The sequence below is a fragment of the Zea mays genome, chromosome 2 (genome assembly GCF_902167145.1).
Source record: "Zea mays cultivar B73 chromosome 2, Zm-B73-REFERENCE-NAM-5.0, whole genome shotgun sequence".
Taxonomy (NCBI): domain Eukaryota; kingdom Viridiplantae; phylum Streptophyta; class Magnoliopsida; order Poales; family Poaceae; genus Zea; species Zea mays.
In genome coordinates, this window is record NC_050097.1 from 114,515,012 (window position 1) to 114,587,100 (window position 72,089).

General features: G+C 46.6%; 2 protein-coding genes, 1 long non-coding RNA gene and 1 pseudogene across 16 annotated transcripts; 1 reads left to right on the forward strand and 3 right to left on the reverse strand.

Annotated features, from left to right (window-relative positions):
- Nucleotides 1-2,764: 2,764 nt before the first annotated feature.
- Nucleotides 2,765-4,145, reverse strand: LOC100282374 (uncharacterized). Of its 4 annotated transcripts, none has more exon segments than NM_001155286.1 (4): nt 2,765-2,997; nt 3,088-3,262; nt 3,343-3,542; nt 3,633-3,941. In NM_001155286.1, coding segments are annotated over 4 exon segments (693 nt in total). In that variant the 5' UTR covers nt 3,835-3,941; the 3' UTR covers nt 2,765-2,881.
- A 614-nt stretch (nt 4,146-4,759) lies between these two features.
- LOC109944256 (disease resistance protein RGA5-like) lies at nt 4,760-33,569 on the reverse strand (annotated as a pseudogene).
- Nucleotides 33,570-34,998: 1,429 nt separating this feature from the next.
- Nucleotides 34,999-35,755, reverse strand: LOC109944017 (uncharacterized). The gene is made up of 2 exons (XR_002267248.1): nt 35,545-35,755; nt 34,999-35,286 (listed from the first exon to the last, which is right to left on the reverse strand). It is a non-coding gene; the product is annotated as an uncharacterized lncRNA (long non-coding RNA).
- A 1,041-nt stretch (nt 35,756-36,796) lies between these two features.
- On the forward strand, nt 36,797-45,685 carry LOC100278112 (uncharacterized). Of its 11 annotated transcripts, none has more exons than XM_023301507.1 (10): nt 36,797-37,289; nt 38,068-38,156; nt 38,242-38,448; nt 38,738-38,794; nt 39,064-39,138; nt 39,217-39,325; nt 42,164-42,323; nt 42,437-42,571; nt 43,248-43,399; nt 44,682-45,685. In XM_023301507.1, the coding sequence occupies exon 10, from the start codon at nt 44,721-44,723 to the stop codon at nt 45,231-45,233; it is 513 nt and encodes a 170-aa protein (XP_023157275.1). In that variant the 5' UTR covers nt 36,797-37,289; nt 38,068-38,156; nt 38,242-38,448; nt 38,738-38,794; nt 39,064-39,138; nt 39,217-39,325; nt 42,164-42,323; nt 42,437-42,571; nt 43,248-43,399; nt 44,682-44,720; the 3' UTR covers nt 45,234-45,685. The 11 variants fall into 11 exon arrangements, with proteins under 11 accessions (XP_023157275.1, XP_023157276.1, XP_023157277.1 ...); XM_023301508.1 differs by having other exon boundaries at nt 42,442-42,546; XM_023301504.2 differs by having other exon boundaries at nt 36,798-37,289; nt 42,437-42,546.
- The last annotated feature ends 26,404 nt before the right edge of the window (nt 45,686-72,089 follow it).

The following is a 72,089-nucleotide window of genomic DNA, read 5'->3' on the forward strand; positions in this document are numbered from 1 at the left end:
CTGGCCCGCGCCCTAGGTTGGGTGATGTGGAGGCTCCTCCGAGGTCGAGGTCGAGTCTGTCTTCCGTGGCCGTGGTCGAGTCCGAGCCCCTGGGTCGGGCGAGGCGGAGACCGTCGGCTGAAGCCAGGGCTGAGTCCGAGCCCTGGGGTCGGGCGAAGCGGAGTTCGTCGTCTTCTGGGGCTGAGCCCAAGTCCGAGCCCTAGGTCGGGCGGAGCGGAGTTCGCCGTCTTCCGGGGCTTAGCCCGAGTCCGAGCCCTGGGTCGGGCGGAGCGGAGTTCGCCATCTTCTGGGGCTTAGCCCGAGTCCGAGCCCTGGGTCGGGCGGAGCGGAGTTCGCCGTCTTCCGGGGCTTAGCCCGAGTCCGAGCCCTAGGTCGGGCGGAACGGAGTTCGCCGTCTTCCGGGGCTTAGCCCGAGTCCGAGCCCTAGGTCGGGCGGAGCGGAGCTTTCTATGGCGCCTGCGGCCGGGCCTGACTGCCTGTCAGCCTCACTCTGTCAAGTGGCACCGCAGTCGGAGCGGCGCAGGCGGCGCTGTGTCTTTCTGTCAGGCCGGTTAGTGGAGCGACGAAGTGACGGCGGTCACTTCGGCTCTGTCGACTGAAGGGCGCGCGTCAGGATAAAGGTGTCAGGCCACCTTTGTATTAAATGCTCCTGCGATTTGGTCGGTCGGCGTGGCGATTTGGTCAGGGTTGCTTCTTGGCGAAGACATGGCCTCGGGCGAGCCGGAAATATGTTCGTCGCTGGAGGGGGGCCTCGGGCGAGGCGGAGATCCTCCGGGGCCGGCTGCCCTTGTCCGAGGCTAGGCTCGGGCGAGGTGTGATCAAGTCCCTCGAATGGACCGATCCCTGACTTAATCGCTCCCATCAGGCCTTTGCAGCTTTATGCTGATGGGGGTTACCAGCTGAGAATTAGGAGCCTTGAGGGTACCCCTAATTATGGTCCCCGACATTACTAGTTTCATATGATGGAAAACTAGGAGCAACACACTTCTCCAACGTACCCGTTAATTTTCTAATTGATTCTTCTAACCCTCCAATCTGTTGTTTCATTTGATTCTGCTGATGATCTACATACTGTTTAATAGATTGGATGTCATCGGGTTTACTTACGTTGGGGACTCGAAGCGAAGATAGAAGAGATGCGATGTTGGTCTCTCTATGTTTGACAACTTTCTGGTGACGATCCACCGTGTATTATGACAAGAATTTCTCCTTCGCTTGACGCATGTAGTCCTCGTATTTGTGTTGCTCGTCAGCCGTCATACTTTCAACAGCCGACTTCAGGATATTGTCCGGGGAGATATCAGTGTGATCTTTAGAATCGGCCATTTGAGGGCCTGATTTTTAGTAGATCTAGACACTTGTCCCTAGTGGAGTCGCCAAAAAGTGTGTTGGCGCCGATCCGGGCACCAAACACTAGAAAGGACCGCCTAGCGGTATTCTCTGCGAAGGCGCGGACGATCCACGGCACAGGGCCGGACGGTCCACGACCTGGCGCAGGAGTGACTCCTCCTCTGCGTACGTCCGAACGGCCCGTGCCTAGGGCTCGGACGGTCTGCGATGGCGCAGAGGGTCTTCTTCGCAGCAGACCTAGATCTCGCCTCCCAGGAGGGACCCCATCGGGAGGAGAGATCGTAGGGTGTGTCTTGGCGTCGGCAGGCTACCCAAGACGCATGTAGTCGACGTAGAGCCGAAGAGAGGTGAAGATTTGAGGTAGAATGAGGCTAAACTAAGGTTAAACTAGAACTAGTCCTAATGCATAAGGTAAAAACGAGAAATAGACTTGATTTGATCGATTGTGGGAGGTTCAATCGGCCATAACACTTTATCTATATAAAGGGGAGGTCTGGACCCATTACAAGTCGTTTCCTTAGCTAATCCCACAGTTTTAGCTAACAAATCATGCGAGAAACTCGGAAGCCTAACTGATTCTGTGCACGCGTGGACCGTCCGCGCCACCATCGCGGACCGTCCGGACCACGAACCGTGCGCGCCACCACCACGGACCGTCCGGCCTCAAGACCGGACGTCCACGAAGACGTTTTTGTGCTCAACAGTGATCACTTGCATAGCTTGCCTCTATTGTCTGAAATCACTATTGGGACTAACAATGTGCGTATCTTTTAGGTTAGAAAACATCAAAGATCTAAGTTGGATGTACTGTTGTCGTTCTACCTCACGTGATTGATAAAATAGAGGTAGTTGGAATGTTTCCAAATCAGCTTGATGATATCAATCCGTTTGTTGCAACACATTGATTGATTGAACAATCCCCTTTTACACCATGCAGTGGTATCCATCTCTCCGTCTAATTTGATTTTGCATGGAATGTTGTGAATAGCATAACCCAAATATAATAGCCGACTTAGGGCTTGTTCGGTTAGCTCTCAATCCATATGGATTAAGTGGGATTGAGTGGGTTTAAATCCCAAGTAAGTCAAATTTCTTCTTAATTTTTTCCAATCTCATCCAATCCATGGGTAACGGGATTAACCGAACAAGGCCTTATTGGTGGCGAAGATAATCATAATAAAGGGGTATAATATCTCGTATTTAATATGACTATTTGTGATGCTTTATTTTCTTTTGTTATACTATTCGTTCATCCGCTAGATGCGATATAGGATAGCTTCTACCAGAAACATTTAAAGTTTATTTTGATACCTTCCAATTGCTACGTCTATAAAGATTCTAGTCACCATCTGATAGATGTGCTAAATCAGAGTGCCATCGATTATTACATAATAACGAGGTTTATCGAATCAGATTTGGACCTTCGATTTTCTTCATGATATTTTTTATTTTTACTTTCAATTGTCAACATACATTTTACTTATTCAACTGTTAAAATGCAGACCAAAAGAAAAGAAAAAAAAAAGTTACATCATGGTGAGGCCTCATCGCTGCCATCGTCTTCGGTCCCGAGACCAGCCCATCTGATCATGGAGTAGAGGAACTCCTTGAGGTTCACCTTCCCGTTCCTGTTCAGATCCATCTCCTCTGCAGACACAGACACAGACACACACACACACATGAGCTTGCTTAGAACAGCAACAGGGCTGAACAGCAACAGACAAGAGGATCGAGTACTGAATAGCTGTGCTGTTATGTGGCTGGGTGTCCTCTCCTGGTGCGACGCCTCGTTCATCCTGTGGGTGACGTCTCTCCTCCGCAGCATGCCGTCCCCGTCCTTGTCGAAGAAGATGTACGCGTCGATGAGCTCGTCGAAGACGTAATTGAGCTTGCCGGACTCGAACTCCGAAACCTGACGAACCGATGTTCCCAGCTATGGTAGACTAGCTAGCTAAGGAAGAGAGAAGAGGAGACCGAGCCGTACGTACGTACGCGTCGTGTGACGTCTGGCCCGAAGAGCAGGTACGCGAGGCAGAGGAGCACGACGAACTCCTGGAACTGGACGCCCTTCCTGCTGTCGATGTCGCAGTACCGGTGCAGGTTGCTCATCTCCTCCTCGGACATGTGCACCCGGACTCTGCTTCCGAAGCTCTGCAGCTCTTCGCTGTCGATCGTGCCATCTGAATCCTCGTCTGCAAACGAACAGAGAACAGACACTTGGGTTGGGTCCATGTCCATCAGGATTGGACTAGGACACTAGGTGTAGATTACTGGTTAATTACCGTACTGGTCGAAGATGTTCTTGACGTCCCTGAGCCCTTCCTTGAACCTGGGCAGGCGCATGGTGATGCTGTTCACCGACCTGAAGGTCCTCTGCCGGGACCTCGTCCGCTCCCGGAGCGCGTCCGCCACCTTGCCGTCGAGGTCTCTCTCCACCCGGTGCCGCTTGATGGGCTCCGTGCACATGGAAGCGACCATGCCCATCTCGCCGATCGAGTCACCACCAACTACTAAGCTGACCTATAATAAGGAGGAGCGTTGAATTGGTGCAGCACCATGGAGACGATACGATGGTAAATATTAGACATGGTATGAGCGGCGAGCTGCTGAGGACGAATCTGTTTTTGGTGTGTGTGTGTGTGAGCAATCTCTGTCAGACTACTGCAGCTCTGGGGCAGGAGGCTAGGCAGAATCTGATGCCATTAGCACAAGAAACAGCCTAGCAACCTGTCTGCTTGAGGAGATTAGGCAGAATCTGATGCTATGTAGCTCAAGAACAGCCTCTACTGCCGTTTGGCGACTCTGGATACACATATATTGCTTTATATATAATGGGTCTGCATATGTCCATGTCCTTTTCTATTTTCCAAATTATTATTTTTATAACCACCCTAGGCTATCTCCAGCAGCAGCGTTACTAGTCTCATTCCCTATTTTAAACTTAACTTTATAAGCAGCACAATCTACAGCGCAAAACAATACAAAACGGTGTTTTATATGGATATTTGCTCGGTCTGCTGACCATAGTCTTGTAGGACCTAGTGCGGAAGATACATTAAATCAGCTGTGTTTCTTTCAGAGCTGAGGATGTCAAGGGGTTCAAACAATTCAGATGTCACCATCATAGTGTTGGGTTTTGACAGAGGAACCCGGACAAAGGAGTTGAAAGGGTGTAACAGCACGATAAATACGAAGCAGTAGTTCTCAAATGTCATAAGATGGTGTATCATTCTTCAACGAATTGAAGCTCAGGAACAATACTAGGGCATCTGCAGCATAGCTAAACATTGCAACTGATCGGAGATGGGATAAATCCAGATCTTTCAGTTGAGACATGTTCTCTACACTGTTAGAATAATGGAGGGATAGGCGACAGACCTTTCTCTGTGGACCAGGCATTTGATAACCATCACGGGGCGTTTGGATCCCTTCATTTTAGAGAAATTGGAATTCACTCAATAAAGTAACTTATTTAGTTTGGAATTTGACATTCCACCACTTTCCAAAGTTCAGATATAAGCCTATCTCAAATTCATGGGGTGGAGGGTGGGAAATGATTTTATTCATTAGTAGAATTGGTTTCTAATCTATAACTTACATGACACTCTTCGTCTCACTCCTATATAATAAAAATGTAGCACATAAATATCTCTGACATCTTGCTAATAATAGTATACAAATATATTTTGCATAAAACTGAATTAGCTTAATTGATATATGCCTAAATTACTATTGTTAGAATGGAATTCAATTCCAATGATCCAAACGGGGTGTCAGAGAATATAGTAACAAAATTCTCTTCTTTAGATTTGGATATGATAAAATCCAGAATTGTATCATGGACTTGACAAACCGTTACCTCGCCGTACATGTTTATGTGTTGTGCCTGGATCAAGCTTCTGTTTATGACCTCATTGGAACAACTTTCCCCTAATTCATATCGAGTATACCCTCATCCTTCTTAAATAAATCCCTCAGTAATCCATCTGCTTATCAAACGCCTCTTGTCAATTACTGAATCCTCTGGAAATGTACTTAAATACAATAGACACGTCTTTAAATGATGAGGAAGGTCAAAGTAACTAAGCAGTAGTATCTGAACCATGCTTTGAACCTCTGGATTGTTTCCTAGTTCACACCCAAAAGAATTCTGCACCCGGTTCCATTGATCTTCGGTCTGTGGTTTATTGGCAAGCAAACCAGATATGGAAATGATAGGCAAAGGTAAACCATCACATTTTCCCAATATCTTATTAGAAATTTCTTTGAGATGTAGAGGACACTTATATGGGGAGCTAAATATTCTTTTGTTGAACAACTTTTCCGAATCTGCAGGAGTAAGTGGCCTCATTTTGTAAACAAGAGAACCATAGGATGAGCAGCATGCTTTAGCTACACCATGTATACGAGTTGTTGTGATTATTATGCTTGGTTCTTTATCCTGGATCATTATGCTTTTTTCTTTACCCGGGAACAGCGCACTCCTAATGGTATCCCATGTTTCTATCTTCCATATATCATCAACTACAATAAGGTACCTGCAGTATCGATTTAACAAAACTTTTTAGTATAAGGATTAAATAATCTATTCTGTATGAAGCAAAGCAAGAATAAAAATGACTATTATTATAAAAGAACTGTTGGCCCACAAAATAATTATTAGAGCTTGAACAGGATCAAATGATTCATTGACAGATAGTAAACCAAATTAGGCCTTGTTTGGTTATTCCTATCATATATGGATTGGATGGGATTGGATAAAAATTAGAATAACTTTGACTTACTTGGGATTTAAACTCACTCGATCACACTCAATCTACATGGATTGAGATCTAACCGAACAAGCCCTTATATGGATTTATAGAAGAGCTAAGCTAACATTAGAGATATGGAAGTACACAGGCGATAGCCAGGGGGACATTCCCAAGCATCAGCCGACTAGCAATAAATAAGGGAAGAAAACAGGTGACCGACAGCCTGGGAGGAACCCAGACCAGACATCAGCCAACTAACTGCGAACACAAGGTTGACTTGTCCCTTGTGTTTCGGGTTGATGATGAGTGATTGTCAATGGGTAGAACTATGAGGTAGTTAATGGACTGACCAGAGTGTGAGATTATGCTTGTGCAACCATGTCGGTCGACTTGTGGTGTGCAGGTGAGGAGCACAGAAACGGTGGTTGATGGCTGAGGTGAAGGTCATGCGGGCTCGTGCTGATGGACCGGGAGCGGTGAAGGTCATGTGGGCTCGTACTGATGGACCGGGAGCGGTGAAGGGCGAGTGATGGGTCTTGACTGACGGATCAGAGCAGTCAGGTGACCAACTGCGGTGGCTGACACCTGGGACACACACTTGTGCGAGGACGTGGTGGAGTGGACCGTGTTGCCGGCATGGTCGAGGACTGGCGGGACACGCGTCTGATCGTGAAGGACGTGCACGAGGTGCGGTGTTCACGGCAGGTTTGGTGGTTTGGGTCTCAAAACCACCCAGCGCTACGGATGGCGGGTTTTGCTGAGTTTGGGCCTCAAAACTCGGTGGTGGCGGTTCCGGAGGGAACCGGTGGCGGCACGTGGCATGATCGCGGAGAGTGCATCAAGGCGAAGCAACTCCGTGTGAAGGACGTGGCCGTCGGATCGAAAACCTAGGAGTTGGTTCATTTTGCCCCCGGTGGAGTGGATAGGCTCTATGTAATTAGGGGTAGTTTAGGAAGTGAGAATAATCCTCTATAAATAGAGGGGAGGGCTGGTTGGTTCAGCATCCCTTGGCTACTATTTGTTTTGAGCACTCATTCTAGAGTTCCTAGTTTTCTCTCTAGATAGACACCAGTTGAGTCGAGGTTTCCGCAGTGATTTTGTACTTCGACTGTGTTCTTGATTTTCAAGTTTAATCAGAGGAAGGGTCGCTGGTCCGGCCCACAGGGCTCTTTGGCTTCAAATCTCAGTTTGTACCCTTGCTGAAATTTCTGAAGTTTTATAGTCTTGGTTTCTCCTTTTCCCGATCTTGTGTTGTTGGTGAAAAACGTTGATTCCTTTGAGAGGATTTGGTCTGGGGATTGTTTGGTGGTGAGTCGCACTCTTCAGACCACTGCATACACCTATTTGTTGCAGATTTTGGTCACGAATTGAGAAAAACTCAGGTTGAACTCGTTTCTAGAAAACCCCAACAAAACCCCAATTTATGCTGTATTTTTAAATCTGCGGGTGATTCACAAGTCGGATTGAGCTCAAAATTTGGGGAGATCTTGCAAAGGTATTTGCTCAGGTGTGTGTAAAATTTCATATCAATCGGAGTTCGTTTAGTTCAGTTTTGAAATCAAGAACAGATTTTCGTACAGCTGAAAACAGCACTTGTTGACGATACTCTATTGGATCGTTTTGGACTTTTTGGTGTCCGATTTGCGATCCGTTTGTTTTGCTGGTCTCATGTGAGTATTAGGAACATTTTGTAATCATGAGATCAGTCGCTCGCTGATGTGTTTATGGTTTGTGCACTTACTTCATCTCAATTGAAATAAAGTGTTATTTTTTAGTGTTTCGAGACAAAAATCTGATTGGCTCCCATTCACCTCCCCCTCTGGTCGCCTTACCGGTCCTACAATTGGTATCGGAGCCGGTTAAGGATTTCCCTTCCCTAATTGGTTCAAAATCCACGTAGGCGACATGGAACGAGGTGTTGGCAAACCTCTGTTCTTTGATGGGACCAATTACCCGTACTGGAAGATTCGCATGTCTGCGTATCTTCGGAGCATCAGTTATCGGGTTTGGGAAATTTGCCTCGATGCGATTTTCGATGCTACAAGTGACCAGATCACTCCAATTCAAATGGAGTTCCATGATTCGAACAACAAAGCTCGAAACGCTTTGTTCTTGTGTCTCTCGCTTGGTGAGTTTGAGCGAGTTAGACATCTGACCACGGCTCATCAGATCTGGTCTACCCTCGAGAGATTCCATGAGGGCAACGATCATGTGAAGACCAGACTATTTGAGACGTACAGGCGAGAGTACGAGAACTTCACACGGTTGGCTGGAGAGACCATTGATTCCATGTTCTCCAGGTTCCAGTCAATTGTGAACAAGATGTGTGCCAACAAGGCACAGCTACCCTATAGTGACCATGAGAGAGCATTGAAATTACTACATGCTCTAGATCGGAGGGTTTGGGAGGTGAAGGTCTCGGCGACCATCGAGTCGCCCAACTACGAGATTCTCACTATGGATGAGCTCTTCAGCAAGCTCAAGTCCACAGAGATTGACCACCATACTCGGGCCAAGATTGAGAACCCTAGTGCACCCACCATGGCCCTGGTCTCTGGAGGCGGTTCTGCTTCTAACTCCTCACCTGCTATGTTTTCTCTATTTTCTTTGTTGTCTATTACAGAGGAGCAGGTGGAGAGCCTTGGGGATGAGGAGCTGGCACTTATGGCCAGCCGGTTCACGCAATTCCACAACAACCATATGAGCCGGCGGCGTGGCGGGTCCAAGGACGGATGCTACAACTGTGGTGATCCCGACCACTTCGTTGCTAGCTGCCCCAAGAAGGGCAAATCGGAGTCTGGCCTGCGTGACCATCACTCTGGTTGGCGCAAGGGCAAGTACTCCTCTGGCAAGTACAAGTCCAAGGGAGGATTCAACAAGGAGGCACTCAAGAAGAAGTACCTTCAGAAGGCAAAGATCAAGGAGCGTGCCTTCCTCGCCTCCCTCAGCGACCTCGACCATGACTCCGACGATGTTATATCTTCCTCGAGCGACGAGGAGACTGAGAGGCGGGTCGAGGACAAGCTGAACGGGTTGTGCTTCATCACCGACACCGCAGGAGGCTTCTGCACCATGGCACTTGGTGAGGATGCGGTCGGCACCACCGACGACAAAGACATCTGCGACGACACTACTTCTGAGGTACTACCTTTCGCCGATGATCTTGTCGCTGAGATAGAAGAGTTGAACGCTGCTTTGGCTAGTCAGGATAAGTTGCTTAGGTAGGCTGCTCGTGAGAGGAGAGAGTTTAGATCCAAGTACGAGAGCACGCTTAGGGAACTTGAGTCTGCTAGAGCTTCAGTTGAGGTGTCCGACGAGACTGAATGTGATGAGTGCGCTCTACACATGTCAAAGATCACCACTTTATAGACCAAGTACTCTACCTTGCTAGATGAGCACGACGAGTTGAGATCTAGGTCTATCCTGTTGGGTGCGTGTACCGTTTGTCCAGGCTTGCAGTCCGAGCTAGCAGAGAGAGACGCTAGGATAGCTTTGCTTGAGAAGGCTAGCTCAGTGAGTGCCCCTGCACCTACACAGTGTGCACTTTGTGAGGGTTTGCAATCTTCCCTTGAGTCCTGCAAACACGACAAGACAAGAATCGAGGAAGAAAACACATACCTTCGATCTATCTTGAGTTGGGTGTCATGTAGTGAGCCCTAGTTGGGCATGATGGTCAATCAGTTCAAGAGGGGAACTGGCGGACCGGGGTTAGGCTTTGCTACTAAGGATGGGAGTGTCGCTCGCTTTGGGAAGGTTGGTGAGTGCAGTGGTTTGACACCTTCAGAGAAACCTTCATCCACTCCCAAGCTTATCAAAACCACCTTTGCTAAGCCTGTCACCCCTGTGAGAGATGGTGTGATTGATGAACCTATGAGAGATCCTCATCAGAAACAAGTGTGGCTTCCAAAACCTAACCATCTTAGGAACACACTTGACACCTTTCCCGGCATCTCTAGCTATCCCGTTCCTAGAGCCCCTCAGCCATCCGAAAAGAAAATCCTCTTCCACAAACAAAATCCACCCAAGAGAGAGGTGAGGTACCATTGTGAATATTGTGAGAGGGATGGGCATCTAGCTTCTTTTTGCTTTAGGAGGAAGAGAGATGAGTGACAAGTTTCTGAATCGAGCAGGAAGGACATGAACCGCCCCTCTCATGGTGTTCATGCTCAGCTTGTTCAGAGACGTCCTGGGAGGCCTAGAGGTGTTTTGCCTCTTGCCGCTAGGTCTCAGGCAGTGAGACTACATGGTGGTCGTGTCCGACGGAATGCTGGTCGTGTATCATATGGTCGAACCATGTGACAGAGGTTTTGGTTCATACTTCCCCAGTGGACCACAATTTTCTTCTTGTGGTGATCGCTTCCCTTCGGGACCAGGGATGTTTGGTGTTTTTCCTAACACTTTTCAGGGGCAAATGGCGCAGCACTTGTATTCTTCACAGTTTACTTACCCCAGTGTTGTGCCATTTGCTCACCCCGTGTCTTACTATTGATGCAGGACAGAGGCCTGGAGAACACATGGCTCATGGACTCCAGTTGTTCGCGCCACATGACCAGAAACTCAAAATGGTTCTCTAGCCTAGACCCTGTGATTGGTAAGGAATACATCACATTTGGGGATAAGTCAAGAGGTAAGGTTGTTTCTCGTGGCACCATTCGGGTGAACGAGAGCTTTATTCTCAAGGATGTTGCTTTGGTCTGAAATCTGCATTTCAATCTGCTTTCAGTTTTGTAACTCCTTGAGGATGACTATGAAGTGCGCTTTAAAAAGGGCTTGTCTCGAGTTTTGGATGCCCGTTGAGTTTTCAGTGCTGATTTTTCACATTCTTCTGGCCCTTCTCGATGTTTGTTGGCAGGATCTTCCTCTTCTCTTTGGAAGTGGCATAGGAGGCTAGGTCACTTGAGCTTTGATCTTTTGTGTCGTTTGAGCTCACTTGACCTCATCCAAGGATTGCCTAAATTAAAATTTGAGAAAGATCTTGTCTGTCACCCTTGTCGTCATGGCAAAATGATTGCCGCTTCCCATTCCCCAGTCACCAAGGTGATGACCACGCATCCTGGCGAATTGCTTCATATGGACACTGTTGGTCTAGCCAGGGTTTGCTCTTTTGGAGGGAAGTGGTATGTGCTTGTGGTTGTCGACGACTTCTCTCGCTACTCTTGGGTGTTCTTTATGACGGCAAAGGATGAGGCTTTTACTCATGCTCGAGATTTGATTCTTCGGTTGCAAAATGAGTTTCCTAAAAATGCCATGAGAGCTATACACAGTGTGTGGGGGATAGATATCCCCTGGGTCCACTAAAGAAGTAAAAGGCCTCACGAAAGGCCCAAGGGCCCAATAATTCGTAAGGTCATTCTTTCGTGGGCCTAGGGAAAGACAACCAACAAAGAAGAGAAGACGTGAGACTGGATTGGTGCAAACCCGGACGGCCCACAGCGTCGAACGAATGAATCGCAACAGAGACCCGACTTTCCCGCGCTGAAGCCCCCATGCAACGGAGCCATGCGAGGATAAGTCGGCGAGGGTTACATAGGGATAAACTCAAGAGGTTCACTATCTTTTAGCTACTTGATGTTATCATATCACATGTACTGCCCCACGGTCGAGTATATAAGGCCTAGGGGGCACCCCTTCAGATGGATCGACCCTACTTTACTTAGCTACCCACGTAAACTCTCCGAGCCTTCAACTCAGAGAGTCCTCTTATAACCACACTCGAACACTCATCAGGACGTAGGGTGTTACGCATCTCTAAGCGGCCCGAACCTGCAAATCTTGTCCATTGTCCCTCGTGCGATCGGCACGAACCATTTTGCTACAGTCGGCGACACCGTCCTACTCCTAAAAACACCTTGAGGGGCAACCCCGGGTGTGCGGTCGGACCCAAAAACACCGACAGCTGGCGCACCAGGTAGGGGGTGTGTCGACGATCCAAGCTAGCTCAATGGCCGTCACCTTCCACAGCCAGATCACCGTGCGTCCCGGATCTGTATTCTGCTTCGGGACAATCTCATCTATAGCGGATGAAGAGGGAATTCTACACCGCCTCGCAGATCTGCCGGAAAAGAAGTCTCCTCCAACAAACTCCGAAAATGCTGGAAAGACGCTACCTCCGGCTCTTCGGAAAAAGATTATCTCCGGGAAGGCTAGAGCTGGAAGCTCGCTGACCCGGAAGACTCCGCTGTCTACTTCCCCGACGAAAGAATGGACACGGATCACGAGGAAGAAGGAGATCAGGGAAAGGCATGTCGTTCTTTCCGTTCCTCTGGCCTCAAAGGAGAACGAAAAGAAAGTCGCCACGACAGCAGCACCGGATTCCAACGCTCAAGAGAGGAAGCCACTTCTGGGATGGAAGCACCCTGCGACCTCAGCTGGCTGGCCATCCCATCCACCAAAGCCTGATAAGAAGAGCGGATGAACATAATGACAACAATTCATGCAACGTAAAGATCAAACTAAAGCACAGCACAGTACCTGGAGGTTGGAAAAGAGCGAAGGGATCCCCAAGTCAGGAGAAATCAGCTGATAACCAGGTGCCAAACCACCATCCGAAGCAGCTCGCAGCAGACCAGCAGGAACGAGCTCAGAACATTCCACAGAGCCTAACGCCAGACCAGTGGGGATGCTGCCCTCTAAAGCGACCCCCTGATCCAGAGTTTGGGCCACCGCCATACCGCCAGAGTGTGGAGGTGAACCCGCATGAACATCCATGGAAGTGCAGGAAGGAGACCTCGCTCGGACACCCTCGGGGGCTGGGTCAAAGTTGGCATTGCCCACTTGAGCCGGATCATCCCTGGCAACACCCTCGGGGGCTGGGCAGTGGCTTACACTCTTCACCCGAGCTAAGCCTTCCCCGGCGACATCCTCGTGGGCTGGGCGCGTGTCAGCACTATTCAAGGGGTCCAAGCTCTCTGTCGTAACCACCTCTAAGGTTGACGGGCCTTCAGCTACTTCCATGGGACCAGGACAATCCAAATCAACATCCCGACCCTCGAGATCATGCTCTAAGGTCGACGAGGCACGGGATGACCTCAACCCAGCATCGGGCACGGCAGCACAAGTCTCTGTTGCATCAACATCCACAGGCTCTGATAGCAAATCCTCTGGGACCATATCCTCTAGAGTTTGATCAAAGTTGGCCATGGACAGCTCTTGCAGACCAATAAGGGCAGACAAAGCAGGAGAAGGAACTCCACTACTTCCACCGCTGGCAATGAACTGCCGACTGTTTTTCCGAGTTAAAGGAGCTTCATCTTCTTCCTCTTCATCCTCCACAGCAGCAACACAAGCAGCACTCCCATTGGGATCAGCAACAGTTTGGGCACACCCATTGGGATCAGCAACAGTTTGGGCACACCCATTGGGATCAGTGTCAGTAAGACCGATTACAGGCACTTCTTCAGCAGCAGGAGCTAAAGTGTCGGCGTCCTCATCAAAACTGGATACTCGCCGGAGGCGTCTTCTCTTTTTCTTTTGCTCATCAGCAGAAGGCTCGGGCTGACTGGTTCGGCTAGGGCGCCTCGGACGAGTGCTGACAGGTTTCGGGACATCCAAAGTTGTATCAACCTCTGGAAGGGGCACCACTGCCAAGGTACCATCAGGAGCAGCATCGGACGAATCCTCAGCTAATAGATCAAGCATGTCATTTATGTCAGCATCACTGGGGTTCAGAGGCACTTCAAAATAAACCTGTCGTTCATCATCAGGAATCGCCCCGAGCGAAGCAACCAAAGTACTGATTTCCTCGGCAGAGGGTCGCACTCTAAGGCCCAAATTGCTATCAGTCACAGGCGGATTTGACACAAAAAGGGTGAAAGCTTTGGGAGGAGGTAGGTTCCAAGCCGAGTATGCCACTGGAGCACCAACATTCGAAACTTTACCCCTGAGGATCATTTCAAGTCGGCTTACCAAGTCAACAGAAGGAATTCTCTTATTGGTAACCCGAGTTGAGTCGGCCAGCCCTCGGTACAGATATGCTGGATAGGCCCTGTCTTTCAGTGGCTGAATGTTCTTGAAAACAAAATCAGTGACCACAGCTTCGGCAGTCAGACCTCTTTCTTTCAGTAATCCGATTTCAGTAAGCAGCACGCCTGCCTCGGCCACCTCCTGATCTGTGGGAGACTCAGTCCAACTCGGAGTACGAACGTCTGGCTGTCTTCCTGACCGGGAGGGGAGAGAATTTCCATAATTATCAACTATAAACCACTCCAGACGCCACCCTTTAATGCTATCTTTGAGGGGAATCTCAAGATACTCGGTCTTCCGCCCACGACGCATCTCCAAACTGGCACCTCCGACCAGCTGGTGTTGCCCCCCGGCCATCCCAGGGCGACAATGATACAGATACTTCCACAAACCGAAATGCGGCAGCACACCGAGGTAGGCTTCGCATAGGTGAACGAAGATGGAGATTTGGAGAATGGAATTAGGGTTCAAATGGGTCAAGTTGATATGATAAAAGTCAAGAAGGCCACGGAAAAAAGGAGAGATTGGAAGGCCGAGGCCGCGGAGAAGAAAGGGAGCATAAACTACTGACTCGTGGGTATCTTCGGTTGGGACAGTAGTCCCGTGGCAGATCCGCCAAGAACAGAGTTCCCGCGGAGGAAGAACCCCGATGGAGACAATACGGAGAAGCTCAGCTTCGGAAATAACAGACATGTGGTTACCTGCGAAGGGTAACTGACTGTTGGGGTCGATTGCGGGGATCACCGCAGCAGACGAGTTCGCAGTTTTCCTCTTGGGCGCCATCTTGCTTCTCACTGGCGAACAGAGTAGGAGGCGAGTGGCAGAGAGGATTCAGATGTGGGAATGCAAGAACTAGGGCACGGAAAGCAAAGGCGGCTAAAAGAGCAATTCTTATGGGATATTCTTGAGCCAGATACCCTTTCAAAAGGTGCCCAGTCATCACCCGGCAGTTACTTCCGAAATCCCAGCATGCCACGTGGACATCTAAACAGTTATTTCCAAAAAAACCGACGTGCCACTTCATCGCTCGGTTATTATCCTCAAAATAACTCGTGCGGCCGGCTATCACTCGGCGCTGCCGCTAAAACGCCAACCTCGTGTTCAAATCGCTTGGCATTACTTCTAAAATGCCGATGTCGACCATTAAACACTCGACGTTGCCTCTAAAACGCCGACCTCGTGTTCAATCGCTCGGCATTACTTCTAAAATGCCGACGCCGACCTTCAATCACTCAGCGTTGCTTCTAAAACGCCGACCTCGTGTTCAAATCGCTTGGCATTACTTCTAAAATGCCGATGTCGACCATTAAACACTCGACGTTGCCTCTAAAACGCCGAACTCGTATTCTATCACTCGGCATTACTTCTAAAATGCCGACGCCGACCTTCAATCACTCGGCGTTGCCTCTAAAACGCTGACCTCGTGTTCAATCGCTCGGCATTACTTCTAAAATGCCGACGATGACTCTCTATCACTCGGCGTTGCCTCTAAAACGCTGGTCTTGTGTTCGATTGCTTGGTGTTACTTCTAAAACGCTGATGTCAACCTTCAAATCGCTCGGCGTCGTTTCTAAAAACGCCGACACCGACTAAGATGATACTCGGTAGCCGCTTCTGGAGGCGTCAAGGTGATGCGCAAGTTATTCATCTACTATATCAAAAGAATCAGTTCAACAATCAGAGAAAGCGAGTCATCGAAAAGGGGGTCAACAACAGTTCTTCATTAAGGGGAAGTTAATAAGATTACAAACCAACTCTTCGCGAGTTGGTGCTTCCCTACTTCTACTCCACATTACTACTACTACTAAACTACACTATACTACTCTACATTACTACTACATTATTCTAACTACACTATACTAATATCTAAAGACCAGTGGCGTTTAGCCACTGGCCTTGCCGCCGCTGCCCTTGCCGCCACCGCCTCTGGTGCTGCCCGCGCCGCTGCCGCCTCTGGTGCTGCCCGTGCTGCTGCCGCCTCTGGTGTCGCCCCTGCCGCCGCTGCCTCCGCCGACGTTGCTGCCGTCACCATCACCGTCGCCACCGTCGTTGTCGTCATCTTCGTCCTCGCCGCCGTCTGAGTCCTCCTCGTCCGAGGAGAACTCAGACTCATCCGAGCCCTCGAGCCCGGAGCGCTCGACGGCCCGGATATACGTCCAGACCTCCGCCGCAAGCCCCTGGGAGTCGTCTGAATCATCAGACGACTCACGCAGGGGGATGGGAGCCAGAGACCCCTCGGACTCAGAGGAGAACTCCTCCTCTGAGTATTCCGAGTCACCAAACTCTTCCGATGGAGGAGTCGGCTCACGCTTGCGCTTGTTGTTCTTGCCCATGGTGGAAGCTTTGGGAGAGAAGAAAGGGAAGAAGCAGGGAACAACAAAGGATGTGAAAAAACCAGAGGAGCAAGGGCGTTATTTATAGAAAGGAAAGGCAACCGCTCACTTCCAACCGCGGTCACTGAACAGTCGCAAAGCATTCAATAAGCACTCCCACCCATCTGAAGACACGTCAGACGGCGGACGCCGTTTCATGCAACACTACACCCATTGGGACTCCAGTCAACAGCGCAAAGGATATGATTACACTAGCCGTCCCATCACATTACTACTCAGAAGTAGCCGGCTAAAACACTCAGCGTACCAAGCCGTCCCTTGCCCACACCCATTGGGGGGGGACGCCCAGGAATTATCAGTATATTTTTCAAAACGGTCACATCCGTGCAGGGCATGCAGTAAATACCTCAAGACAAAAATGAGATATCAGTAAGGATCAGAGGAAAGCCAAATATAGCCAGCAAAAGTACAAGATATGACCGACAGAAGCAACGTGAGGACTAGACAGAGAACGTCCATCAAACGTCCAATCAAGTTGCAGAAGCAAATAAATTGCATTACCTAGCAAGATATGGACGGATTGCAAACTCGGCTACTAAAGACAAAATATATGCTGACCTCTGCAGCAAAATTTTGATGACATAATGCTGGCCTCCAAAGCATAATGTGAATAGCTTCATGCCAATTTTTCAAGCAAAAGGAAGACCTTCGAATAGATTATCCTTAAAAAAATTCATTTGAAGGTCGGGGGCTACACCCATTGGGTGCACCTCCGGTGCACCCCATGGAGTATCATTCTAAACCGATATAGCGCCAATTTCTAAGGCGTGGGGCAAGATTGAAAAGACCAATCCTCAACCGAGATGCAGGAGCGCAAGTGGAGATAACCTTTGGAGAAGACCTTCGAGTAGATTATCTTCTAAAATCTACTCAAAGGTCGGGGGCTACACCCAATGAAGTCCAGAATCCTACAATCCAAAATGCCGACCTCTAAGGCACAAGCACAAAACTAAACTTTGGTCGAACGAATGATCAGAGCAAGAGAAGACAGCAGGAAGTCATTTTTTGGACCTTGGATCTTTGAGTTGATTACCTCTAAATCAACCCAAAGATCGGGGGCTTGTGGGGGATAGATATCCCCTGGGTCCACTAAAGAAGTAAAAGGCCTCACGAAAGGCCCAAGGGCCCAATAATTCGTAAGGTCATTCTTTCGTGGGCCTAGGGAAAGACAACCAACAAAGAAGAGAAGACGTGAGACTGGATTGGTGCAAACTCGGACGGCCCACAGCGTCGAACGAATGAATCGCAACAGAGACCCGACTTTCCCGCGTTGAAGCCCCCATGCAACGGAGCCATGCGAGGATAAGTCGGCGAGGGTTACGTAGGGATAAACTCAAGAGGTTCACTATCTTTTAGCTACTTGATGTTATCATATCACATGTACTGCCCCACGGTCGAGTATATAAGGCCTAGGGGGCACCCCTTCAGATGGATCGACCCTACTTTACTTAGCTACCCACGTAAACTCTCCGAGCCTTCAACTCAGAGAGTCCTCTTATAACCACACTCGAACACTCATCAGGACGTAGGGTGTTACGCATCTCTAAGCGACCCGAACCTGCAAATCTTGTCCATTGTCCCTCGTGCGATCGACACGAACCATTTTGCTACAGTCGGCGACACCGTCCTACTCCTAAAAACACCTTGAGGGGCAACCCCGGGTGTGCGGTCGGACCCAAAAACACCGACACAGTGACAATGGCACAGAATTCAAAAATACTCAATTTGCAACCTTTTGTGCTTCTTTGGGACTCGAGCATCAGTTTTCCTCTCCGTATGTGCCCCAGCAGAATGGTATTGTTGAACGCAAAAATCGGACCCTTGTTGAGATGGCCAGGACGCTGCTTGATGAGCATAGGACTCCTAGGCGTTTTTGGGCCAAAGCGATCAACACTGCTTGCCATGTGTCCAATCGCATCTTTCTTCGAGCTTTTCTGAACAAAACTTCTTATGAACTGTGATTTGGACGACCACCCAAGGCCAGTCATTTCAGGGTATTTAGCTGCATATGCTTTGTGCTAAAACAGGGTAATCTGGACAAGTTTGAGTCCCGGTCTTCTGATGGGGTTTTTCTGGGTTATGCATTACATTCTCGTGCTTATCGTGTTCTTAACCTAGAGACTAACTGCATTATGGAGACTTGTGAGGTTACATTCGATGAGACTGCACCTTGTCCATCCCCTGTCTTTGAGCCTGCAGGTCCAAATCAGATGGGACAAACCATCTTTATGGAGGAGGAGCACGTCGACGCTGATTGGGTTGCTCTCGAGCCAACTCCACCGGCCGCCCCAGTCGAGCCTCTTCCACTACTACGGATGACGGACCCGACCCCACTCCTTCCACCACTTGGGGTCCGCTCGAGCCAGCTCCTGCTGAGACTGGAGGAGTTGAAGCTGTTGTTGAGGGAGAGGCCACTTCCTCAAGGGAGGCTCCACAGCATATTCCGCGCTGTCACCCACCTCAGCAGATGATCGGGGAGCTTCACGAGCGAGTCACTCGCTCTAGGTCACAGCACATTTCTCATTTTGCTCAATCAGCTTTTGTTGCTACTTTTGAGCCCCGAGACGTTGGACATGATTTATCTGATCCTAACTGGGTTAATGCTATGCATGAGGAGCTTGAAAATTTTGAAAGAAATCAGGTTTGAGTTTTGGTGCCACCTCCTTCTAACTGCCATCCCATCGGTACAAAATGGGTTTTCAAAAACAAACAAAGTGAGGATGGTTTGGTAGTGAGAAATAAGGCGAGGTTGGTTGCCCAAGGGTATTGCCAAAAAGAGGGAATTGATTATGAGGAGACCTTTGCCCCTGTTGCCCGTTTAGAGGCCATTAGGATCCTTTTAGCCTTTGCTACTTCAAAGGGTTTTATGCTTTTTCAAATGGATGTCAAAAGTGCATTTTTAAATGGGTATATAGAGGAAGAGGTATATGTTAGGCAGCCCCCTGGTTTTGAGAGTTCCAAGTTTCCAAACCACGTTTTTAAACTCCAAAAAGCTTTGTATGGTTTGAAACAAGCCCCTAGAGCCTGGTATGAGTGTTTGAAATCTTTCTACTTTTTAAGGGTTTTAAAATGGACTTTGTGGACAAAACTCTTTTTCTCCTCAAGCATAATAACGACACCCTTTTAGTCCAGATTTACGTGGATGATATCATCTTTGGTGGTTCTTCTAATGCTCTTGTGTCTAGATTTTCAGATCTTATGAGCAGGGAATTTGAGATGAACATGATGGGCGAGCTGAATTTCTTTCTTGGGTTGCAAATCAAGCAGACTCAAGACGGGACCTTTGTACATCAAGGCAAGTATACAAAGGACGTCTTGAAGAAGTTCGACATGGGCGAGGGCAAGCCTCTTTCGACGCCCATGTCCACCTCGACGACACTTGACACTGATGAGGATGGCGAACCCGTGGACCAGAAGGAGTACATGAGCATGATTGGCTCTCTCCTGTACTTGACTGAGACGAGGCCAGACATACACTTCACATTATGTTTGTGCGCTCGTTTCCAGGCTTCCCCACGCACATCTCACAGAACGGCTGTGAAACAGATTATGAGGTACCTACGTTTCACTCCTGAGTTTGGTCTGTGGTACTCCTCATCGTCCGTTCTGTCCTTGTGTGGTTATTCTGATGCTGATTTTGCGGGTTGCCTTTTGGAACGCAAATCTACTTCTAGGACTTGTCAGTTTTTGGGTACTTCGTTGGTTTCATGGTCTTCTCAAAAACAGTCTAGTGTTGCCCTGTCTACCACAGAGGCCGAGTATATTGTTGCCGCTAGCTGTTGTTCACAGTTACTTTGGATGATGGCTACCTTACGGTATTTTGACTTGGATTTTCATCATGTGCCTCTGCTTTGTGATAGCACGAGTGCCATAAGTGTTGCCAAGAATCCTGTGCTACATTCGAGGACCAAGCACATTGATGTTCGCTTTCACTTTCTTCATGATCATTATGAGAAAGGCGACATCGAATTGCGCTATATTGATACCACTCGCTAGCTCGCAGATATTTTGACCAAACCCCTTGATCAAAAAACTTTTGTTCATTTGCGAGGGGAATTAGGTGTTTGTTTCCCTTTTTGATTAGAGGGCTTCCTTTTTCGTCTTTTCTTCTTATTTTCTGCTTTCACTTTCTTTTGTATTATATCTGCATGTCATATTGAGCTTCACTTGTATAACTGCTAGAATGTGATTTTGCTCCTAGTAGTATGTTCTTTGTGTACATGATAATGCTATGGAATGCTTATGCTCTTTTTGCTCATATTGATACAATATTGTTGAGCTAAGTTGTTTTCATAATTGTGAACTTGACTATTACTTTCTCAATCTCAAATTGTTCACCATTAAGATTGGCACCCACTACAGGAAACGCCTAAATTTTCGTGGGCCAAAAACCCACGAAAATAAGTCTAAACCGACGAAAATAGCCGCCGAAAATAAGTTTGACGAAAATAGGCAACTATTTCCGTCGGTACCGACGAAAACGACTTATTTTCGTCGGCTTCCACAAGGCCGACGAAAATAGTTGGTCGGCTGACTATTTTCGTCGGCCTCGGTGGCCGACGAAAATAGGAACATGATTTTCGTCGGCCCCGGTGGTGGCCGACGAAAATATCTAGGGCACGTATTTTCGTCAGCCACCACCCAGGCCGACGAAAATTCATGATACCCTCCCAGAACAGATTTTTCTGCACCTTTTATTAATTCACAGCAAAATAAACATATACACAATCACATATACAGATTTCACAAGCAATACAGTTTTCACAAACAACATTCACAAGCAATTACATAATTGTTTCAAACATATTCCATACATAGTCCATATATAGTCCATACATAGTTTCAATAGCATAATCACATCCATAATAAAGTCTATACATATCCATACATAGTCCATAAACAAAGTCACTACTCACTCCGGCGGGCTGTGGGAGTTTTGGCCACTCCCTCCTCCGCCACCAGGAAGGTGGCCACTCCCTCCAAGAACCATGGACGAGGAAGTCTTGGACGTTGACAGCACCCTCCGATCCATGAGCATGTGACGCTGAACCCTGCAATTCATCAATCATTCAAATAAGGCTGTGTTTTGCTATCCCTATATATATACATTGCTGTGTTTGGTCAATATTTGCATAAAACTAAACATGGAACGTCACCTGTGATCCATGGTGATGAGGAGGTTGTGCATGCATCCACGGGTACTGTTGTGCTGGACACCCCTGAGGTGGTGGCACCCACCCCGTCGGTGGCGGTGCCATCCACGCTTGAAATGGCTGAGAGCCCGCCGGTCCTTGGGGTGGTGGAGGCGTCCAAGTGCCTGGAGGTGCCTGCGTCCACCCAACACCGGTCCACTGTGGCTGCGACGCTGGAGCTTGTCCTGGCCACTGTCCCCATCCTTGTGCCTGCGAGCCATTTTTGATAATAAAAAAGAGTTGCTATGGAATTGAAGTGTTCAGATAGTGTTACCTGGGGAGGGCGAAAAGCGGGCAAGTTCATATCAGGGCCGAGTCGAGTAGTCATTTCCTGCAAATGGATGAAACGTAGAATCGCAACATTATACTTTGAATTCAATGACGACACGTGATGAGATAGACGAATTACCTGAAAATAAGAAGCCATATATTGTGTTAGCTGTCCAACTTGCTCATGCGCTGCTCGAGCCTGCTTCTGTGCTGCTCGAGCCTGCTCCTGTGCTGTCCGAGTCTCCTCCTCCAGCTGAGCCTCTTGAGCAGACCTGGAGGAGCGAGAACTCCCTCCTGAAGACGATGCCTTCCCTTGACCTATTGTCCTGTTATACTCCACAACGCCGGTGCCAAAGGCAAACCTGCATGATACACATAGTTGAGACATTAAGTGGACACATTCTTGTTAATGAAATCGTCGAATCAAACACAAACACCTCACCTGCCATGCTTTCTACCCCCACCACTGTGGTACAATGCCGAGGCATCTAAGTCTGAATGCATCCAGTCAAAGTCAGGCCCATGGCGTTGAGTCATTTCCTCCCCATATGCATTCTGCAAAGAAAGTTAGAGTTGGAGTTAGACACAAAACATGCAGTTTAATTCGTAAATACAAACTTGTTTACCATTTTCTCCCTTGTCACCTCGCTGCATAGCACATCAGGGTTCGCCGGATTAGGGCCACGGTGACCACGGACGTAAACCTCCATAAAACTTGGAGCAACTCCACTTTCAGCTTCCTGCATGAAAAAGAAGAGTTAAACCATAGAATTTTCATAGATGTAACATACAAGTTTGATTTATATACTTACCATGCGGTGTGCGGTACCAAGGTGTCCATCGGCGCCGTACCTGTGCCCCGGTCCTTCAGTGCCATGGTTGATACGGTGCTTCTGGGACTCTGTAATCCACTCAGGCGACGCCCATCTCTTAGCCAACCACCTCCAGGCTTCCATGTCCTTCGCCAGCCAATCCACAACGCTCTCCAGGTACTGCTCCTCTGTGAGGTAGATCTCATTGGCCCCTAATGCTTTGCTCATTTTCTGCCCCTTTATCTTCTTGTAGTAGTAGTTGACGGCCGCGATGCGAGCATTGTACATGGCATCCTTGATTACCTTATCAGCGCACTTCCGAAAGTGCCTCTTCACACGTGCCCACTGAGCCTGATCCTCCTCGATCTCATTCGGCAATTGGAACCTCCCCTACATATCAATGGAGAAGTTAAGTTAAAGTAAGATTAGGAGAAACAATAATTCAGTGAATTGCTTATATAAGAAAGTAAACTCACCCAGAACTCGTCCCACACAGCCACCTGACAAGTCCTTCGTTTTTATTCCGAACTTCCCCCTCCACTACTGCTTTCCCCTAGCTCCCCTGGCTGGACATAGTCCTTCAGACCCCAGTCGGCCCACTGCATAGCCACGAACCTCTCGCCATTGAGCTCCACCATGCCAGGGTAGTAGAAGCGACAGAGGCTACCCAACACCGCGTTCACCTTGGGACGTCTGCCTGTACCGTCCCAAGTCAAGTCTTCCCATGACCTACAAACATTAATAAAACAAGTAAACCAGTGCAATCACGTTCACATTAAAAAATTAACACAACAGAAATAAGCCTCACCATTCTCCATGCGGCCGGATGAGCCTCCTCTCGGCAGGTCTCGGACCAAGCGCATTGCTCTTTTTATACCTAAGTATACAAGTAAATTCAATATGATGAAATGATTAAAAACTAATATCAATTAAACTAATATGCATAATAATACCTGAAGGACGTAGAACCATCTGACGTGTCGCCCGCGCTGCCTGCCCCCATAGGGTCAACCTCCTCATCTTGCTCACCCTCCTCATCCTGCTCACCCTCATCACCCTGCACATGAGCATCCTGCTGAGGAGCCTCCTGCTCACCCTCCTCACCCTGCACTTCGTCTAGACAGTCGAGAAGTTGTTGCTGCCTCTGTCGGCTCTGTGAGGTGCCCTGAAAAAGCCCACTGCCCGAGCTATCCTCGCTGGTCGCGCTGCCCCCACTCCTCCTCGATCTCCTATGCTTGAACATGTTCAACTGTAGATAAATTAATGTCAAACCACAATATATGAAACAAATAATATGAAAATTAATAATGTAAAAATTGGAATACATAGCTTAATTGATTAACTAAAAGAAACATACTAATCAAAAGTCATCCACATCCGATGATGCTTGTTCGGCTCGTTGTTTATTCATACGCTCTTGATTTCGTTGGATCCTTACTGATCTTCTAACGACGACAGGTCGTTTGCGCTTTGACCTAGGTTCTTCAATTAAGTCGCTTGAATTGCAACAGAGATTTTCAAGGCCTTCTCCATTGGTCACATGGAATCGGTGAGCTATGTCTTGATTCGACGCCGCTTCTGGATGAAAAACAGCATCATCGTTGTCCCTGCTCGTACTCACGTAGTCAGCACTCTCTGGAGCGACGACTTGTGGGTTGACTTTGATTGCAACCCACCAAGCCCTATGGCTTGGGTGAGGATATGGCAGGTAGTACACCTGTTTTGCCTGATTTGCAAGGACAACATCGCTCATACTGCTCGGAATCCTAGAGCTATGCTTCACCTCGACATTACCATACTTGTCGACACGAGTCCCACTATGAGGATCAAACCAGTTGCACTTGAAAAACACGACTTTAAGTTCCTTGGGGCCATCGAAAATCAACTCTACAATGTTTTGAAGAACACCGTAATAGTCCACTACTTTGTCATCGTCAACATATGAACTTGCCAACACACCACTATTGGTGGTGGCTGCCAATGGTCGACTCTTCTCCAATTTCGCGGTTCGGAAGCGATATCCATTTACATCATAGCGAGTATAGTTCCGGACGGACACAGAGGTATGTGCCATTTGCTGCAAGTCCGGGTGCATAGAGTTTTTGGAAACCTATACAAGGAATTAGTATATGCATTATATCTTCCAAGTCCAAAATTCAAAGATTAAGTATGGACAATGAGAGAACGACAATTACTAACATAATTACGAAACCACTGCACGAAGTTTGGTCCACCTTTCAACCCATCACGTCGAAGATTTTCTAATTGGATGGTCGTAGGTTTACTAGTAGATTTCCAACATTCTTCATCAAACATGCTGGACATATTAGAAACATGGATATTACACACTATAGAAATTATGAGATGAGAAAATGGACGTAACTATGAGGAAAACTTACTCGAACGCCTCCTGTGTGCTGTCAATATTGCTATACATATATAGCATTAGCGTGTTCAAATCTCATCCTTCAATGTGACGTACACTCCCTTTTCCAACTGCTTTACCCGGATTCGCAAAAATTTGAAGGGTGCTTTGGGGCTATTCATTTTCGACATGAAGTCGCACTGAAGGAGCAAACATATTGTTGGCTCGAGCGAAATACCTGGTTGAGAATTGAGATATCTCCTTAAGGGCAAAAGTCTCCGCAATACACCCTTCGACTCTAGCCTTGTTGCGAACAGACGCCCTGAGCTTTTTCAACGCCCTTTCTATAGGATACATCCACCTGAATTGCACTGGTCTGCCTACCAAAGCTTCCCAAGGCAAATGCACAATTAGATGTTGCATCACATTGAAGAATCCTGGCGGGAAAACCTTTTCAAATTTACAAATAAGAATTGGAATTTCTTTCTCAAATTTCTGCATCAACCTCTTCGATATCGTCTTTGCGCATACTTCCCTATAGAAGTAACTCAGCTCTGCAAATATGCTCCAAAGCTCATCCTTAAAATAGCCTCGAAACATCACGGGCATCAGCCTCTCCATAATAATATGGTAGTCATGGCTTTTCAAACCGATCAATTTACCGATCTTTAGATTGACTGTCCGTTTCAGATTTTCCGCATATCGATCTGGAAATTTTAGATTCTTCAACCACTTAAATATTTCTTTCCTTTCATCTGGCTTGAGGCAGTAATCAGCTCGCGGCCTACTCTCATGCCCTTTATCGCTTACTTTCAACTCGAGCATCGGTCTCTTACAAATTTCAGCCATGTCTTTTCTTGCCTTCATATTATCTTTCGTTTTATCAGTCACATCGAAACATGTGCTTATGATGCTTTCAGCAATGTTACGCTCTTGGTGCATCACGTCTATGTTGTGCGGCATGATCAAGGCTTTTGCATACGGAAGCTCCCATATTGATGAAATATGGGTCCAGTTGTGGTCCTCCCCGTAGCCTTGGAACCTATCATTTTCTCCTTGCTTCAGACAAGCATGCCATGCCATTATCTGCGGTGCAGTTTGCCTCTTTGGTGGCCCATTTCTGATTTTGGCTCCACTTCTGAATGCAGTAAGCGATCTGAAATCATGCTTGAATGGAGTCCAACGTCGATGAGCATCAAAGAATGACACTTTCCCACCATGCTTCAATCTGAATGCATCCGTATCATTCATACATATGGGACAGCACAACCGACCATGAACACACCATCCAGACCAATCTCCATACGCCAGCAGATCATGCACTGACCACAAATAAGCAGCGCGCATGGTAAACTCCTTTTCAATATGGCTGTCATAAGCCTTCACACCTCTCCACAATTGTTTCAGCTCTTCAATTAAAGGGCGAACAAACATATTCAGCTTTGGCCCTGGATGCCCGGGGCCTGGGATGACTAGTGCAAGGAACATGAACTCTTCTTTATTCACCAACTCAGGAGGAAGATTATATGGCACAATGAAGACAGGCCAACACGAGTAAGGGCTTGCACTGGTATTGAAAGGTGTGAATCCGTCCGTCGATAGACCAAGTCGTACACTCCTAGGGTCGTTTGCAAATTCGGGATCAAACTCGTCAAATGCCTTCCACGCATCACCGTCCGACGGATGGACCATTATGTCTGGATCAGTGACGAGACGTACACCATTCTTTGGCCACGTCATATGCAGAGTTATTTCCTTGTTGAGGAACAACCTTGAAAGTCGAGGAATGATGGGCAACCGACGAAGTTGCTTAGCTGCGACCTTCGTAACTACCAATTCACCCTCATCATTTGTCACCTCGACATATCTAGAAGCTTCGCAATGCTTACAACGGTCCAGCTTGTCATCCTCCTCAAAGAATAGCATGCAATTGTTGGGACACACGTCGATCTTCTCATATGTCATCCCAAGACCAGCCAACATCTTCTTTGCGAAGTACATATTCTTTGGCAACTTATGATTCTCCGGGAGAACCTCGCCCATCAGTTGGACGATGTCGTTGTAAGCACTGTTTGAAATGTTGTGCTTCGACTTTATCGCCATTAGTCTTGTGAGAGTCCCAAGAACTGACATCTGAGTGTGCTCGTGCAGTCTCTCTTCTCCCACGGCGAGTAGCTGGAAGAATTCCTGAGCATCACGTGGAAGCTGCCCCGACTCCTCAGTGTTCATTTCAACATCCCTACCAAGATCATGCAACATGTTGTCCATCCTATCATGATCGTCATCAAGTTCCACCTCCGTGTCAACGTGTCTAATAGACTCTCCATGCCGGTACCATACAAGGTAGTTCGGCATAAACCCACTTTTGCAAAGGTGTTTCTCCATTTCTTCCTTCTTCTGAGGCCACTTGTTCTCGCAGCGATTGCAAGGACACTTCACTAGATGACCAGTTGCATCTTTGAAAGCGTGCTCAAGAAAAGCCTTTGTTACACCCATCCATTCATTCGAATGTGCCCCATCCTTTCTCCACCCGTCATACATCACCCTCCGATCACCGTCCATTTCAAAGGCTAAACAAAAGACAAAGAACATCAACGATCGTCCGTGGCTTAGGTGAACTCCCTATTAGGTAAAGGCCCTAAACCCACCCAAGAGTGTAGGCCGATGCTTGTGATTTGTGACGTCTAGCTTACGATTGCCATGAAATTTCGGCAGCATAACCCCGCTGCTCTCCAAGCACACGCCTGAACATGGTGTGTTGGAGAACAACTAGGTTACACAACCAAAATTCCGCGTCAATCGTAAGGCACATGTCATAAATCACAAGCATCGACCTACACTCTCAGGCTGTCCAAAATACATGGACAATTCCAGAACGACGAACCTCACAAGCCAATGTGACGTTCGTCGTTCCCGAACGGGTGACGCATACGGTTCGCTACGGTTAACGATTAAAACTAAACTCTAAACATTAAACTAAACTCTAAAATTAAGATAATAGAATGAGACATTGAGGATAATGAGGCACTGATCACTGATGATCACTGATCACCACTGATCTAGCATGCACTTTTCACTATACAAAACCAATTAAGCAATTGTATCACAATGAGATTACTAATGAAGAATGATGCACACTGCAATCAGAAAAACAAAACCAAGAAAAATATAATAATTGTATATGGCTAACAAAATTGTGTGTTATCAGGACAAAAGCAAAAACTACGTATGTGAACGGTGCACGTACATTGTGTCTTTAACTTACAACACTGCAACAGAGCTGCTCAAGTAGTGATGCTGATGCATACTCTACATGCATGCATGCAATGCACAACAAATTGACACGGGATTGACCGCTTATATATTGCACAATCAGAAACAAGCGATACATTGGATAAGATAAGCTAGCTATAAATCACCAGTTCACCACCGCCTTAACAATCTGTATAACGGTTAACGGCTGCCACGGCACGCGCATGGCACGCCACGTCCGCCATGTGCATCAAATGAAGAAGGGAGACGGGGAGGCTCACCGCGGGGAACGAGGGCGGCGTCGACGGATGGCGGGCGCGGCGTGGACGGACGGCAGGCTCCCTTCTTCACGACGGCGGCCACGGGCTCCCTTCTTCGCGGGCGAGCGGGGCGCGGGCGGCGCGCTCAGGCGGGGCGCGGGCGCGCGGGCTGCGTGCGGCGGCGCACTCCCTTCTTCGCGGGCGGCGCGGCGAGGGTGCGAGGTCCGCGTGCGGCGGCGCGCTCAGGCGCGGCGCGGCGAGCGCGGCGAGGCGAGCGCGGCGAGGGCGGGGCGAGCGCGGCGAGGGCGGGCGGGCGGCGGCGCTGCTAGAGATGGACGAGCGAGAGCGAGAAGAAGCGCGCTGAGGCCGGATGGACGATTAACGGGCCTCTATTTTCGTCGGCCTCATTAAGGCCGACCAAAATAGAGGCCGGTTAATGACTTATTTTCGTCGGCCTGGCTGAGGCCGACGAAAATACCCCACTTTATTTTCGTCGGCCTGGCTGCGGCCGACGAAAATAACCCACATTTTCGTCGGTCCCGAGGCCGACGAAAATACCTTTCGTATTCTCGTGGGCCTGCCCACGAAAATATTCACTGGCCCACGAAAATAGACCACATTTTCGTCGGTCACGCTGGCCGACGAAAATAACATTGTATTTTCGTGGGTCGGCCGACAAAAATAGCCCGACCCACGAAAATTTATGCGTTTCCTGTAGTGACCTAGCATGTGTAGGATGAGTTGAAATCCTTTTTGCTATTACTAGTGTGCTAGGTGGCTATGTCTCATGCTTTGAGTCATTCACTTGTCTTGATTTATTCATATCATGCTAAAAATTCAAAATCAAGATAAGTGATAATCAGAAAGATCGAGATGGGTTTGTATTTGTCACCACATCACTGTATCAAGACTACTTCCATTTGCACTTTTGGATGAACTTGAGCAGTGTAGTGGACGATCAAAACCGGTGTTTTTAGCTTCTGATTGCTTATCTACATAAGCTACACTCGGTTGAAAAGTTAGACAAAGACAATGCTTACAACCTCTCGCACTCACATGCTTTTCAATGAAATTTGGAATCCACTACAAAATTCGATATATCCTGAAAATTTCAAATGGTATCTATTTCAGATATGTTTCTAGCATGATGAGTGATCACTGTTTGGGGTAGTTCACCTTGTTCACTTGTGACTGGCACTTAGTTGATTTCTTGCTTACTATATGCTTAGTGTTGTCTTTGTGGTGAACATCTCTTTGAAATGCTTAAAACTGATTCAAAATACTTACACTTCACATATCTTGTGCATATCCCCAGTTTGAGCATCTACTAGCACGTGCATTTATTGCTGCACACTTAGCACAACACCGCTTAGAGCATTTTTTACACTCTGGCTGGTATACTCCTGAAGCTCATGCATTTTCTCTATTTCATACTCTTTGTTGCATTTCTGTTTTTTCTCAGGGGGGTTCTCTTGTCAAGAGGGAGTTTTTCTTTCTACCCCTGTCTGTGCTTGATGAGTTCCATTATCAACAAGGGGGAGAGATTTTGAGATTTCCCGTTTCCTCTATCTAGGGGGAAAATTTTGTCTTTCGGGCTTCCGCTCATTCAATAGGGCGAGATATGTTATTTGGAGCTATTGCTAGTTGTGTTGAGTCGTTTGCCTCCTTCTAGAGGAACTAGCTTTGATTTTAGCTTTTGTGCTCCGATGAGATTTTGGCTTCTGGTTAGTGGTGTCGAACCCTGCTTTTGCCTTTTATTGAGGGCTAGTCTTTTCTTGCTTGGTCGTGTTGAGCCATTGCCCATTTATTTGGGGACCAAGTTTTGCTTACTCTAAATGACTTATCTGGCTTTTATCTGGCTTATGGTCATTTGAGTGAGTTTCTCTTCTTACTCTTTATGTTTACATATGCTCAAATGGTGGTGTTGACAATGCACTCATCAAGGGGGAGATTGCGAACACAAGGTTGACTTGTCCCTTGTGGTTCGGGTTCATGATGAGTGATTGTCAATGGGTAGCACTCTGGGGTAGTCAGTGGACTGACCAGAGTGTGAGATTATGCTTGTGCAACCATGTCGGTCGACTTGTGGTGTGCAGGTGAGGAGCACAGGAACAGTGGTTGATGGTTGAGGTGAAGGTCATGCGGGCTCGTGCTGATGGACCGGGAGCGGTGAAGGGCGAGTGCTGGGTCTTGACTGACGGATCAGAGTAGCCAGGTGACCAATCACGGTGGCTGACACCTGGGACACACACTTGTGCAAGGATGTGGTGGAGTGGACCGTGTTGCCGGCATGGTCAAGGACTAGCGGGACACATGTTTGATTGTGAAGGACGTGCACGAGGTGCGATGCTCATGACAGGTTTGGTGGTTTGGGTCTCAAAACCACCCAGCGCTACGGATGACGGGTTTTGCTGAGTTTGGGCCTCAAAACTCGGCGGTGGCGGTTCCGAAGGGAACCGGTGGCGGCACGCGACATGATCACGGAGGGTGCATCATGGCGAAGCAACTCCGTGTGAAGGACGTGGCCGTCGGATCGAAAACCTAGGAGTTGGTCCATTTCGCCCCGGTGGAGTGGATAGGCTCTATGTAAATAGGGTAGTTTAGGAAGTGAGAATAACCCTCTATAAATAGAAGGGAGGGCTGGTTGGTTCAGCATCCCTTTGATGCCATTTGTTTTGAGCACTCATTCTAGAGCTCCTAGTTTTCTCTCTAGGTAGACACCAGTTGAGCCGAGGTTTCCGCAGTGATTTTGTACTTCGACTGTGTTCTTGATTTTCAAGTTTAATCAGAGGAAGGGTCGCCGGTCCAGCCCACAGGGCTCTTTGGCTTCAAATCTCAGTTTGTACCCTTGCTGAAATTTCTGAAATTTTATAGTCTTGGTTTCTCCTTTTCCCGATCTTATGTTGTTGGTGAAAAACTTTGATTCCTTTGAGAGGATTTGGTCTGGGGATTGTTTGGTGGTGAGTTGCACTCTTCGGACCACTGCATACACCTATTTGTTGCAGATTTTGGTCACGATCTGAGAAAAATTCAGGTTGAACTCGTTTCTAGAAAACCCCAACAAAACCCTAATTTCTGCTGTATTTTTAAATCTGCGGGTGATTCACAAGTTGGATTGAGCTCAAAATTCGGGGAGATCTTGCAAAGATATTTGCTCACGTGTGTGTAAAATTTCATATCAATCGGAGTTCGTTTAGTTTAGTTTTGAAATCAAGAACGGATTTTTGTATAGCTGAAAACAACACTTGTTGACGATACTGTATTGTACCGTTTTGGACTTTTTGGTGTCCGATTTGCGATCCGTTTGTTTTACTGGTCTCATGTGAGTATTAGGAACATTTTGTAATCATGAGATCAGTCGTTCGCTGATGTGTTTATGGTTTGTGCACTTACTTCATCTCAATTGAAGTAAAGTATTAATTTTCAGTGTTTGGAGACAAAAATCCGATTAGCTCCCATTCACCTCCCTCTAGTCGCCTTACCGATCCTACACTAACAGTAAAGAAAAAGTAAACATGCTAACAATAATGAACAAAGGTCACGCATTCCCTCATCATAAGAAAAACGAGAACCATAGAACACATAAAACTTATACTGCTAAAGGTTCATCGAGTGTGAATTTATACGGCCACAGAAACTACACAAATACAGATAATATAGCTGGGCAGCAAAAAAAGGTGTTAGTATTCTTTAAAAAGGTTCATAAGAGATTGGATTCCTTTAATTTTACTTGGCTGAGGTTCAACACCATTAGGAGGATCATGGCAAGTGCCAAGCCCGGTAGGAGACTAAATTATTCGATGAGAAGTAGAGGCCACAACTGCAATGGATTGTAAGAATGGAACTATATTGCTAGGGGACCAAACAATGTATCAACACCCTTACCTTTTATCCCCGAGGAAATCAGCGATTCTACCAACAATCTGTTGGGTACTCCCTGCTTCAGTGCATGCATAAGGTTCATTGGTTACTTCGCTGAGAAATTTCATCATGTCCGGATTCCGTGACACTGACACAAAAGCCTAGCAATCGAAGTCGAACTGTTTCTTCAGCTCTACATATACTTGGTTCGCAAGTGTTGTCTTTCCTGCCACTCCATGTCAAAAAATAGAGAACATCTTCACCTCATGTGGTTCTGATGCAGCAGCATCTTGATGCTTCCTTGCCAGGCATTTCATCAGCTCGTCTTTTGGTCCATCGACGCCGACAAGCTTTGAAGCATCCTCAAACATATCAAGAGCTCTATGGTCCGTGGTTGCATTAGGGGCTGTTCGGTTGCTCAGAAATGGTGGCCTGTAACTATTCCTGTCTAGATTGTTTACCTATTTTATATAAGATTTTATCAGGTGTAATAATTCTGGGTCCAATCCTGGACAACCGAACAGACCCTACTTGTATTCATGATAGTCTTATTACTTTTGTATCTTCCGTTCCTGTCTTCATTCCACGGTTCCACCTCCTTGACTTGGGCCTTGAGGTCTTCGATTGCCTTTGCAATCCGGCGGCGATTCTTGGCCCTGGTTAGAAAAGCTTTGAATTTGTGGACGAAGCCCTCGGGACTAATAGACTTGTCATCAACACGGAGCATGAACTCGTCAATGGTATCCTCCATATCGTAGGAGAGCTCGCGAACCTCCTTCATCCAGTTCTTGTCCTGTGCATCGGGATTCTCCTCTTCTGACTTGACGAGAAGGAACGCATGGATGGCAGCAAGCTCAGCCGTGAGAGACTGTACCTCGCGGCGCACCCGCTTGAAGCGTTTACTTATCACCCACCCATCAAGGCCGCAAGCTTCTTTAGCACGTGATTCAATGCCCTAGTCGTTGCGCACACCAGTAGCCCCTCCATAGGGTGCGTTTGTATATTAGATCTCATACCGAATTCAGCTTTTACTCCTACTTAGGGATGGATTCGGATCAGATATACATGGAAACGAATCCGAATGTCACTGTTTACCATATTTTAATTCAAATACGAATATGGATATTATCAGATACAAATACAAAATGAATAGTTCAAATTTGGATTCACATTTGAATACTTACTTGATTTGGAACATAGCATCATAACAAGTATTAATTTGTTTTATCGATGGAATTTATAGTTGATAAAAATCATATTACAAGCAAATTATAAACAATAGTATATATATTATTTAATTGAAACTTAGTTGAATATCATATTTTTAAATAAATTATTTATACCTGGTATATTTATATTTTGGACCTTAAATATAATCTTTTCGTATATTAATTATATTTGTATTTTGGACTCTAAACACTCGAATAATCTAATGTATTCAAAATTAGACTTTTTATATTAATTAAAATTTATCATTGTATATCACTAGTAATGTAAGATTAACACAATCATTTATTTATGATATTTATTTATGATATGAATATTTTAACATTTTAAATGGTGTATATCAGTTTTTAGTACATTATTTAAAGTTTAAAATCACTTGTAATTAGTAAAAGTAATAAAAGTAAGTTTAAATTGATTTTATCGAATACTTTTTCCTTTCGGATACGAATAGTATCGGATATTTCACGGTTTTGTCGAATACGAATCTTAAACTGGATAGAGAAAAACCGAATTCGGATATGTCTATTTAACATCCATATTAAAATCGAATACGGATATCCATATTAGCACTTTATCTAAATACGGAACAAATAATTCGGATCTCTAGACATCTGAATCCATCCCTACTCCTACTTCAGGTTGCAAGAGCATTCGAGCAAGAAGAATAGCACAAGATCAAACAAGCTACAGGATCCAAGAATCCGACTGCAGTGTCAGCGCGTCGTCAAGGTTGGGGGGAGTCGTAAGTCACGATATTTTCACGCAAATTTTACGTGCTACGTGATGGTTGGAAATCGAACAGGTAACCTCACCCTCCAAAAAACCTCCTCAACCACTCTGTCTATGACTTGACTTTGCTTAAACTATAATTTTGTTATCCAAATATTATAACTAACTGAGTATAAATTGACTATTTGAGACTGTAAATTAACTCAAACAAAAAAATTGTCAACTAAAAATTTAAATAACTTCTATAGTCCCACAACTTTTATTTTGATGTTTTTTTCTATCCGAGGTTGTTTGCAAAATTTGCATTTTAAATTTGACAAACTCGAATGTATTTTTTTGAGAGCTGAGATGATTTCAAATAAAAAGTTGTAACTAAAAAATATTATAATTTTTTGAGATCTATAACTTTTATTTTAGTAGTTTTATCATCCGAGATCGTTTGAAAAACTCAAAAAATTAAGGATAAAAATAATTTTTAATACCGGTTTCTAGTGGCGATTTATTAAAGAACCAACACTACAAATAGCATTGGTGGTTGATAACCAAAACTACCTATAAAAATTATATGCTATTGTAGTTTTTAAGCTTTTTTCTACTGGTGACAACCTCAGCGAGCCAAAGGAGGAAGAGGACGCGCCCGGCGCGTCGGAGCCTGGGGCGGCGGTGGCGCCTGGAGGCTGACTGCAGTTGATGTGGGCGCTGGGCAACGGGAACGGAGGGAAGGACCGGAACAAACCGGCGGCCATGTGAATCGTCTAGTCCCGCACGCACGTAGCCAGCGTCGTTCTAGGCTCCTCGCTGGTGGTGTCCACATGCCACCGCCGATGAACCCGGAGTTGTTTGTGTGCTCCTGAGCCGGCTGTGTTGGAGTTAGTGAATTATATACAAGATTAAATGACTTCATTCTTCTCTATATTATGCTCAGACTGTCTGTTAGACCGAGACAAGTAACATGATATTAATTAGGGGCATGTTTGTATGCACTAAAACATAGTTTTTAAGACGTCACCTAGGCGTATAGGCGCTCAAAAATTCTGGCGTTCACCATCGCCATGCAGAATTAGACATGGAGGGAGGGAGGGAGGATGGAGATAAAGATGAGGGAAAGTGTTCCAACACTGATTTCTCGGGAGAGTAGGCGTCGATCTGATGGGAAGCAGCGGCAGTGCTGGAGGGAGCTTGAAGGACAGAGCGGTGACGCTTGATGAGCGGTGGTGTCATGTCCCGACGATAGCTTGGAGGGAGCTCGAAGGGTAGGGGAGCAGCACTAGAGGAAGATCGAAGGGGTGGGCGGCGGCGCTGGAGCGTGAGAGAGTAGGGCGACGACGTAGGGAGTTTTTTAGATGAGAAGTAGGTCAAAATAGGGATGAGAGGGAGGGCATATGGGCTGGGATGGTGGGCTGTCTAAGTGGGCTGGAGCCCTTATCCCCTCTCTTTTCCCCCTTTTCTCCTTCCATCTTGCTACCATTTTATCGCTGCATATGATAATTAGGTGTCTCCTAGGTGTCCGGAAGGTGGTGGAATGCCGTACCTTTTAACGCTTCAAGATCTATGCACTAGAGCTAATACTTAGTTGACTAACAAATTTGCTAGAAAAATTAGCTAGCTAACTACTTCCTCCGTTCTTTTTATTTATCGCGTTTAAGGTAAAATAAACTAGCGGGTAACAAATATTCGAAAACGAAGATAGTATTAGCTATTTTACTAAAAGTAGCTAATATCTGAACTATTAGCTTGGTTGTTTCGACATCTCGACTAATTTTATCCGTAAACCATTAGCTCTAATGTATTAAAACACCCCTTAGTTTTATTAAGAATAAGGTATCCGAGGAAGTTGTTGGGTATAAAAAAGATACATGTTCCATGCATATACATTGTACCTCTATTTATAGGGATTTATAAGGATAATACGACGTATAACTTTATATAAAATTACATTTATATCTTTAACCCATATACATGATCTATAGAGGTCATGATCTATAGAGGTCGTTAAGATTATTGTTGTCTTTTCAAGGGCGTTTTGTCTTTTCTTCTTAGAATCGTGTCAGACACGTCGCTTGAATCCTCCTTGGTCTTCTTATCCACGTGCCTTCACCTTTCGGACCTTCTAGACTCTTAGCATGGTCCATTTGAACCACGACTCGTATGTGCATATTAAGATAAAGCTTGTTCCATCGTTACTAAAACAAACCTAAAGATAGAGAACCTTCGGTATATCTCTACTATACTTAAAGCACCAGTTTCAACGGTCGTGCGTCATTTTTTTATAAAAAAAAACACCCTCATTTTTTTCTTGATCAACCCGCCGTCCTCTCCGCGATAGGATCCACGATCCTCGCGTCGCCGCTAACACTGCCCTGCCCGTGCGTTAATCGTCGTCTATCCCTGCACGATCCAAATGTGCTCCCACCTCCCCTGCATGCGCAACAACCCCACGCCCCACCCGGCGATACGGTAGCCGACGCCCCTACCCCTAGGTCGTGCCCGTTTCCTCCCCCACCCTCGCGTCCCCGCCGTCACGGCGTCACCCATCCACTTCCTCTCCCTGCTGCTGCAGCTCGCGCAACCCCCATCTCACCCTCTTCCTTCCTGCCACACCGTTGCTACCACCGCCCTGCCCTGAGAGGGCCCGACGCCATGGACCTCCTCGAGAAGATGATGGGGCGGGGAGTGCTCTCGGACCTGCAGAACTTCTCCGGCCTGATGGAGCACCTGGCCAGCGTTGTCGACCTCAATGGCATGGCTGGACGGTAGGTTTGCTGGCTCATTCTTGGGATCGTCTTCGATTCGTTCGTCGCCTCCGTGGCTCTGGTCCGTGCCCCCCTGCCCCCAGCGACTGCTGATGCGGTCCGCCGTCCAGTACGTGCCGCATCACCGCTTTCTTCTATTTGCAAGTGGATGATTCAAGGGTCGGTTTGTAGTGCTTGTAAATTGTTGTTCATGAAATTATGCGAGACAGTGTAGTGTCTCTACTAGGACTGTTCCGCCGTGGGTTTAGAAAATTTCTTAGTCTGTGTTTTAAATTAGGGAACCAATGAACGCATGTCGTAGTGCATTCCTAATTTTAGACTGGAAATGCTTTGGGTGATTTAGATACTGAAGTAATGTTAGTACCTTTTGCAGATTGGAAATATATCTCACTGTGATCCATGTACAGTTAATGATTCAAGTCCCTCTCACTTAAGTCAGAGGAGACTCATCCCTAAAGTCATCCAGATATACACATCGTTCTCGCAACTTCACCATGGAAACAATATAGCTGCCAATTATTGTAGAAGATGTTGAGTAGAAACACACATAAAAGGTTGAAAGTGGTGGGAGACCATCAGACCAACCAGATGAACATCCTCAACCAACACCCTTGCACGAATGAAGGCACCTTTCTAGGATGAATGGAACATGCTTTTAAAAGATGAATATGGCAGCATTAGCTAATAGCATCAGCACTCGTTATTGATCGAAGTCTGAAATGTGTCACTAAGAATTCACATTATCCACAGGTGGCAAACGAGAAAATTAAAACTGACTATTTGTAAATGGTTAAGTCAAAATTTCAACTTTCTAATGTTAAACTGTTTGGAGGGAGCAAAGCTTTGCTCGGCATTGGTCTTACTACTTTGGTTTCCTATTTTTGTAGATCCATACTTGAACACAGATACAGGTACAATGTCCCCCTTTGAGCATGGTGAGGTGTCTGTTCTTGATTTTCTTGATAACGGTGGATAGGTACATCTCCCTAATACTTCCATTTAATACACATTTTTAAAATTTGCAGCCTCGATGGTATCTACCTAACCTGTGGTATTTGTAGGTTGACTTGGATTTGGGGAATTATGAGTGTTTCATAGATGTTACTCTGACGAGGGATAATATTACCTCTAGAAATATATACCAGTATCTTCTAGCTCAAGGAAATACTTGTGTTTTCTCATTTGAGATTGTAACTGATAGTTTCTACTTCTTTCGGTCTGTCATTGAGAAGGAGAGAAGGGGTGATTATATTGGAAAGACTTTATAGGTAATTTTTCTGTGGCATTTATTACTCATGTTGCATTGGACTGTCCATATCACATAATTTAAAATACCTATGGTTTCAAATATCCAGGTTGTTCCTCATGTCACTGATGAAATAAAATAGTGGATACAGTCAGTGTCTTTAGTTCTTGTGGATGGGCAGATCTATCCAGCTGATGTTTGTGTTATTGAATTAGGAGGCACTGTGTGTAGGGTTTTATGACATCTTACAATATGACACTTATGTAATTATTATAATATAGCAGATAAATTGATTTCACTTTTTATTTTAGGTGATATTGAGTCAATGCCCTTCATTGAAGATTTGCGCCAATTATCCTTTTCTCCTGGTATAGCTGGTTTTTCCATTGCAATTTCCACAATTTATGGTTGTGGTGATATGTTTTGGTTTTACAACTTCACTCTTATGAGACTTGTATTGTTTCTCATGGTTTTTTTCTATCTATTTGTTTGGGAACGGTTGGACCCTTAGATTAGGCTACACTCTTTGCACTGCCATTTCTTTTATGCTAATGTAGCATTCACACATTTTATATTTCTTGGAATTAAAGCCATCAAAATTGTACATTCATCTTATGATGTTGGGGTTATTTTGCAGACACATTCAGTGAAGATTTGTTCTCAGGTTGATCTGTGCAATTTTGATGGCACTCATGGTGTCAAGTGAGGACTGGTTAGGATCCTTGACAAATATTCTTTATGTTTCCCGCCCTTGCTTCCACTAGGCTAATTAAATTTCTCTCTTATTAAGGCAATTTCCACCAGGGTTCAAAATGAAACAGAAGTTCACTTGGCAACAAACTATACAAAGCCACTTATTCTTCACTGGTCATTAGCAAAAAAAGACTAGAGAATGGAAGGTAAAACTCCAAATTTTTTCATTTGTTTAAGATGCAAGCAGTTGTATTAACACTGCCATCAGTTCCAATGCAGTGTTATTTAAGTGTGCAAGAACTCCTTCAAATGTATTGCCATCTCCTTTCAAATTGCTTGATAGGGCGTGTGAAATTGAATTTACTAGACAAGAAAATAATTAAGCTCATTCATTGTTTAGGAGTAAAGACAAATGTATGATATTCTTTAGGACAAAGAGAAACAATTTCACAAATTTCAGCCAATTGATTCTACTACCTTAAAAAATTTATTCTAAAAGAATACTCAAACCTGGTGACCTTATGGCAATGAGCAAAAAACAATGTTTCTAGGTGGATAGACTTGATTTTAGGTACTCCTTCAATACCAAATTAGAAGTCATTTTAGCTTTTCTAAATACAAAGCTTTTGCTATGTGTCTTATTCTACAGTGTATCTACATACACAGTAAAAGTTATGAACCTAAAAAGGACAAAAATGCCTATATACACTATAAAAGCCAAAACGACCTACAATTTAGAAAGGAGGGAGTGGCTGAATTATGTTGAAGAAGTTATCACTCTGTAGTAGGTATAACTGGTATGCCAAAGTTCGAGCTCATTTTCTTTTCCATCATTTCACATTATTTTACTAGGATGTTTTTTTTGTTTTGGGTGTAGATAGATTTTAGTTTTCTTTTTTGTGAATCGGCCATGAGGTCCTGCTTAACATATTACCATGAAGATGCATTAATTACTTGCCTTAGGGGAACTTCCTGTTGCGTCTGTGTTTCAGGCATTAAACTCACCAGAAAAATTATAACGATCACTTACTTGCCTTGAAATCACAATCAATGTGGACACTTATTATCACAACTATATGGTTTTGTTTGTTTTGATAATGGGCTCAGATCCAAAGTCTGTTGCCATATATTATCAGTTGTACATTTCAACATATTTGAATTTGTGGAAGTGTCAGCTATGTGAAAGCTCTCTTGTGGGTTTTGGTGGTTTGGATGACAACCCAATTAAAGGACTAACAAGTGTGCTAAGTGTTGAACAGGTGCTTAATGCAAAGCTAACAGGGTTCAACACAAGTGAACAAGTGTGATGGTCCAAAGACTGGATTATCTATAGATAATGGACATCACAAGTAAGATGGACATTGCTTAAGTGAGACTTGGTGTGCGTAACTCAGAGACAACCGATCAAGCCAAGGATGGAGGCAAGAAGAGCTTCGAGTTATCGAGTGCACGGGAGAAGGTCAAGGAGACCAGGAACCCAAAGCCAGGGGTGAAGAAGAAGACTTGCAAAGTCAAGGTTGATCGAGTTAAGAAGACTTATGGTGCATCAAGGATCACTACATAAGGCTCAAGATCAAGCTCGAGAAGTGAACGGGGGTTGGGGCTCAGATATGTCAATCTAGATCAAGTCAAGTTGACTTGATGGTTTAGAGTCCAACATCGACCTCAAACAAGCCAAATTGGGTAAAACGATAAAAAAGGTTAAGTATGTAAGGTTTGAGTGTTCAACCATTTTGCATACACCTCTTACTACAAGTTTGGTGCTTTGGTTTGCTCTCTAACTCTTTCTGTAGAGAAAGTACCATTCTGAGCTCTGCTGGAGGAGAAACAGAAAAACTAGGAGAAGAACAAGAAAGATGTAAGTTTCTAGGACTAAATCAATTGGATTATACTCTAAATGTGTTTGTTTAAGTCTCAGGAAAATCCTCCCAAAAGTTGAAGTCAAACGGAGAAAGAACGGAGGAAAAAGCACTTAGTGTGCTGTTGGCTGGTGCACAGGACAGTGAATAGTAGCTGTCCGGTGCACAGGACAGTGAATAGTAACTCTGTCCGGTGCACAGGACAGTGAATAGTAACTGTGTCCGGTGCACAGGACAGTGAATAGTCGCAGCGTCTGGTGCACAGGACAGTGAATAGTCGCAGCGTCCGGTGCACAGGACAGTGAATAGTAGCTGTGTCCGGTGCACAGGACAGTGAATAGTGACCTGTCCGGTGCACAGGACAGTGAATAGTAACCTGTCCGGTGCACCAACGGCTAGCTGTTCCAGAGAAGGAAACTGTCAATCAGATCCGTTACTGTTCACTGTCCGGTGCGCCACCGGACAGTCCGGTGCACCCGCAACCAGGGAAGGCTGGGAGCTTCCAAATGAAGCTCTAACGGCTCCTAGGCCATTTGGGGCTATAAAAGGGACCCCTAGGCGCCTCAAACAACAACACAAGTGCAGCCAACAATTGTATACATCACTCGGATCGATTCTCTCTCTCCCTCTTGTGTAAATCTCTCTAGTTTGTGTGAAGGCAAAGTTATAAGCCTTTAGAGAGTGGAGAGGTGCTGCAAAGAGCTAGAGCAAAGTCTTGAGCGCATTGTTACTCCGCCGGAGTGCTGTCAAGAAGATTGTAAGCAGCCGCGGCTTTGTTGTAACCCAACTCAACATAGTGGAAGGCTCTATCTGTCATACTGACAGATCTGAGCAAACGGAGGAAGGAGTTGAAATAGACTCCAAGCCCAGGTGTGGCTAACTCCAACGAGGACTAGGCAAGCATTTCAGGCTTGGCCGAACCTCGGGATAAATTCCTGCGTCTGTGTGCTTCGCTCTGTATTGTGTGCTGACTCTCTGTCTTACTCACTTTTTATATCTGCACTTCAACACTTATCTGTGGTACAAGTTATATTTGAAGTGCAGGGCATTTTGAGACAGGATCTTCTATTCCGCTGCAACCTACTCGAAGGATCTTTCATTCCACTGCGATCTGGTCCTTGAGTAGAGTAAGAACTAAAGTTTTAAAGTGATAATTTTTTATTCGCCTATTCACCCCCCCTCTAGGCGACATCCAGATCCTGTTCCCGGGCAAAGGGAACTTTCACTATGTACTCACCAAGGCACCCATTACGAGGCGTGGAACATCGTCGTGCTTGTTCCGGTGACGTTGTCCTGCCTCTATGAGAGGAAGAGGGAACTCAACAACCAAAAATGGACCTACCAGGTTGGTACCTCACGTACTCATATCATCTAATGTCAAACTGCTACTCTCCCCAGCCCCTCTCTGTTACTTCGAACCTATACACAAATAATGATTGTGAGACTTCGCGCATGAAGATCAGCCTGCACCGTGAGGTGCTAGGCGTGCGTTCCATCGTCAGGAGCTCCTCCGTCGAGTGGGGTTCTGTGGCCAAAAAGCAGCCCATGACATGGCACAAGGACACAAGGTCAGTGGTGTACTAATACTACAGGGTATGTCCCACCTTGTCGTTGGTTGTGTCTCTATGTCACACCCTGTCGCTGGTTGTGGCTCTAAAATGTGGATAGTTAGTACAAGTGGATGTTTTGCTGAAAATGTAGAATGGACTGATTGAAAGATGTGGTTTTCAAGTTGTCACTTGTCTGCTTAGAATAAAAGTTTGGGCAGTTTCAAGGTGGTACACAGCATATTATGATACAACTATAGTTGCCTCGCTCGCTTTTGATGTGGCTTTCATCATTGAATAAGGACCTGCTTGTTTACTCTCTAGATTATGGAATCCAACTTAAATAAGTTAAGTGACAAACAAACAACATATATTATCAACTGGATTATATAATCTAAAGTTCACGCAATAATAGCAAAATTTTAGATGCTACTATACATGGTTTTTTATCACATTAGAAGATCAAACATGCCTCCACCAGAAATAAAGGACTTTGAAGGCAAATTCTCGTTAGTCCCTCAAAGTCGGGTGTTGAAAACTCATGCATGAAAATTGACCTAGACTACTGTGAATAATATATGTAAATTATTTTATCATGAAATAGATAAGGAAGCGCAGAACTTAAAAGCATGTAGTTCCGTTCTCAGTAGTGTGTTGTAGCAGGCTGTGTGCAGCCATCAGAATCCAATTGTCTAATGAGTGATGTCGTCATGCTCTGTCAGGTTGATTTGTTATTTATATGTTGATTGCTCCTGCAAATCAGTGGTGGATTTACTGCAGCGTGCATAATCTGGAGTCTTTCTTTTACACTGCTTCGATGAAATCTGATGTATTCACTACATGCAATTTCTGATTATTATTCATATTTCATAAGGTATGCCATCCGAAAGAGGCTCTTTGTCGGGTTTCACTCTACATACATTCAACTGTTAAACTATAGATAAAATGAATTTTCAAAACGTCACTTGTTTGACATATTCAGGATCATTTTGTCATTTGCTTTATTGGTTTATTTGAATGTATGTAGTATTATATTGCAGCATTACATAACTAGGCACATGACAAAATTCTGCTTATGAAATAGTTGGTACAGTAGTGTGCTTAACGATCTCAACTATCAAATTTCTATCGTGATGCATTTGGATTTTCCATGTCTATATCACCCTTGTATATCCTTCCTGCATTACTAATGTCATGAATTGGGGCGCTCTATGAAGTAGTAGGTGCTGATGTAGGTTTCCTCTGGGGAATGCTTTTTAATGATTTGTGCAGTTCATGCTACAATACTTAACAGAAACATTGGAATAGTCTTTTAGATGCATTGAATCCCAAATTTGTAGCTGAATTCGAATTTCATATCTATTGTTCTGTAATTTAAAAGCTTCAAATACTCTATAAACAACTTTGTGCTTCAAATGTGCAGAGACTCCATGTGGAGCTCCACATTGAACATCACAATGCATCAAGATGATTGGGTCCCTGCATTTGAACGGGGGATGGGTCCTTGAGACCCCTGTGTATCAAAGCACGTGGCATGCTGAATTATTTTCTCGGCTATAATGACATCATATATTGGCTAAAATGGACAATAAATTTAAGTGTTTTACAAGGGAAAAAGATTTTGTTGTATCTCATATTGAAATCTAACATGCACCTCTTGTAGAATTGATTATGGATACCCTAGATCTAACTTGCACCTCTCGTAATATATAGAAACCGTAGCAACACACAGACATTATACTATCATATATAGAAGTTTGCATGGTACTGATGGTTGCAACGCAGTGGTGAATTAGCTAGATTAAAATAAAAAAAAATTAGGTATGGCTAGAATCATAAATCGATTATGAAATATTTTCTCATAAGAGTATAATACACATCTGTACATAAGTTATTGTGATATTATATGTTTTCGTTGCAACGCACGGGCATTCACCTAGTAGTGTATAAAACATCTCACTGCAAGGTCTATACTGGTTATTTTTTTACATTCCACAACACAATATTTATATTTCTAAAAAAACTTTTTACAACAATATACTCAATAATTTATCTAATTATATAGCTAACTTTGTACCATAAGTATTAATATTCTGTTATATATATTTTATTAAAACTTAGAATTTTTGAGAGCGAGGATGGTATTTTTTTTATAGGACCAAAAATACCTAGCATTTATTATCCCACGCTGATGGATGAAAAAAGCGACGCACACCGGCCAGCGGGCAGCTCTTCCTCTCAGGCCAAGTCTACTCTCACCTCCCCCGTCTCTCAGATCCACGCTGCCTAGTTGTTCGGACTTCAGACCCCGCCGTGCGCTGCCCATGGCCGCGGGTCGCGGCGACGCGGCGAGCATGGTGGCGGTGGGTCTGGTGTGGGGCGCCACCAACGCGCTGATGCGGCGGGGCGCGCTCGTCTGGGACCGCCGCGCCCGTGCCTGCCCCTCCGGCAACGTCCTCCGGCGGTGGGCGGAGCTGCTCCTGACGTGGCAGTACTCGGCGCCGTTCGCCGCCAACCTGAGCGCGTCCGCGGCCTTCTTCGCGCTCCTCGGCGGCGCGCCCATCTCCGTGGCCGTCCCCGTCACCAACGCCGTCACTTTCGCCGCCACGGCCGCCGCCGCCGCGGCCCTTGGCGAGCGCGTCCGGCCAGCGCCCGCGGTCCTTGGTACCACGCTCATCGTCCTCGGCGTCTGGGTCTGCATCTCGTAGGCTTAGGCTGAAGATCTGCTTGGTTTAGTTCTGGCATTACAGTCGTCGCATGGGGGGAAAAAAGGAAGTTTTGAGGGCAATTCTCAGATTCCATTTCACTCCTCTGTGCTGTGTTGCCAATTGCCATATGAGTGAATTATTCCCAGTTTGTTGATGGCAGCGGCGTTTCATTAGCTAGATGGTCAGAATATAATGCAGTTTCATTCTGGTAATTTTGGTTACTGAATCCATTTCTGCTTAGGTGATGAATGAATATAACACTACGGTTCCATTCATTACATCCTGAGGGTTGACATCCCACAGCAGAGCATTCTTCTACCCTTGGAGCTAATTTGAGAACCTTATTTTATCAATTGATTTCTAAATTCTCCTTGGCATTGAATTGGATCAACAGAGTTGTTTTTCCAAATTCATTTCAAGCTGAAATGGTATTGGGGCACGTTTCTGTTTCATATGTTTTGATGTTCAATTCCAGCAAATACCAAGCTCCTCGGTTCCGTATTGGGGGTGTGTGGTTTGCTTCTGTACTGATATCATGGTGAATTGAGGGTCAAATTCTAAGGCTCAATTCCAAGACATCCAAACACGTGGTGGTATTGGAGATATACAATTCCAATTCTCCAAATCCTAGCTTAATGCCAGCATCCAAATGGGGTGTTAGGTTTTTGGGGGGCAATGCATCACCACAAGTTACCTGAATATTCAGAAACATAGGTGCTGTTTGGTTCGTCCGGTTTGCTCCAACGCAAGACGATTACGTTACTTTGTGTTTGGTTCTAGCATGCTGAAGATTCCATTCACGTAATCCTAGCCAAACAACACCATAATACTTGTAACAATTGACATTACAATGACTTGTTGGTATGGCTAAAAATCAGAACCAGTTCCTGGTTGTTTTGTCTTTAGATCATATACGGTTTGGTATTCAGATCAACCTTATCCAGTTTGTTCATTGGCGCCACGCCATTTACACTAAAAGGAAAGTAAATGCTATTCATCCATACAGAGTTACAGACTACCTTGAAAAGGAGGGTTATTTTTCATATACAAACTTGAACTTTATTTTTTTTATTTCTTTGAGAACACAACTACATACGTACAAACAGACTTGCCCATGCATACACTATGCGCAATGCCATACCATACGACACGTAGACAGATGTAGGATTTGTCTTTGTGGGTCTTAATGGTGAGTTGAGAGCGAGGGCGCCACGCTAGGCAACGGCGAAGAGATGGCTGGCTTAGGTAGGACGGGAGCCAGAGGGGAGGACGAATAAGGCGACACGGAGGTGGAGCGGCGGAAGGTGGCAACCTCTGCGTCGTCACTGACGGCCGGTGGGCGAGGGGAAGTGGTGGTGGAAGGGCGAGGCGATAATGGTGACGACGAAAAGGAGGAGCTGCGGGAGGAGAACGGGGAAGAAGATTCTGTGTCGTGATGTGACTGTGAGAGCACACTGGGCCTCCAACGATCTTCCTTTCTGCTTCTTGGGCTGACGATGGATCGAGCGGGAGACGTCGCCGTCGAGGTGGGGGCACCGCCAAATATGATCTGCGTTTGGGGGCCCATATAGACATGAGTAGGGCCCGGCTGGCCAAGCCCGTTCATCGGCGGCGGAGCCGGAGCAGAAGAAGCCTCGTGGACGGTCGCAGTACGTGGACGCGGCGGCGTCGGCGTCCGGTATGGATCCGGTTTCGCCGGAGGATGCGACGCCTGCTGCGGCACGCCTACCGGGTAGGCCATGACGGGTGACTTATTCTGAGCCGCCTCGTCGTGCTGCGGCACGCCCACCGGTGCATAGGCGCTGAAGTTGGCCGCCTTGTCCGGGACCCGCTTTACCACCGGCGCGACGACGGGGCCCAGGCGGTAGGACACGTTCAGCACGCCGCGCGGTTCCCACCGGTGCACCTTCCGGACCTGGTACGACGCCACCTGCGGCGGCTGGGGCCCGGCGCCGGTCGCGCCGGCGAGGATGTCGGCGAGCGGGACGACGACCTCGCCCACGTCGCGGTCACCCAGGAGCCGCTCGGCCCGGAGCAGCACGTGGAGGGACGCGCCGGACGCCGTCGGAGGGACGGCGAACCGGAACGTCGCGTTCCAGCACGGGTTCCGCCCGCCGTATGGGTCCGGCTCCGTGCACTGCCGCGTCAGCGGGTCGCCGGAGATGCTCACCACGGCGTACACGTGCATGCGCGTCATCAGGTTCACGCTCTTCAGCTCCTGCGCTGACAGGAGGCTCAGCTCCAACTCCCGGTATGCCATGCTACGACTGATCGATCTCTGTCAGGATTTAATTTTGGCTCCCTATATATATAGGTGATCAGGTGGTGGCTTCAACTTGAAGCATAAGCAGGTCCCGATGTGCTTACAGGGGGAGAGGGTTTGATCAACTAGAGCTAACAGTTAATTGGCTAAAATTTGTCAGTGGAATTAGCTAGCTAACTATTAACTAATTTACTAAAAATAGCTAATAGTTGAACTATTAGCTAGAGTGTTTGGATTTCTCCAGCTAATTTTAGGCATTAACTATTAACTTTAGCGCCTTCAAACACCCCTTAAATATGCTTAAAGGCTGGTTTGCAGTTTTTTGCTGATGGAATCTGATTAGTTTTATGATGAAAATAAATATACTTGCTACCCCTTTGGTAATCAGGAGGTCACATTATTTTGAGTAGTGTGCAGCCAGAATGTTTGAGCTTCGAGCATCGATTCCTCTTTGAATTTTGAGATATATGGATCCTTTGGTATGGTATATGGCCATATTTGCATTAGGGAAGCAGTTCCAGAACAATATTCAGTTGCTACTTTTTATAGTTATGTTATGAACTAGAAAGATTTCAGAGACCATGTAGATATCCGAAATGGATCTTTTTTGTTGCAACTGAAGGGAGTAACTTTTAAGGTTTTAGTTACTTTCTCAAAAAAATTAAGACTCACTCTTCTGTTCATGTTCACTGCAACTACAAATTAGTAATCTGGGGTGTATTGCAAGAACAATGTCCTTCTCGAATACTCAAGAACAATGTCCATCATGGAATTTGCTACGTGACGATGTGGTCCAGCTTGTTTGGTACACGATCGAGGCCATATCTTTGTGTTCGCTTTATGTATATGTTCCCTTTTATTCCTCGGATTATTCACTTCTATCTTGTTGTTGCAGGGTTCTGAGTCCTGGATAAGTACCATTTGTTTTAAACAGCTTTAGACCATCACCTTTTGATGTCTCCTTTTGTCTGTTATTATTTTCCTATGAATATTTTTTTTGGGGGGGAATACTATTAAGTTTCCCACTAATCTTTGATATCCTCTAAACCAAACGATTTGTGACAGATGTTTCTTGAGGTTATTGAATGAATTGGTCTTGCACGGACAAGCAGCCCTGAAGCTCACCAGGAAGCGACATTATTTTGAGCTTCCAGCATTGATTTCTCTTTGAATTTCGTGATTCATTGATCCTTTCTATTAGAAGAACAGTTTCGGAACAGTATTCAGTCACTACTTTTTTACAATTATGTTATGTACTAGAAAGGTTTCGGAGACCATGAAGATGTCCAAAAATGGATCTTTTTTTTTTGACGACTGAAGGAAGTATCTTTTAAGGTTTTGTTGTTACTTTTTCAAAAATTAAGATTCACTCTTTTGTTTACTGAAACTACAAAATAGTGATAAATAAGAGCTGTCACAATAGCTTACAAAGCACAAGAAGCAAAACTCTCTGGCATGTTTGGAAGAGGGTAGTTGCTCCAAAAAAAATTTAAGAACTTTGAGGGGACAGGGGGCTACAATGGACAGTAGACAGCCTTAGTGTCATATCTCCAACAGATTGTGGATGCGGAAAATGTGCTTTAATATGCTTAAGGACTGGTTTGCAGTTTTTGCTGGTGGAATCTGATTAGTTTTATGATGAAAATAAATATACTACTCCCTTTGGTCACCAGGAAAATAAATATTCAGTTGCTACTCTTTATTCCTCGGTTTATTCGCGCGCTTCTCTCTTGTTGCTGCAGGGAACAGCTTTAGAGCCTCACCTATTGATATATCCTTTTGATTGCGATCATTTTCCTAGGAATTGTTTTTCCTGGAATATTATTAAGATTCCCACTAATCTTTGATATCCTCGAAACCAAACGTGTTGTGACAGGTGTTTCTCGATGTTATTGAATGAATTGATCTTGCATGGACAAGCAGTCCTGAAGCTCAATGCTTGATGGATCAGATCGCTTATGGAATCTTGCTTGCTTGATCGATCACAAGGTAACTTATGGAATCGATTCTTCTAATATTTACACTTGATTAATTTTTTGGATGGATCCTTATCCAACTACACTTAGGCGCTTATTGACATCCTGCCATGTCCTGGTCCTACATGTTGAAGTTACTTCATGATCATTCTGGTTCCTGGAAAATTATGCTCAAGGCAATGGATACTCATCATAGTACATAGCAAGGGCACCTTGCAGCTGATCTACATTATTTAGGCCCTGTTTGTTTGGGATTATAATCTAGGTAGATTATATAATCCAATGTAAATAAGCTAGTGAGGAAACAAACAAGCAACTTATCTGATAAGATTATATAATCTAGCAATTGAGATTATGATAATCTATAAACTCATCAAAAGGTGCTTATTTCAGTTTATTTTTTATGAAAGACCCACTACACATGGCAAGTTGATTAAAATTACTTCCAATTGCCATCCACCTGTCTATAGACGTTCTCACCCACCAGACAAATAAAACAGCCGAGGGTATTGTTGTATTTGTATGCATATGAATAATAAGCCAAGTCCAAATAATCTGAGCTAACAAACAGCAGCACCTAGCTTATTTAATCTAGAGCAAATAATCCAGATTATACAATCTAGAGTATAATTTAGATTATATAATCTATAAGTGAAAACGAACAGGGCCTTAGTCATCTTTCATTCTTTGTAGGTTACATACAATCTAACTACTCATTGTTGAAAGGTGATCTTTACATCGATAGCTAGCTATGAATGGTATAAGACAATGAACTACTTAGGGGTTGTTTAGTTTCTAGGGACTAATTTTTAGTCCCTCTATTTTATTTCATTTTAATCTCTAAATTATCAAATATAGAAACTAAAATAGAGTTTTAGTTTCTGTATTTAGTAATTTAGTAACTAAAATGAAATGAAATGGTGGGACTACAAATTAGTCCCTATAAACTAAACACCTCCTTAGTTTTTTGTGCCAGAAGGCAATGATAGGCCTTTTCCAAACAAGAACCATGCGCTTTCCCCCTAACTAAAATATAAAATGTGCAATCATGGCTGTGGATCTGCGAACAGAAACGAACCATAAGAAATGCAGCCAAGGCATGTTTGCGAATTTTTTTTGGGCCAATGAACTTTTTTTTCTATTTGCCTAATCACCAGAAAAACCTGGCATCTTTTTTTTTCTTGAATATGTATGAGAGCTGCATATCATTACGTTAAGGTAGAAGAGAAAAAGAGGGTTCTTACAAAAGAAAAGACTACACCCTACTCCAAACCAAGAATGAGGGGTTGAACCGAAACAAACTAAAGAAAGACCTGGACGAAGGAAGGAGAAACACTTGACCACCACACACACCACACACTAGAGTCCTAAGGAACTCCAACCTCTGGACCTAACTCCTGCCAAACACCAAAGGTGGCGCTCCTCCAGGCTCCAATTAGGCATGCACAACAGCTTGTACCCGTGGTTAATCTGGCATCTCATTCTGCTCAAACATATAAAGCTCAGCTTTTTACCTTCCCTTTGCTGGGATCCATCACACTATAAAATTCTCTTTGCCAAGTTCTAGAGGTTACTGGTGTCGATCTGGGCACCCTCCTGTTTCTTGATTCTTGGTGTTGTACAGCGATTGATAGGAATAACAAAAAAAAAAACTTCAGATTACAGAGAAACACGCTTCACTCGCTCAACAATAGACTCGTGTAGTCTGTGCATCGATTTACAGCTGTCTGATTAGCTTTTTCGTAAGATGATGTGTAGTAGCTGTCGATCAATACATGCCAAGATCAGGACCCATCATGGAGGTGCTCAGAAAAATTAGCAGGACAATGCTTATTTTCTTATCAGTGTGGCTTGTGAGCTCCCAAGAGGCTAAATTTTACCAGTTAGCAACTTACATAAGTGAAGAAAATGGTCAGCTACAACTATATATGTGCTGGTACTATTTTTTATGTCGCTCCTCTTATGTAAGTAATTGGTATTGTTAGATTAAGAGAGTGTTCGTAGATCGAACTCTACTTCAATAATTACGTTCCATTTGGGACTGTTTCATATTGTACCTGCTGTGATATTCTTTTATTTGTACCATCATTTGCTGGTGCGTGTTCTTCGGCACGTACGTCATCATTTCATGGTCTTTGTTGTTTTAGAGATTCATAGGTTTTACTACATTAATTAGACATAGTATATATTTGGATAAAACGAGTTGTGATTTAGAATGGATAGAATCGAGAGAGTAAAGTCTCAAATCCTTTTCTTTGATTTTCCTCCGAAGGTGTCTTCGTCCTTGGTGTCACTTTGCTCGTGGATCAGAGGTGTCGCTTCGGGGTGCACCAAACGGCTGGGACCATTCACGGCACGGATGTTATAGTAAGCCCAGGATTAGTGTTTCTTTCTTAGCAAGTAGATTAGCACACAATCACCTTCCAGGTATTGTGATTTACTTACCATATACAACTGCGTGTAATTTCTTTATATAGAGATAGAGAACAAACAGAAAACGTTGTCTCATTAACAGCACCAAACCCATCGTGTCCTCTGTGTTTATTTCACGTGTGTCATCCTCCTCGCCGGAGTTCTAACATTTGGTACCGGAGCCAGTTCTCTGCCATCGCCATGTCACACAAGTCGCCATCCATGAAGAGGCCGACGGACGATAGCGACGGTGAGAACAAGGTCAGGCCCTCGCGATCGCCGCCACGACGCCGCGGCCGCTCTTACAGCCGCCGCCGCTCCGGCTCGCGCATCGTCGAGTGCGTCATCGAGTGCCCGTCCGCGAACGTTGCATGGCCAATGCTCACGCGGACGAACTACTCCGAGTGGGCGCTCGTGATGCAGGTTAATTTCCAGACCGTTCGTGTCTGGGACACCGTCGAGATTGGGATCGACAAAGACGCTGACGAAAACGAGTATCAACAGGACCGCCAAGCCATGGCAGGTCTCCTGCGCTCGGTTCCCTCCGAGATGTGGGCGACGCTCGGACGTAAGCAGACCGTCAAGGAGGCATGGGACGCCGTCAAGGTGCTCCGGATTGGTGACGACAGTGCACGCGACGCCAGCGCGCAGCACCTATGCCGCGAGTTCGGCGAAATCGTCTTCAAGGAAGGCGAGACCGTCTCCGAGTTCGGCATCCGCATCTCGACGCTCACCACCAACCTCCGCGTCCTCGGCGACGACATCGATGACGCAGAGGTGGTGAAGAAGCTTCTGCAGGTTGTGCCAGAACGCCTGTCGCAAGCGGCCGTCTCTCTCGAGATGTTCTTGGATCTGAACAAAGTCTCGATCGAAGAGGTCATCGGGCGGCTGCGCGTCTTCGAAGAACGCGGCAGGCCCAAGGAGATCACCGACTCCATGGGGCGCCTCATGCTCTATGAAGAGGATTGGGAGGCGCGCCGCAAAGCCCGCCGGGAGCAGGATCGTCTTCAGGCAGCCACGGAAAGGGCAGGGGACGCCGTCGCGGTCGCGGCGGTGATGGATCCACACCGCGGGATGGCCACTTCGGTCAGATCTTGGGCCATGGCGGTGGCAGGCCACCGCGCGACACCCGCTGCGACAGCTGCGGCAAGGTGGGCCATTGGGCCAAGGACTGCCGTGGCAAGAAGAAGGCCATAGCCCATGTCGCCCAAGCCGAGGAGAACGACCATGATCACGCGCTGATGTACATCACCGCGGATCAGGAAGTGTTCATGCTGCCCGCCGTGAAGATGCAGCGGCATGTGCACATCTCCGAACCCAAGGTGCTTCTTCACCTGAGCCAGGAACAGAGGGAGGACGCCGTGGTACCTCGCCGCTGGGTGCTTGACACTGGGGCGACGAATCACATGACGGGAACACGCAATATCTTTGCCGAGCTCGACACCGCTGTCACCGGATCTGTCCGGTTCGGCGACGGGTCCGTGGTCGCCATCGAGGGAAAGGGGACAATCCTCTTCGCTTGCAAGTCCGAAGAACATCGCCAGTTGGAAGGAGTGTACTACATCCCGCGCCTCACCACCAACATCGTGAGTCTCGGCCAGATGGACGAGGATGGCTACGCAATCAACATCGAGGGAGGAGTGCTGCGCCTCCATGATCCGCAGCACCAACTGCTGGCGAAGGTGCAACGCTCACCCAATCGCTTGTACCTCCTTGACATGACCATCACCGCTCCGGTGTGTTTCACGGCGCGGATCAGCGACGTGGCATGGCGCTGGCATGAGCGCTATGGCCACCTCAACTTCTAGGCGTTGCGCAAGCTGGGACGCGAGAAGATGGTGCACGGGCTGCCGACTGTCAACCACGTCGAGCAAGTATGTGAAGATTGTGTCCTCGCCAAGCAGAAGCGCGCGTCGTTCCCCAAGGTGGCCAAATACCGGGCGCAAGAGCAGCTGAACTGGTCCACAGAGACCTCTGCGGCCCCGTCTCACCACCAACGCCAGGCGGGAACGCCTACTTCTTGCTGCTCGTCGACGACATGAGCCGCTATATGTGGCTCACCCTCCTGCGTTCCAAGGTGGATGCACCGGCAGCGATCATGACATTCCAAGCCAAGGTCGAACGGGAAACCGGGAAGAAGCTGAAGGTGCTTCGAACCAATAATGGAGGTGAATTCACTTCTGTGCAATTTGGCGAGTATTGTGTAGGAGAAGGCATCTAGCGACACTTCTCGGCGCTAGGCACGCCACAACAGAATGGCGTTGTGGAACGGCGAAACCAGATGGTCGTGGGGACAGCGCGGAGCATCCTGCGTGCCCGCAACATGCCAGGTCACTTCTGGGGAGAAGCGGTACACACTGCTGTCTTCCTGCTGAATAGGGCGCCCACCAGTGCACTCGATGGCATGACGCCGTTTGAAGCCTGGCATGCAAAGAAGCCACCCATGCACTTCCTGAAGGTGTTCGGGTGTGTGGCCTACGTCAAGAAAGTGCGCCCACACCTCAGCAAGCTCGATGATCGTGGAGTCAAGGTCGTCTTCATCGGCTACCAGGATGGCTCCAAAGCGTACCGCTTCTACGACCCCATCGCGAATCGAGTACATGTCTCCCGTGACGCCATTTTCGCCGAGGACGAGCGCTGGGACTGGGGAGCATCCTCGGACGTGGACTGCGAGCACCCCTTCACCATCTCGGACCACTACATGCTGGAACGCCAGCACCAGGAGACTGCAGATCGGGAGTAGCCGATGCCCGATCACCAAGGCTCGCTAGCGCGCTCCCTGTCCCCTGGAGGTGGGAGCTCCCAGGACGCGCCACCATGTTCTGCGACGCGGGCAGCATCTCCAGCAGCGCAAAAGCCCGCAGCAAGCCGAGCAGCTGCCTTCGACACCAGCCCACGCTGGAACAGGCATCGAGTTCGCAACGCCACTTTCCACTAACCCGAGCTTCGACGATGATGATGTAGGGGAGCGTCGGTACCGGACGGTGGACAATATTCGCAGCGTGGGTGCAGCGGCCGGGCCGGTGCATCGTGGCGACGAGGAGGCTGAGCTGCATGTCGTGAGCGTGGAGGAGCCCAGGACCTTGAAGGAGGCCAACGGTGATCCAAGTTGGGTCGCCACGATGGAGGAGGAGCTTTCCTCGATCCGCGACAACAAAACATGGTCGCTGGTCAAGCTCCCGCGTGGTCACCGCGCCATTGGCCTCAAGTGGGTGTACAAGGTCAAGCGCGATGAGAACGGCAACACCGTCAAGTACAAGGCCCGCCTCGTCGCCAAGGGCTATGTGCGGCAGCCGGGCATCGATTTTGAAGAGGTCTTCGCGCCGGTCGCACGATAGGAGTCGATGCGGCTGCTTCTCGCCATTGCGGTGCACTATGGCTGGGGCATCCACCATATGGACGTCAAGTCAGCGTTCCTGAACGGGAACTCCAGGAGGAGGTGTACGTACAGCAACCTCCCAGCTTCGTCGACGAGAAGCACAAGCACAAGGTACTCCGGCTCCACAAAGCTATATACGGGCTCCGCCAGGCTCCACGCGCCTGGAATCAGAAGCTCGACACTGAGCTGGTGTCACTCGGGTTCACTCGCTGTGTTGATGAGCACATGATGTATACCCGTGTCAAAGGAGGAGTGCGCCTGATCGTGGGCGTGTACGTTGATGACCTAATTATCACTGGCGGTGATGCAGTTGCCGTGGCCAAGTTCAAGGTGCAGATGAAGAACATCTTCAAGATGAGCGACATTGGCCTCGAGGTCTCTCAGGGGAAGCAAGGGATCACGCTCCGCCAAAGTGGCTACGCCTCAAAGGTACTTGAGAAGGCGGGACTGGCTGGATGTAATGCCAGTGCCACGCCTATGGAGCCGAAACTGAAGTTGCTAAAGGACGGCACGACACCGAGCGTGGATGCCACAGAGTACCGCAGCCTAATCGGCAGCCTGAGGTACCTGTGCAACTCCAGGCCGGACCTGGGTTATCCAGTGGGATACCTTAGCCGGTTCATGGAGGCACCACGCCAAGAACAACTCGCGGCTGTCAAGAGGGTCCTTCGGTATGTGGCAGGCACACTGGATTGGGGCCTGCACTATCGTCCAGGACAGAAAAATGGAGGCACACCGAAGTTGCTGGGCTACTCTGATAGCGACCTTGCCGGAGATGTAAACGACCGAAAGAGCACCAGCGGCCTCATTTTCTTCCTGGCAGGTGGTCCGGTTGCTTGGCAATCGGCTAAGCAGAAGGTGGTCGCCCTGTCTTCCTGTGAGGCAGAATATATCGCTGCTGCTGTGGCTGCGTGTGAGGCAGTTTGGCTATCACGTTTGTTGGCTGAACTCGTCGGAGGAGCTGTCCTCGCACCCAAGCTGAAGGTGGACAACAAGTCCGCCATAACACTAATGAAGAACCCTGTCCATCATGACTGGAGCAAGCACATAGATGTGAAGTTTCATTTCATCCGGGAATGCTGCGACAGGAAGCTGATCGACGTCGACTTCGTCGGTACTGAGCACCAGCTGGGCGACATTCTCACAAAGGCGCTCGGTCGAACTCGGTTCCAGGAGCTCCGTGGTTGGATCGGCATGACAAAACTTGTATAAATATGCTCATGGGCTTAGGAGGAGATTGTTATAGTAAGCCGAGGATTAGTCTTTCTTTCTTAGCAAGTAGATTAGCACACAATCACCTTCCAGGTATTGTGATTTACTTACCATATACTACTGCGTGTAATTTCTTTATATAGAGATAGAGAACAAACAGAAAACACTGTCTGATTAACAGCACCAAACCCATCGTGTTCTCTGTGTTTATTTCACGTGTGTCATCCTCCTCGCCGGAGTTCTAACAACGGATGCCAGATGCCTTTGGTCTTCAACACTAGTTTGTCAGGATTTCCTGTGAACACTGAATCCCATATTCTGTTGGAAGTGAGTTATTCTACGGTACAGTACTCTAGTCTTAAAATATTTGATATTTGTAAAGCCCAAAATTGATAGAAAAAATATAAAATAAATGAATATATTTATGATAGTGTTTCTAGAAATTCTTGAAACCTTTGAGAATTTATTAGGACCCTTCCTTTTTATAATTAATCATTGGTATTAAATTAATTAAGTAACCAATAAATAAAGAAAGAAAGGTACATCTCTTGTTGATGATTATGTTATGATGCATTTTATTGAAAACATAAAAATGACCTCAAATTATAAATGAAAATACAAAATAAAAAAAAAGAAGGAAAGAAATTGTAATAATCATCTAGAATTTGAGAATAGAAGGAGAATAAATAATCATATAAAAATAATAGGATTTATAATCACATTTGGATTATATCTGAGATTGGACATCTGAAAATGCAAATCATAAATCTGAAATTAGCTTGAAGTTTTTGAATTTAAATAGAAAGAGAAGAACTGAAATAGAAAAGAAAACAAAAACTGCATGCGCTTGGGCCGGATTCGCCCCATCTCGGCCCAAGTTGAGTTGCCACCGCACTGGCCCAGTTTTCCCACGCGGCCCATACTGCAGGCTTGGGCATCCCGCGCCGACAGGCGGGTCCCATGTGCCAGCCTCACTCTCCCCTTGGCATGCGTCTTCAGCTCGTTGACATGTGGGACCATCTTGTCATCTCTATCCCCTCCACCGTAACAAACCAAAACCGAGGTAGCCGCCAAAACCAAATCCGTGGATTGTAACTAACGCCGCGGATTAACCGGGGTTTTAGCTCAGAGATTAAGCTATCCCAGAGCATAAATACGGTGTGCCGCACCCTCGCAGCTCCTCCAAATCATGGGTGACGTCTGCCACCGTGAGATCCGAGGGAGGTGAGAATGGGCCGCTGTCGGCACCCTGCGCATACATGCCCACCTGGGGTCTGGTGGGGAGTCGCGGGTGATCTTGTGGGTCTACCTAAGCTATCCGTGCCCTTCCCGGGTGAAGCAACCCACCGGAGCACCAGTAATTGCTCGCCGGTGGCCGGGCGTTGCTCTATTATCGCCCTGCGTCGTGGCCGCGTCCTCTGCTGCATCGAAACACGGTAAGAATTCCCCAGACCGACTCACCCATGCACCTATGTCATGTTGCACCCGATCGATTTGGGAATCGTGTTCCCGTGCGCCGTGATAGGGTAGCTCACCGGCATGCGCTGTCATGTGTGTGGGGCCGCCGCACGGCTGGTTTGGGGAAGAAGAAGGTACTCGCACCGTTGGATCTCCGGCCGATGGAGGAGATTTGATCCCAAAGTATCTGTTCGTCAAATGAATATGGACCGTTGATCGCCGATCGGTGGGTGGCAAGCGGTTTAGAGCTCATAAAATCCTGATGGTCGGATTTTGATCCGATGGCCGTGATCCCGTACCGATTCGGGGTCTGATCTGGGCCGTTGGATCTAATCCGAGCGGCTCAGAATTCACCATACCCCTTCGCCGTGCCATCTTTACATAAGAGCCCTCGTAAAACTAGCTAATAAACCCGCCGTCCTCGGCAGTAAAGAAACCCTTACAACTGAGGCCCTGGTATTTGCAAACAGAACCCTGCATTCTTAGAAAATGTCGGGCGCGGTCAGGAAATTATAAAATGAATATAGAAAGTATTTTAAGTATAAAAATAATTCCCTAAACTTCGAAAAATCATATCTCCTTTATTTTAACTCCGAATTGATCTGTTCCAGTTGCGTTAGCTTTGTAATAGAATTATCTACACCTTGGTAACCTTGTTTTATCATGAAACATGTTTGTAAATAATTAATTGTTTACCCTATGTTCATTGGATTAACTTCTTTAATTTAAAATTAAAGTGTATTTCACCTCCTAGTTGTAATTTGACTAAAATATGTTTTCTAATCAAGTTATAACATGGATTAAAATTAAATTAATGGTTTCTTAGGAATATCCTTCTCACATGATTTATAATAATCAACTTAGAACCTAGTTTTCTTATTTAATCACATAAAACCTTCGAGAAATCATAACTCCTTAACCATGACTCCAATCTTAGTAGTTCTCGATCCCACGATCTCGTAGCGACGTGTAGATTATTATTACGCAATTTATTCTTATGATTGGTGTGATGTTAATCTTTCCTATACCATGTTTGTTTGTACTGCTACGACTAGCGTGAGGTTACGAGTCACCTGAAGAGCAAGTTGGTACCTGGAATCTCAAGTGCCAGGCAAGTTGTGCCCTTGATCACTTCTTTTTACCCAGTCATATTTTGATTAATCATAATGATCTGCATAGGTTAATTTTGATGGGACCCAATAGGTTACCCTAGTTTGACTATCTTTATGCCTTGTTTACCACTGAACTTTTTGGGTAGTACTTGCTAGTGCTATATGTGGATTTGGGCATTGAGATACATATTATTCATACTTCTGTTATCATTTGTTATTTACTGTTCATGATAAGATCATTATGTTAATCGGAACATGGAGAACCACCCGTGAAAACAGTGCTACCACAAGGGTTTAATGGGACGCCCTTGGCTGATTAACTAGAAAAGCTAGTGGATGACTACCTTACCCGAAAGGGGCAAGGGCAGTAGGGGAGTGGTCAGTGTAGGGAGGTCCTTGGTTGATTTTGCTGCGATGGCGGTCAGCCGAGGGATTCCTACACTGGAGCTTTCTATAAACTATAGCGGGTTTTCTGAAGCTAGTGGAACTTTGTAAAGGCCTCGTAGTGTTACCCTGCCTCGCCTCCTCGGTAGAGGTGTATGGGATTGGCTGTCTCTTGGCAGATGGGTAACATGACTTGTGGGTAAAGATGTGCAACCTCTGCAGAGTGTAAAACTGGTATACTAGCCGTGCTCACGGTCATGAGCAGCTCGGACACTCACATGATTAAATTATGGAACCTAAACTCAATTTGTCATATGCATTACATCACAGGTAAGGTTGTTACTTTTGTTCTACTACTTAATTGGGTTGGTATTTACTTATACTTAGTAATTGCTAATAAAATTTTGACCAACTTTAAAAGCAATGCTCAGCTCTAACCATCCTCTTTGGTAAGCCTTACACTTCACGTGAGCTCCCACCTTTGGCGAGTTCATGCACATTATTCCCCACAACTTGTTGAGCTATGAACGCATGTGAGCTCACTCTTGCTGTCTCACCCCCCATAGGTCAAGAACAGGTACCACAGGATGCGGTGCATGGAGGATGCTGCAATGTGTTCGTGAGAGGTCTAGGTCGTCGTCTTCCAGTCAACTTTGGTTGTTGGACCGTTGTCTCCTTATAATGTATTTATTTATTTATTTTGTATAGAACTCCTGTTATGTAGTAAAGATGTGGCATTCGATCATGTGCCATGAATCATCATATGTGTGAGACTTGGTCCTAGCACACCTGGTGATTATGTTCGCGCCCGGGTCTTGGTGCCCTAAAACCCGGGTGTGACAGAAGTGGTATAAGAGGAATGTTGACTGTAGGACGAAACCTAGATAGAACTAGATAACTCTTATTTACTTACCTTTGCTACTCTGATTCTTTTCTAAACTTTTCTTAATCTTTTCTCATCTATTCCCGCTTTACTCTGATTATTCTTACCTTTTCTTTCTAAAGACAAATGTGGATTTCACACTTTGAAATCCTGTACCTAAAGTAACTTTTAGGAATAGGAGACCTAATCTTAGGAACAAAAACAAACTATTTTTATAGGTATCTATGTGCTTGAATGCTTGTTCTTATGATACCTGTCTGATTTGGTTCTTTGATTGAGTGTGATGAATTGTGGAGTAATATCCACAATTGCATATGCATATACATATAGGCGTAAAAATGTTTATATGATAACTCGATTATTCCTCATTAAAATATATCTAGCTTAATAGATCTATCTTATCTTAAAATATACTCCATTACCTTAGTAGATTCATCTTATCTTGAAAAGATTATATCTTATCCTAATAGATCTAACTGACCTCAAAAGATTCTACCTTATCCTTATGGATTCATCTTGCCCTAATAAGCATATTTATCCCACACTAGTGTAACCACCATGAGCTAATCCAAAATTTATTTAGATCTTAACTAATCTAATCTAGTCATATCCAACCTAATCTAGATTTTATCTAATCTAGAGTAAAATACTTAATGCTGGTACAAAAGATAAGGCCATACCCCTCATGCACTAAAAAAACTAGTGCCTTAAACCAACTCAGCCACATGCATGAGATCTGATCCAACCAATAGAGTCATGAAGAATTGCATAATCTGTCTATCCCCACCTAACATCAAACAAACTTTGACCTACATCATGTAGTCCATCTCACCCATAACTATTTCAACCATATGCCCTAACTCTGATGATATACCCTGACCCGACTCAATGAGACCAAGACTGGAAAAGGAAAAGATCAACCTCGTCAAGAAAGAAGAGAAGTCAAACTCAATCTTTCGATGCATTACCACCCAACAAGGAGTTCTTTCTCACCGGAAACTTTCTTACCCCAGGCTATTCTTGCCCTAACTTATCCATCTCTTAGATCCTACATAATAAGTGGCTGAATACCTATGCTTTCCTAATCACCCACTATTGAAAAAAAACGAGACTCTGGATTTTTGAACCAATTATAGACTAAAAGCCGGACTACAAACCAATCCTTATGTATCCCCTTTCTTACAAATCTCGAGGACGAGATTTCTGTTAAGGGGGTAGGATTTGTAAAGCCCAAAATTGATAGAAAAAATATAAAATAAATGAATATATTTATGATAGTGTTTCTAGAAATTCTTGAAACCTTTGAGAATTTATTAGGACCCTTCCTTTTTATAATCAATCATTGGTATTAAATTAATTAAGTAACCAATAAATAAAGAAAGAAAGGTACATCTCTTGTTGATGATTATGTTATGATGCATTTTATTGAAAACATAAAAATGACCTCAAATTATAAATGAAAATACAAAATAAAAAAAGAAGGAAATAAATTGTAATAATCATCTAGAATTTGAGAATAGAAGGAGAATAAATAATCATATAAAAATAATAGGATTTATAATCACATTTGGATTATATCTGAGATTGGACATATGAAAATGCAAATCATAAATCTGAAATTAGCTTGAAGTTTTTGAATTTAAATAGAAAGAGAAGAACTGAAATAGAAAAGAAAACAAAAACTGCATGCGCTTGGGCCGGATTCGCAACATCTCGGCCCAAGTTGTGTTGCCACCGCACCGGCCCAGTTTTCCCATGCGGCCCATACTGCAGGCTTGGGCATCACGCGCCGACAGGCGGGTCCCATGTGCCAGCCTCACTCTCCCCTTGGCATGCGTCTTCAGCTCGTTGACATGTGGGACCATCTTGTCATCTCTATCCCCTCCACCGTAACAAACCAAAACCGAGGTAGCCGCCAAAACCAAATCCGTGGATTGTAACTAACGCCGCGGATTAACCGGGGTTTTAGCTCGGAGATTAAGCTATCCCAGAGCATAAATACGGTGTGCCGCACCCTCGCAGCTCCTCCAAATCATGGGCAACGTTTGCCACCGTGAGATCCGAGGGAGGTGAGAATGGGCCGCCGTCGGCACCCTGCGCATACATGCCCACCTAGGGTCTGGTGGGGAGTCGCGGGTGATCTTGTGGGTCTGCCTAAGCTATCCGTGCCCTTCCCGGGTGAAGCAACCCACCAGAGCACCAGTAATTGCTCGCCGGTGGCCGGGCGTTGCTCTGTTATCGCCCTGCGTCGTGGCCGCGCCCTCTGCTGCATCGAAACACGGTAAGAATTCCCCAGACCGACTCACCCATGCGCATGTGTCATGTTGCACCCGGTCGATTTGGGAATCGTTTTCCCGTGCGCCGTGATAGGGTAGCTCACCGGCATGCGCCGCTGTGTGTGTGGGGCCGCCGCACGGCTGGTTTGGGGGAAGAAGAAGGTACTCGCACCGTTGGATCTCCGGCCGATGGAGGAGATTTGATCCCAAAGTATCTCTTCGTCAAATGAATATGGACCGTTGATCGTCGATCGGTGGGTGGCAAGCGGTTTAGAGCTCATAAAATCCTAATGGTCGTATTTTGATCCGATGGCCGCGATCCCGTACCGATTCGGGGTCTGATCTAGGCCGTTGGATCTAATCCGAGCGGCTCAGAATTCACCATACCCCTTCGCCGTGCCATCTTTACATAAGAGCCCTCGTAAAACTAGCTAATAAACCCGCCGTCCTCTGCAGTAAAGAAACCCTTACAACCGAGGCCCTGGTATTTGCAAACAGAACCCTGCATTCTTAGAAAATGTCGGGCGCGGTCAGGAAATTATAAAATGAACATAGAAAGTATTTTAAGTATAAAAATAATTCCCTAAACTTCGAAAAATCATATCTCCTTTATTTTAACTCCGAATTGACCCGTTCCAGTTGCGTTAGCTTTGTAATAGAATTATCTACACCTTGGTAACCTTGTTTTATCATGAAACATGTTTGTAAATAATTAATTGTTTACCCTATGTTCATTGGATTAACTTCTTTAATTTAAAATTAAAGTGTATTTCACCTCCTAGTTGTAATTTGACTAAAATATGTTTTCTAATCAAGTTATAACATGGATTAAAAAATTAATGGTTTCTTAGGAATATCCTTCTCACATGATTTATAATAATCAACTTAGAACCTAGTTTTCTTATTTAATCACATAAAACCTTCGAGAAATCATAACTCCTTAACCATGACTCCGATCTTAGTAGTTCTCGATCCCACGATCTCGTAGCGACGCGTAGATTATTATTACGCAATTTATTCTTATGATTGGTTTGATGTTAATCTTGCCTATACCATGTTTGTTTGTATTTCTACGACTAGCGTGAGGTTACGAGTCACCTGAAGAGCAAGTTGGTACCTGGAATCTCAAGTGCCAGGCAAGTTGTGCCCTTGATCACTTCTTTTTTCACAGTCATGTTCTGATTAATCATAATGATCTGCATAGGTTAATTTTGATGGGACCCAATAGGTTACCCTAGTTTGACTATCTTTATGCCTTGTTTACCACTGAACTTTTTGGGTAGTACTTGCTAGTGCTATATGTGGATTTGGGCATTGAGATACATATTATTCATACTTTTGTTATCATTTGTTATTTACTGTTCATGATAAGATCATTATGTTAATCAGAACATGGAGAACCACCCGGGAAAACAGTGCTACCACAAGGGTTTAATGGGACGCCCTTGGCTGATTAACTAGGAAAGCTAGTGGATGACTACCTTACCCGAAAGGGGCAAGGGCAGTAGGGGAGTGGTCAGTGTAGGGAGGTCCTTGGTTGATTTTGCTACGATGGCGGTCAGCCGAGGGATTCCTACACTGGAGCTTTCTATAAACTGTAGCGAGTTTTCTGAAGCTAGTGGAACTTTGTAAAGGCCTCGTAGTGTTACCCTGCCTCGCCTCCTCGATAGAGGTGTATGGGATTGGACGTCTCTTGGCAAATGGGTAACATGACTTGTGGGTAAAGATGCGCAACCTCTGCAGAGTGTAAAACTGGTATATTAGCCGTGCTCACGGTCATGAGCAGCTCGGACACTCACATGATTAAATTATGGAACCTAAACTCAATTTGTCATATGCATTGCATCGTAGGTAAGGTTGTTACTTTTGTTCTACTACTTAATTGGGTTGGTATTTACTTATACTTAGTAATTGCTAATAAAATTTTGACCAACTTTAAAAGCAATGCTCAGCTCTAACCATCCTCTTTGGTAAGCCTTACACTTCACGTGAGCTCCCACCTTTGGCGAGTTCATACACATTATTCCCCACAACTTGTTGAGCTATGAACGTATGTGAGCTCACTCTTGTTGTCTCACACCCCCCCACAGGTCAAGAACAGGTACCACAGGATGCGGTGCATGGAGGATGCTGCAATGTGTTCGTGAGAGGTCTCGGTCGTTGTCTTCAAAATCGATTTCTACTGAATATTCTCAATTAACTGCATGCGGACAGAAGCATTTCTACTTATCCTTAACGCTTACGAACCAACTCTACAGAGCCTCTCTGTATTACTAGGCTTCGTTGGAGACAGTGGCAGCCGCGGCCGAGCGGAGGAGGCATTGGCGTGGCGAGGGGCGATCGCGACTCGAGCGAGAGCTGATATATAGGCGGTGCGCCGGCGCCTCGGTGGGTGGCTGTCTAGCGGCGACCGCGGAGCTGGGAGGGATGAAAACGGTCGGTAATGAGTTTTTAGTTGTTATTTTATTGCGAATAAATAGGATATAGAATCTACAATACAAATTTATATTTTTCTTTTTAACATCCAACTTGTAAAGATTCATAAAAGATAAACCTTAAATTCATCCTATATTTTCTTAAATAATAGATATAAACTTCGGTATGGATTCGGAAACAAATACGGTAATTTTTCAACTATTTGTGTTGTAGGGACCAAATAATACATAAAACATTTTATGTAATATTTTATTCATATTTGTACTAATGTGCTTGATAACATAAGAAAAGATCAACATCAAATTTTATACATATCTATTTTAAAATATTAAATTTGTCCTAACAGTTCGGATTACCACTTTCATCCCTAGTGGGAGGCAGGAGAGTGACTGAGTGAGGGTGCACGACGTGCGTGGGAACCCTGGTTGCTGGCCGCGGCTACAGAAACAACGGAAGCGCGCTCCACTGATGGGCCTGGCTAGAAACTTGGGATTTAATGTGCTAATGGGCTGGACCAAGGTATGACAAAGCACGAAGGCCATACGCATGCATGCTGCCAGCCCACCGGGAATCTACCCAGACCTCACGTTTAAAACCTAAGGGGAATGGAGGGGCTAGATTCCTCTTCTTATTCAATTTTGAATAAGAAGAAGAATCTAACACTTACAATCTCCTTCGGTTTTATGACTCCCAAACTAGTCCTCAAACATGGCACAGACACTGGAATCTAGCAGAAGGCCAGGGATAGATTTAGGCCCCGGGCTATCCAGGCCATGGCCTTAGAAAGGACAACAACGACTGCCATGTGAGACAAAGGCACAACTAGGGTTTTTCTGCTCTGTTTTTACCCTCCCTTCTAGACTAGACACAAAATGGCCAAGCCGGCCCAACAATAGTTTCTCTCTCTCTCTATTTTTTCAAGATGATACAACATTGTTGTTGTATTGGGATACTCATGTATGCATTTCCTAGTGAACAGAATAAGGATACTTCATGAAGTTTCATAGAATACCACTATCTTTGTAAAATTTTAGGTGTAACATTTTTGTGTTATTATGATTGTTATTTATCAAAGAATTTTACTAAACAAACGATATGTGTTATAGTGCACTTCAGTAACACATAATTTTATGTTCCTATTGAACTTCTTGTAACACAATAATATATGCAGAAGGCAGAAGCAGAGCCAAGGGGGGCATGCAGGGGCCTGGCCCCTCCCAATCCTCTCGTAACGTAGTCACATGTGCTCCTATAGTTGGCCCAATGCAGCCCATTAAGCAATACTCTATAAGAGATTGTGTTGTGGGCATGTCGCATCGCAGCAGCGCCGAGCAACCTCTAGCGACAAGACGTGTACAAACGGACCATCTCGGCCTGGTCCAGCATGGGCATGGCCCGCTAGGCATGGTTAGAAAACTAGGCCAGACCTTCCTAGCCCGCGGGCTTGTTTCTCTACACAAACCTAGCCTAGCCTGGTAAGCATGGAAAGGACGGGCCTAGTGGACCGATAAGCACATTTTAGTATAAAAAAGCAGGCCTAGCGAGCTAAGCGCTAAACGGGCCGGGTCATACCAGTCCGCCGTGCTCAATTCTCTGTCTGGGCCTGGCCTTTTTATTCGTGCTGGACCGGCCCAGGCACGAATAAAGCATAACAGGCCAACCTCGTATCGGGCCACAAATGGGCTGGGCTTAGTAAAATACTCCACAAAATATTAGGTTAGAATGTCTTTTAAAGTTTTTTGTGACCATTGAAGTTACCACTACTAAGTTAAATAAGTTTCTAGAAAAGATTTAATAAAAAAGATCTTGTCAGTACCCTGAAACTAGGGTACCCCTTACTACTGTATGAAGACGCAGTACCCACGCGGCTATCTTTAGTCGCATAGTAAAAGAGCTGTATGTGGGACCAGGCCATGACTCGCCCAGCCTCGGGCGACCACTCTGGGCCAGCAACAGCACCTGACCCCACCACATGGGCGGGTCCGGGACCGCCACGTGTCCAGAGAAAGTGATATACTCCAAGGTATCAATAGTGAGTCCGGACCCCCATGGGAGAGTGTCGGACCCCTGCCGGACCCCTGGATATACAGTCCGGACCTCCAAGTTTGGTCAAGGACCCCCACGTGTACGGACCGGACCCCTGGAATGGGATCCGAACCCCCCTATATGGGGTCCGGGCCGCCCACAGTAGGGTCCCAAGATTCCAGGACAAAACATACCCGATCCTTAATCAGGGCCCAGGTGGGGGTCTGGTGCCGACACGTGTCCGGACCTATCCGCATACACTCCTGCTCCTTGCTCAAGCGGAGACCCGACGCTACCACGTGTCATACTACGCGCGGCATAAGCCAACAGGCGGAACCTGACATAACGCCTCTGGGCTACGTGCGCCTTCACATTCATTACGGATAAGGCGTGTGCCTGTCCATTCCACTGATAGGCGGCGTGCCTAGTCCACAATACGTGGGCCGCGCAATTACTCGCACGTGACTATATCGAGGGCAATCACTCACCATTACTCGTGCGAGTTACTGCCTATTAATGCCGCATGAACTACAACCATCATGACTTCCACCAATTACTCATGCGTTACCCTATCAGCATTAGTTATTCCCATAATGTATTTCTTCCATTATGCTCCTAGGCCCACATGTCGGGGCTCAGCATCCTTGTATGTGCCTCCCTTAAACTATAAAATGGAAGGCACATAGCGTTACAAGGGGCAGACTCAATCACACTCTTAATACAGCTTACACACAGTGGAGGTAGGGTATTACGCTCAGGCGGCCTGAACCACTATAATCCCTCATGTCCTCTCGTGTTCATCCACCTTCCAACAGACAGGCAAACCGCTTAGGCCCCCTCCTCATCTTAGGATTAGGGCGGGTGTGTTCCGCCACCCGGCCGGTGGATTTCCCCATCGACATTTGGCGCGCCAAGTAGGGGGTTTTGGCTTTAGGTTTTTCGCCTGTTCTCCTGCTCGCCACGATGGTTCAGATCATCGAGCACCGTGACTTGATTCCCGAGGACTTCCTGATGGAGGAAGAGGCAGCATCTTCCATGCCACGAAGCTCCAACCGCCCTGCGACCGGTGCTGCTGCTATGCATGCTGCGCATTAGCACACACATGTGCAGACATCCAGGGCTCCGTCAAGGGCTGCTCCTGGGGCATTGTCTACATCCAGGGAGTTGCTACGCAACCCCCAAGTTCCACGGCCTCGCCGGGGGCCATGAGGCAGTGGCGTGAGGATGTCGACTGTCTCCTCGGCATGGGACATTCTGGCTTGGCCTGGACCAGGCCTCGGTCATTCCGGCGTCAACACGAGGCGTCGGCATCTGTGCACTCACCCTAAGTGAGGGGTGCACGGACTAATGACCGACGGGCAGAGCTCAACCGCAGGCGTGCAGGCGAGGATGCCCGAATCTCTCTGGAGAGGGATGATGGCCTACGAGCAGAGCTCAACCGCCGGCGTGCGGGCAAGGATGCTCGAATCTCTCTGAAGAGGGCGTGTGAGCGCCGGCAAAACTTCGAGGGTCGCAACCTCGATCAGGACTTCACTCCAGTTTCGCCACAAACTCCAAGGGATGCCCGAATCCAGGTGGGCGTCCCATTGGTCGGCGTTGGCTGCGCCGCACTTGCGGATCATCTCCGCGCGGCGACTTGGCCACCCAAGTTCCGGCCACACCTGCTGGAGAAGTATGACGGGACATCAAACCTGTCGGAATTCCTGCAGGTCTACATCACCGCTATTACGGCAGCTGGTGGAAACACTGTCGTGATGGTGAGCTACTTCCATATAGCCTTGACCAGGCCGGCTCGGACCTGGCTCATGAACCTCACCCTGGGGTCGGTCTACTCTTGGGAAGAGCTCTGTGCACGGTTCACAGCAAACTTCGCCAGCGCTTACCAGCAGCATGGCGTGGAGGCTCATCTCCATGCAGTGAGGCAGGAACCCGGAGAGACTCTCCGGGCTTTCATCTCCCGTTTCACCAAGGTATAGGGGACTATACCTCGCATCTCCGATGCCTCCATTATCACTGCTTTCCGACAGGGGGTGCATGATAAGAAGATGTTGGAGAAGTTGGCTACGCATGACGTGGAGACCGTCACTACGCTCTTCACTCTAGCTGACAAATGTGCCAGAGCTGCTGAGGGCCGTGCATGGCACTCGGCGTCTCAGACTAGAGTCACCCAAACGGGTGGCTCAGGTGCCACCACCCAGGGCGGTGGCAAGAAGAAGAAGAAGAACCGCGGTCACGATAGGCCGCAGTCTGGTGCTCCGATCGCCGCAGCTACGACTGGGGGCCGGGATGAGCGTGGCAAGTGCCCCCGGCAACAGGGAAGTGACAGTGGGTCATGCCCTGTCCACCCCAACAGTCACCACAGTGCCTTGGAATGCCGGGAGATCATGAAGCTCGCAAAGCGCATCAGCGAGCAGCGCGAGCAGGCCTCCAGGGATGGCTCGCCGCCTCGTCGCCGGCCTAGCAATGAGAAGGTCGACGAAGGTGACCTGGCCGCGGGAGAACGGGACCTCGGGTATTAGGCCCCTAAGCAAGTTCTCAAGGAAATCCTCACTGGAGACTCCGACTCCGGTGATGACGACGACCGCCGCAAGAAGCTGTACGTAATGTATGGCGAAAGCTGGGAGCTCACCTCCCGTAGGAACGTGAAGTCCCTACGTCGCGAGGTCCTTTCGGCGACCCTAGGGGTCCCGAAGGTAGCCCCCCATCAGCGGTGGCGGAGCACCATTATTTCCTTCGGGGCATCCGACTGCCCCGAAAACATGGTAGGGGCTAGTATACTACCACTCATCACCGCCCCTGTCATCGCCAACATGAAGCTGCATCATGTGCTGATAGATGGTGGGGCTGGGCTCAACGTCATCAGCCACACTGCATTCAAGCAGCTGCAGATCCCAGGATCCCGATTGGGACCCTCACGTCCATTCTATGGAGTGGGCCCTCAGCCGGTGTATCCCCTTGGGAGCATCGCACTCTCGGTTACATTCGGGACTGAGGAAAACTTCTGCACTGAGAACGTCCAGTTCGATGTTGCGGAGGTTAACCTCCCTTTTAATGCCATCATTGGCAGGCCGGCCCTGTACCGATTCATGGCCATTGCCCATTACGGGTACTTGGTCCTCAAGATGCCGTCCCCTGCTAGGGTCCTCATCGTGCGGGGCGACTGCCCCGCTGCGCTTGCAGCCGTCGAGAAGATGCACGCCCTGGCGGCAGAAGCTGCTCGCCCGGATGACGGAGGGAGGGACCCCTCGACTTCCTGTACCAAGACACCTGCCAACGTGCCTAAGGTGCAACCATCTGGGGCAGACGGCGTCCCCGTCAAGACCATCCGACTCAGCGTGGATTCCACCCAGACCACTCGCATCGCGGGTGATCTGGAGGAGAAATAGGAACTCACGCTCATCACCTTCCTCCTGGCAAATGCCGACGTATTTGCATGGGAACCGTCGCAGATGCCTGGGATCCCCAGGGAGGTGATCAAGCACCATCTGAAGATCCACCCTGATGCCAAACCGGTGAGTCAGAAGCCTCGGAGACAGTCCGTTGAGCGGCAGGACTTCATTCGTAAGGAGGTCCGGAAGCTGCTAGATGCTGGTTTCATCGAAGAGGTCCATCACCCAGTATGGCTGGCCAACCCAGTCATCGTCCCCAAGGCTAATGGGAAGCTTCGGATGTGCATCGACTACACCAGCCTCAATAAGGCCTGTCCCAAGGACCCGTATCCACTTCCACGAATAGATCAAATCGTGAATTCCACATCCGGGTGCGACCTCCTGTCTTTCCTAGATGCTTACTCTGGTTTCCATCAGTTCCAGATGTCTAGACATGATAGGAAACATACCTCTTTTGTAATAGTGGATGGGCTATACTGTTATGTCGTAATGCCTTACGGTCTGAAAAATGCCTTGCCAACATTTGTACGGGCGATGAGTAAGACTTTCGGGGACCTGATTAGGGACAGAGTAGAGGTATACGTCGATGACATCATGGTCAAGACTAAGAGAGGGTCGACCTTAGTGGAAGACTTAACCCTGGTCTTCGACAAGCTGCGCGCAACACGCACAAAGCTGAACTCGGACAAGTGCATCTTTGGTGTCTCCGCAGGGAAGTTGCTAGGATTCCTGGTTTCACACCGGGGCATCGAAGCAAACCCAGAGAAGATAAAGGCAATTGAGGCAATGAGACCTCCGGCCCGCATCAAGGACGTCCAAAAGTTTACGGGGTCACTGGTCGCCCTTAGCCACTTCATCTCAAGACTGGCTGAGAGGGCGCTGCCCTTCTTCAGGCTATTGTGGAAGTCCGATCCATTCTCTTGGACCGAAGAGGCAGAATGAGCCTTTCAAGAGTTAAAGCAGCACCTTGTGTCCCTGCCAATACTAGTAGCTCCAGAGCCCGGGGAGCCGTTGTACTTATACATTGCAGCGGCTCTAGAGACGGTGAGCATGGTGCTGGTCGCCGAAAGGACGGCACGACATCCCTAGGGGAGTCAGGAAGTTCCCCTAGGAGAAGGTGGTGGTCCAACCACCATGATGTTGATGGAAGGCCAGGAGGTTGAGGACCCGGGACCTACCACAGGGGTCCGAACCATCTAGAAGCCGTTCTACTACGCTAGCGAGGTCCTCCATGAGGCAAAGGCCAGGTACCTTGAGACGCACAAGCTTATCTATGTTGTACTTGTTGCGTCTAGGAAGTTGCGCCACTATTTTTAGGCACACAGGGTTGTGGTGGTGACCTCCTACCCGTTAAAGGCCATCCTCCACAACTCTAATGCCACGGGCAACATAGCCAAGTGGGCGGCGGAACTTGCCGAGTTCCAACTGGACTTCCAGTCTCGCCACACAGTCAAGAGCCAGGTCCTGGCTGACTTCATCGTGGAGTGGACCCCTTCCCCGAGCGCTCTTGGGGGTCCGGATCCCGATTCGGATCCCACACCTGCGGAGCCTAGGGCTCCGGTCTTCACTGAGCCCCACTGGACCCTCTTCTTCGATGGGTCCGCCCGCCAGAAGGGTGGCAGTGCCGGAGTGGTCCTCATCGACCCAAGCG

Excerpts from the sequence above, each read along its gene's own strand:
- LOC100282374 (XM_008669739.3), bottom strand. The coding sequence starts at position 3,834 with ATGGGCATGGTCGCTTCCATGTGCACGGAGCCCATCAAGCGGCACCGG. Across the intron at positions 3,543-3,632 it reads GAACATCTTCGACCAGTACG|ACGAGGATTCAGATGGCACG; the intron begins GTAATTAACCAG and ends GTTCGTTTGCAG. Across the intron at positions 3,263-3,342 it reads GGCCAGACGTCACACGACGC|GTTTCGGAGTTCGAGTCCGG; the intron begins GTACGTACGTAC and ends TCGGTTCGTCAG.
- LOC100278112 (XM_023301507.1), top strand. The coding sequence starts at position 44,721 with ATGAAAAAAGCGACGCACACCGGCCAGCGGGCAGCTCTTCCTCTCAGG.